Raw genomic sequence first — 70,099 nt, forward strand, 5'->3', positions numbered from 1 at the left:
TATTTATAGGGTTTATCTCAATTTTCTCGCTTTTCCAGTTTGAAGGTTCATCTCCATCTCAATTTTTTTCTTGTGAAACCATTCCATCCCTTTACATTTGAAGGAACTATCTCAAAATGTCCAGATTTTCACTGTATCAGTCACACTTTTTTTAGAGTCTCATAGCGTCGAAATGCTTTCAATTCCACTAGTCAACTACCTCATTTTCGGTTTATAGGGTTTATCTCAATTTTTTCGCTTTTCGGGTTTGAAGGTTTAGAGCATCTTCAAGGCGGATCCTCAAATCTCCACTATATGTTCGGTTAGTAGTCTGGACGTATGTATTCCGGTATCCAAGACACAAACATGGGGAAGTTTCCGGACATGCATTTGACCAATCACATGCATGGTCCCTCTCATCATCTAAACTCACTCTTTTCCTGAAAAAGTCTATCGTATTAAGTGGCGCGACACGCGACATAGGTAGTAAAGAAATGATTTTGGGCCCAATTCATACTTCTTTTTTAATTGGAATTCTTATCCTGCCTCGGTCGACTTGTGATTGAACATGTAATGGGGAGCAATAAAAAGAAGACTTATAAAATGGAAAGCTGTTTTTTTGAGGTACGACAATGAATACTTTTATACAGTGTGGCTTTTGTTCCTATGTTTCTCTCCTTCCCTTCTCTCCACTAGTAAATGCATATGTACAATGCAGGTTGATATCTAGTGGGGCGTTAAACTAGATTCCAAAAAAGTAGGAAATTTATTGCATGTTGTATTAGGTAGTACTCCCCGGTTTCTAAATATAAGACCTTTTGGAGATCCCAAATATGGACTACATACAGAGTAAAATGAGTGAATCTATACTCTGTATTATATCTATATACATCCGTATGTAGTTCATATTAGAATCTCTAAAAGGTCTTATATTTAGGAACGGAGGGAGTACAATATTTGTCTATGAAAGGTAGGATATTAATTAAAGGTTAATTATGTGGTTAGTGCTAAAGTTACTATTTGGTATGAATTTGATTGCACGCTAAGCATCTCTAAAAGGTCTTATATTTAGGAATGGAGGGAGTACAATATTTGTCTATGAAAGGTAGGATATTAATTAAAGGTTAATTATGTGGTTAGTGCTAAAGTTACTATTTGGTATGAATTTGATTGCATGCTAAGCATGTTGACCGCTCACCATTGAAGTAATCTAGGTCGTTGGATGTATATGGTTTGATGGACGAGATTAGTTGGATCTGCTCTTCGGATCTTTTTATATTAGTATAGATAAGTAGGCCATTATGTTGAGATGCAAACATTATCCCTAAACCAAATAATACAACAGCACTTAAATACCAATAAATAGCACTCCCAATGCTTGGCTCTTAGCACATTATTATAAGCAAAATGCTTAGGTGATATTGAAATTAATGCTTTGATCAGGTGTGACTTATCTCCCTATTTTCACCTCTCTTGTCTTCACAAGGGTTTGAAGATTAGGATCCAAATCTTACCCTTAAACCCTTTAATGCAATATCACTTAGATACAACTCATAAGAGACATTGCATTGTGGTGTTTCTCTCTAATATCTTCTCACTACATATGATGACATGTTAATAGCCAATGCATTGAGTGTCCTAAGAGATAATACATTGAGGTGGTTGTCTTTAAATTATTTTCACCACCTAGGATGACGCATTAAGAGCCAATGCGCTGAGGCTGCCCTTAGTTCAATTTTGCTCCAAAGTTGTCTCGAAAAGTCTAAAAGATTGTTTCACACCTAGTGGTAGTGATTGGTTGGATAAATAAAATTAGCGCCTAGTTTTAATAGAGCATGTTTTAGTACGAATTTTTTGGAAAACTTGTTTGACCAAGAATTACGTTAGTATGCACCTAATCGTGTTTCCATTAGAACCCACACTAGACATACCCTAAGTAGGCAATTCTTCGACACACTTTGTTTTCCAGCTTTAAGAAAAGTAGAAAACTAGGATTTACTATCCCTAAAGTTGTTAGGCTAACCAAACAATTTTTAGTTAGTTATAAACATAAATATGTTTAGGAAAACCTGATCCAGTAAATCCTTCATATCTAAACAACCCCTAAGAGCCCATATGCTCAATTATCTTCAGATGTGCGCGGGGAGGAAGCTACAAAAAACACTTCACGGTGTTTCACTAGGGGTCAACTATACAATTGAACAATAATTAGTATTGATTTGATGAAAGTTTGGCTAAGACTCACGGTGATAGATAACACCAGGGCGATGCGATATCGCCGACTTTAGATGTGGGAAGATAAGTGGCGGGACGAGGAAGATAATGGTGAGGAGGTTTGATGGAAATGGCCACCAAAGGGGTAATAAACACCCACTTAGGTTTAGAGCTAGGCTTTACTAGGATGATACAGTTTACATACTATGAGAACGCTATCAGATCAAGGATTAGCGCAAATTGAATGTGAGTTGCGATGGGAGTGTGAGGCCAAAGAAATTGAGGGCGGAGAAGGGCATTGAAATAGAAGAAGAACTATATTTAGTTTTAACCCAACAAATTAACCAAGAGATGCATAATGGTTTTGTAAAGATTTTAGGACCTCAAGTTTATACAGAAATATTTATATCAAAGAGTTGAATCCATCCTCTATTTCCTAAAAGTACTTTTCACTCTATAATATAATTCTTTCTCTTAAAAAACAATATATGAGTTCGTGAGGAGTTGGTTTACCATGTTATCTCTTTATCTACAACTACTTTTAACCACACATAATTTGTAAGTTGGCACTAGTTAAGTTGTATCTAAGCACATATGTAAAAAAGCTAGCCCACAGTTCATAGTTCGCTTTCAAAGTCATTTTTTTTCATCAAACCACTAATTCCTTGTAGCTAGTTATTCCTTTCAGCTTGTTATTCAACTCCTCCTCCTCCCCCCTCCCTCCCACCCGGTCCCAGTAACAATTAGCCGTGAGCGCTAGAAACCCTTAGTCCTCTCTTTGATTTTTTTGTCCATCCATGATAGTTTCTCTCACGAGTGGACAAAATGGAGGCACGTTGTCCGGAAGGAAAGTGGTTACCCCGTGAGTTAGGGTAGATTGTAGCACCTCTCATCGTAAATGATTTGGCTATTCACATCTACTTCACGCACTCGAGTTAATGACTTGTGACAAAAATATATTAAAGGAAACAATCTATAGAATCAGACGTACGTGTCTTAATGCTATGTGACAAAACAGACTTATAGTAACGCTCGACACAAGCGTGTGAACCATAGTAATTATGAAAATGGTCTTGAAAGCAGAACTGTAAAGGGAAACATGTATACGGGAATTTCACGTATTTGGAAATAGAACATGTATACGTGTCTTCTTGTCCCCCACACCGCCATCAAGCGTGCCAGCCCAACCACAATTATCCGTCAGCACTAAAAACCCAACTCCTCCCCATGACCGTCTTGTCCATCCATGAAAGTTTCTCTGGCTATTGGATTATTTGGGTACGCCCGTTGTCTCGAAGGGAGGTGGCTCCCCGCGAGCCCGAGTATAAATTTTTAAATCAACGTCTTCAATGGTAAACGATCTCTATCCCCACATGTACTCACACACTTGAGTTAATGATGCTCGACAAAACAAATTCCCAGAAATGGTCTATACAAGGACACGTAGCTATGTGACGAAACCTATTCCAAGAACGGTCGATGCAAGCACACATATCTGAGTGATTACGAAAATGATTTTTATAGTGGAAATCGTAAAAGTCAACATGTAGATGGGAATTTTGTGGATCTCGAAACGGCCGATCTTCCTGTTCTCAACGCTGCCAGCAAGCTTGTGGGCTACATCCCAGCAACGGTTGATACAAGCGCACATATCGGAGTAATTAGAAAACCAGTCTTGAGATAAAAAATTGTAAAGGGAGACATGTATACCGATGTTCCTATTCACCACACCACCATCAAGCTCACCGACGCAAAACCCCAGTTGCCTGTCGGCGGTGGAAACCCTAACTCCTTCCCGTGACCGTCTTGTCTATCTATGACAATTTCTTGCGCTAGTGGACTATTTTGGGAGGATTGTTGTTGGGTAGGAAGGTGGCCGATTGCGAGCTCGGGTAGAATTTCCTAAAAGCAGCGGCTCCCGTCGTAAAACGACATGGCGCTTCACGTGTACTTCATGCACTCGAGTTAATGATGCGCGACAAAACAAATTAACGGTTCAGACGATCACACGTAAGAGAGTTAATGTCACGCGACGAAACAAATTCCCGGTAACGATCGATACAAGCGCACGTACGGGAATAATGACACAAACGCTTCACAATGAAAATCGTAAATGCGGGCATGCACATGGCAATTCCGTTGATCCTAAAACGGAAATTTAAACCCCGTCGATGGGATCTTAAAAAGTCGATGTTCTCGCACGGCAATTTTACAGGATAACCGTAGGCTCATTTCGTTTCACAGAAATACAATACAGACGCAGACACTCACTAGTTTGGAATATATATAGGAGTATAAATTTCCCCGTTGTTACGTGTCACGTGGTAGAGATGTGGCGTGATGAGTGCTGCAATGTTTGGACTGTGCCCCAAGTGAATGCTGTTCCGGAATTGCAGAGTAACGGAGGCGACGGCCAGCCGGGAGGCAGGATGCAACGGACACGGCAAACCAGCGGAACGGAATGGAACGGAACATCACCGGTGAGCGAGAAAGGGGGGAGAAAAGCGCTGTGGGAAAGTTGGTTCTTTTATTACCGGGCCTGCCTGCCTGCCGTTCCCCCGGCGTCACGGCTGCATCTCCATCGGCTGAGCGAGCAGAGCTCCCTCCCTCCGTCTCTCTCCCGGTCCCTTGGCCTCCCTCGCGGCTATAAAAAATACTCGCCTCCCTCCAATCCCTCTTCCCCGACCCGATCGACCCCACCCCACCCCACCCCGCCCCGCCCCATACGACGGCAATCGCCGACGCCGACCGATCCGGCCGCCGCGCGGAGCAGGGGAGGAGCCAGCCTCGCCTTTCGGACCGGCCAGACCGCGCGATGCGTCCGGGCGGGCCGCCGAACGCGCGGCCGGGCCTGCAGCAGCAGCAGCCCGGCACGGCGGGCCGGGCGCGGCGCCGGCCGGATCTCACGCTCCCGCTCCCGCAGCGCGACCTGACGTCGCTGGCCGTGCCGCTGCCGCTGCCCCCGCCCCCGTCCTCCGCGCCGTCGTCCACGTCCTCGTCCGGGTCGGGGTCGGGGTCGGGCGGCGCGTCGTCCATGCCCATGCCCATGTCCATGACCCCGCCCAACTCGGCCGGCTCCGCGCCGCCCGCGCCCCCGCCGCTGGGCGAGCTGGAGCGGGTCCGCCGCGTCGGGAGCGGCGCCGGCGGGACGGTGTGGCTGGTGCGGCACGCGCCCACGGGCCGCGCCTACGCGCTCAAGGTGCTCTACGGGCACCACGACGAGGCGGTCCGGCGGCAGATCACGCGGGAGATCGCCATCCTGCGCACGGCGGAGCACCCGTCCATCGTGCGCTGCCACGGCATGTACGAGCAGGCCGGCGAGCTGCAGATCCTGCTCGAGTACATGGACGGCGGGTCGCTGGACGGCCGGCGCATCGCGTCCGAGTCCTTCCTCGCGGACGTGGCGCGGCAGGTGCTGTCGGGGATCGCCTACCTCCACCGGCGCCACATCGTGCACCGCGACATCAAGCCGTCCAACCTGCTCATCGACTGCGGGCGGCGCGTGAAGATCGCCGACTTCGGGGTGGGGCGCATCCTGAACCAGACCATGGACCCCTGCAACTCCTCCGTGGGCACCATCGCGTACATGAGCCCCGAGCGCATCAACACCGACCTCAACGACGGCAACTACAACGGCTACGCCGGCGACATCTGGAGCTTCGGCCTCAGCATCCTCGAGTTCTACCTGGGCCGCTTCCCGCTCGGGGAGAACCTGGGGAAGCAGGGCGACTGGGCGGCCCTCATGTGCGCCATCTGCTACTCCGAGTCGCCGGCGGCGCCGCCCACCGCGTCCCCGGAGCTGCGGAGCTTCATCAGCTGCTGCCTCCAGAAAAACCCGGCGAAGCGGCCGTCCGCGGCGCAGCTGCTGCAGCACCGGTTCATCGCCTCGCCGCCGCCGCAGCAGCCGCAGGCCCTCGCCGCCCCGCCGTGCTGACGGCTCCCCGCCGTAACCAAGTTAAATTCGGAGGGATCATGGGTGGACGGTGGCCGGTGGCGAGACGTGGGATCTAGGAGGAGGGGCGATCGATCTTTCCTCCTCTTAGCCATTTTGGGTAGTGAAGCCACCACCACAAATTTACCCATCCAATCCCTCTGTTGTTGCCGTCGCTCCTGAAATTAAGCTCAAGCTTTTTCTTTAGTTCCTGTTAATGTCAATTAAATGTTGTCCCCTCCAAATGATGATGATTATTCTGATGATGATGATGATGATGATTCTGATGATTATTCTGATGATGATACAGTATGGGCTGTTAAAAATGCAATTTCTTGTTCCGAATTTGATCTGCTAGGAATTGTAGGGAGACGATGAGATGACGACAGGAGAAGCTTCTTGGATGCCGAGGCGGATTCGGCCGGATCACCACCATGGATATAAAATATAAAAATGGAACAAATTTTTGAAACGGGGGGACCAGAGCAGCCAACTTTAATCGGAGCCCTCTCTTGCTTCTCCCTCTGGTGTTCTTGGTGAATCGCATCGGGCATCCTCTTTATTCGCGTGAAAAAGATGGGCGCTCCTAGTAGCGATCGCAATGGCCGTCTATGTATGTAGAGAGAGTAGGCGCAATCATGCAAGGCACATCGGAGCAGCAGCAATAATGGGCGCATCCATCCGCAAATATTCCGGCACCGTTGCTTCCTTCCTTTTCCTCCCTCGCTTGTCAGTCGCGTTGCGCTCTCCTCTCTCCCCTTTTGTTTCGGGCCCTACCCGATGGCTTTGGATTCTGGTGGTCATTTTTGGCCCCGTGCTAATTCGCCATGGGAGTAAAAGGAAGCGCACGAGAGTGAGCACGAGAGAGGGACCCGTGCTTGGAATGGGAATGGGAATGGATAGATTTGTAGGCCTTGGAAAGGGGCGGCACACACAAAAGGAGCGGCGCGGCCCAGAGCTCCATTCACGGAGGCAGCCCATGTGGCGCGGCGTGGAGCTTTCTTTCGTGCTCGCTCGTACGTACCCGCTGTACGTACGTGTCCCATGACTCTGGCCGGTAGGCCCGGCCGGGAATATTTTGCAAGTAAATGGTCGTGTGCTGCGTGCTGCACAAACCGCAGTAAGTGGAGACACGCCTCTTCTCGTGCCATGCCATGCCATGCATTGTGCACTGGCACGCAGGCGGCACGAAGATTCCTCGCTCCTGCAAATTAATGGCGTGTTTCACCATTGGCAGCTTGGTGGATTCTTCTGGGAAAGGCGCGTGTGTGAGAGAGAGAGGAGAGAGGTCCCTGGCTACGGCTAGGTACCTACTCCTACGTAGGACGACACTGTTTGGAAGTTTCGTTTCGTGGAGGGGTGAGCAGTGAGGAGGGGTCACGTCGCCGGCGTCACCGATCGGATCCGTCCATCATCGATCGCCGCCGGAGGCCTAGGACTGCCAGCATGATGCGCCTGCCTTCTGACACGGCCATTGGTGCGGCGTGATGCGTCATGGGAATTGCGATGACGCTGCGGGCGGGGACCCGGCTACTGGTCCTACGGTAGGGGCGCGGGCGCCAGTGCGCTTTTGCAGTAAACAAAGGTTTCGGGCGGGGGCGCATACCCCACCTCTGATCTCGTTGCCTCGTCCGTTCGTCCATCCATCCATCCCCACATGTGTAGGACAGGACAGAGTGACGGATAGAGATTGCACACGGAAAGCAGGGGTTTTTGGTTTTGGAAGATCGATCGATGGTGGCTGCCTCAGCAAACAGCCCCACTCTTTGCTTGGTGTGGGAGGATCGCAATTCACATACATAGGCCATGTTCGCGTTGGAACATGGCTAGTTTTGGAGAAACTTCGTACTAAGGGCCTGTTTGATTTCAATAAGTCACCTGACTTATAAGTCAGGTGATTTAAAATCAGTGACTTATAAGTCATGCCTGTTTGGTTGTCATCTGACTTATAAGTCACCTGATCACACCTTCCCACCTTGTTTTTTAATGTAAAGATGATGGGACCCACGTAAAAGGGGGTGACTTATAAGTTTTAAGTTGGGGTCAAGCAACTTATGACTTATAAGTTGGGGTGACTTATAAGTTGGGTCCGTTTGGCAAAATAAGTCACTTTTTTGCATTTTTCGACTTATAAATTGATGACTTATTTGGAACCAAACAGGGCCTAAGTTCTAGGGGGATTTTAGGGACGTTGATGACTCCATGTAAATTACTAGCATTTTCTGGTCGGCGCATAAATGCCGCCGAACTCAAGAAATGATATGTTCGAGCGGATAAAGCTATTCCGATCACGCAGATGCCGGTCACAGGCAGCGTTTCGTTATTTTGGCCAAGTGTCGCCGTACGACTCAGTGGTAGCCACCGTGGCTCGGCGAGCCTCACGATTTCACTCCTTTTATGCAGTCATTTGTTTCATTGGGGTCATAAGTACGAGCATGCGATATTTTCCGACACATTCTCATTGAATTTTTGCATTTAACCCCCCCTCCCCCCCGTCCACATTTTCCATCGATGATGCCGACGTAGATAGGCTAGGGTTTTCACCACGACACGAGAAGATCTTGGCGGCAACAATTTTGACGAGGATTTTCTTGGTTGACTCGAAGCATGGTGGAGCCGCAAGTCGGATGGAGAGTGAGGCTCCTTCAATCTACGGTGGGTCTCTTATTTCCGCTGCCCCAAATAATCATCCTTGTTCTAAGGACGCAACACTTGCCTTTTTCTTTGTCCTTGATTGTTTACATGGTGTAGATGATGCAAATGCCATGGTTTGTTGATGCGGTATATCTTCAACAATTTTAAAGGGAGGGGTTTTGGGAAATTTGCGCTCGCAACATGCGGTTAAAGGTGCGGTTTTCGGGAATTTGTACTACCGTTGTCGTAACGTGGCATGTTAGGAGTTAAAATGAAGTGATTATGTTGGAATTTGTGGAAAATATTATTGTGACGGATTACGGATATGTGTGTACTAAATTTAGTTAACTAAATTTGTGCTTGTGATGTTAAGATATGTTTGCATAGCCTAACCGAATGAGCATGTAACAGAATTTTGCATGTTAAGTAAAGATTTGTTAGCACATGTTAACACAAATTTGCATGTTTAGATGCTCATGTACATGTTTAAGATGTTTTTCAAACACAGTACAGACGCAGACGCTCATATATACACACATACACTCACCAGTATGAGCACCTTCGAGAGATTGAACCGACATATCATCTTGAAATTGTCGAAGTCACCACAGACGCCTTCGTAGTCGACGAGACCGTCTCCTCCCACTGAGAGCACATTGCCGAAAGGGCTGAAGTAAATCCAGAAAAATGCTACCACTAAAGCCAATTCTAGGACTTGAACCCTGGTTGGTTAGTTCCACAACAAGAACCTAACTTTGAAGTTGAAGAAAAGCGGATCTTCACCACTTTCGGACCGGCTCCTTCTCCTTCGGGTCGTCGGCGCAGCTGTAGCCATCGACTGCTCCTGGAGGATCGTCCGAGTCGTCGGACAAGGAGCCGTCACCATCGGAGGAGAAGACGATGATGAGGCCCTTGAGGCGCCGGATGGCGCGGTCCTGCTGGCGCTTGAGCCAAGCGTGGGCCGGAAGGAGCCAGCGCCGGCATCCTCGCCGCGACGGCGGGAGAGAGGCGAGGCCGATCCGAAACTACCACCTGTGTCCACTTTGGACCTCTTGAGGGCAGTGCGGAGGGCTAGGTCATCGTCGGAGTCGGAGAAGGGGCGGCTGCCAGTGCTCAACATGCTCGCCGCAGTCACTGGAGTCGTCGAAGTGGTCGGAGTGGATCGAATAGGAGAAATCGAAGGAAGAAGAAGAGACGGATCGAGAGTGAGAGTGAGTTAGGGTTTTCGGATTGGGGATATTTGTGGAGACAAAGTGGGGTCGGGGTAGGCTGGGCCGACGCTGCGGACGTGCCCGAGCACGCCCAGGCGCTCCTATATCCACCCTATGTTTGGGCTGGATATGAGGGGCGCCGAACATTTGAGACCGGTTCAAGGCGTCCATCTGGGTAAAAAAAACGTAATCAGTCAGTGACCGGGCTGGCTGTCTAGACATTTAAAACCGGTTTAAGGCGTCCGACTGTAGATGCTCTTACCCCGTCACGTGTCGACATGAAGATGTGCCAAAGACGCAGGTTCTTTGCCAACGAGAAAATATGCAATACTCTGTAACGTGTCTCTTTAGCTCTTCATTGCCCATAGATCACACGTACGGTCGTCGTGTTCCAAAGCGACTATTGTCGCTCTTCGTTTCCTTCCGTTAGCCACACTGGAAATAAGACATGATATGGTCACCTCTAACCAGCCATTGCCCACGCCGCAACGTATGCGCATGGCTGTGCAAGCTGTTCTTCAGCAAGGCGCCGACGCCGCTCTAGTAGCTTCCAAACACATTCATTATTCGGATGATGAAGACGAGTACGGCCAGTTCGTGACAGCTCAGGAGTCGGATCCGGCCAAGCATCCACTCACATTACTGTTCCAACACCAACCTCGTGAATTTTGCCAGTGCTGTGGGTACCTCTGCTAACTTCCATAACGTACACCCGCAAAAAAAAAAACTTCCATAATGTTAATTTCTCTCCAAATACGCTCAAGATTACACTTGGCACCACAGTAAGCCACGGAGCTACCGCAGGGTATGTTTTACAATTCATAAGCATTTTGTAAACTCGCGATCTGAGATACCGTATTGCGTTTTTTAGAAGGCGAGCTCAGTATCCAAACCGTAACTGCTCTGCACACGACAGTGCACGGATGAACGAAATCGTCCGGCTTTTTTTAAATTATATAAACGGTGTTGACATGCGAAAAGATGCAATCTAACGGATGGTTTGATCCATCGTCCTGACGTCGGGGTGAAAAATTTGTCGTCCCTATAGCATTGCTCTATGCAAATTAGTACAACAGCACCAATGAGGTTTGACAGCAGCATAGATAAGGTTCTGATTCTTCAGTACCACCAAGGCACACCCGCCATTGAAATCCTACGCGGAATGTGATGCCCATGTTTGCCCCTTGCTCCTGCTACTACTACTCCTCCTCGTCGTCGTCGGTGACCCACCCCATGACATAGCCCTTGGTCCGGCGCTCCTCGCGCGCGGCCTCCTGGCGCCCCCGGACGAACTCGAGGATGAGCGTCGACTTCTTTCGCGACTCGAGGATCATAGGGTTGATGACGGGCCCCGTCGGGATCCTGATCCTGGAGCCGGCGGAGAGCACGCTGTCACACTCTAGAGGAATTCTGATATGGGAATCGAACGAATTTCAGTGGATCTTGTGGAGAAGCAAAGGGGAAAGTAGCCCCGCTAGGGTTTGTATTACTATGACAGGTATGATTGTATCATAGTGAAAGTTCACAGAATAATCGCATGACCATTACAGACGGGGCCGCATAGCTTTATAGCCAGCCGGCAACGGGTGACAGCTACAGGAACGGAAAAAGGAAATGCTACAGTTAAAGTGGTAATGGTACAGTGAATCGGCGAGCCTCGCGAGCCGTTAGATAGATCGATCGTGGCCGTCCGTTAACTGAATGTGCTGGACACTTGTAACTGAATATGCTGGCCTGACAATGCCTCCCACCAAAAACGAACTTTTCCTCAAGGAGATGAGCGATTGAACCAACGGTCGATGGTCGCCTTGAAGAATGTAGGAAATGTTTTCTTCATGAATGCCGCGTCTTCCCAAGAAGCTTCATCAGGTGGCAAGTTTTCCCATTGAACTAGCCATTGAACCACCGGCAAATTGTTGCGTGGAACCTGACGTGTTTCCAAGACCCACACTGGCTCGGTCTGAATCATACCATCTTCTCGTACCAGCGGCAAATCAGAACAGGGCACTGCCTTTGGTCCGACATGCTTTTTGAGCTGGCTAACATGGAAGACTGGATGAATGCTGGTGCTGTCAGGTAGAAGCAGTTTGTAAGCCACGCGCCCCACCTTTGCTATGATGCGAAACGGCCCATAGTACTTGCTTTGCAGTTTGATGTGTGTACGCAACCCAAATGCATTGAGCCGATAGGGCTGCATTTTAAGGTACACCATGTCACCAACTTCCAAAACTCTTTCAGTACGCTTGCGATCAGCGTATTTCTTCATGCGGGCTTGAGCAGCAGACAAGTTTGTCTTGAGATGTTGGAGCAGAGCATCTCTGTTGTTGAAGAATTGTTGAGCATCTTCTGCCATATTATCAGGTAGGATGTGTTCACAGATGTTGGGCGGAGGAAATCCATAAGCAGCTTCAAATGGGGTCTTCTTGAGAGAAGAATGATATGACGTGTTATACCAATATTCAGCCATAGACAAGTGTTTGGCCCATTGCTTGGGTTTTGTAGAAGTGAGGCAGCGCAGATAGTTCTCGATGCACTGGTTGACACGCTCTGTTTGGCCGTCAGATTCAGGATGATATGCTGAACTGTAGCGCAAGTCTGTTCCCATTCCTTTGAAGATATCTTGCCACATTTGACTGGTGAAGATAGGGTCCCGATCAGACACTATTGCCAGTGGAGGGCCGTGCAACTTCAGCACATTATCCACAAAGGCCTGAGCAACTGTGTGAACTGTGAATGGGTGTGAAAGGGGAATAAAGTGGGCAAACTTGGACAGTCTGTCCACCACAACCATAATGACATCTTTTCCATTGGATTTGGGCAAGCCCTCGATGAAATCCATGCTCAGATGAGTCCAGACCATATCAGGGATTTGTAGTGGGTCAAGATAGCCTGGGTATGAGCAGTTTTCCCCTTTGTTTTTCTGACAAACAGGGCATGCAGCTACAAATTGATCCACATCCTGTTTAAGGCATGGCCAATAGAAAATCTGTTTGATGCGATGATAAGTTGCTTTTATGCCCGAATGGCCCCCTAATGCAGAAGCATGGAGTGCAGTAAGTAGCTTGTCCCTAAGTACTTGATCTTTACCCACATAAATCTTCCCTTTGTGCCTTATGACCCCTGAATGCAGAGTGTTCTGATGGAAGGTGTGATCAAGAGCCAACAGTAGTTTTTCCATGAGTGATTGGCAAGTACTGTCATTAGTGTATGAAGCTTCTACTGCTGATATCCACTGGGGAGTGACCACGGACATGGCCATAAGGGTGTTCTTCCTGGAAAGAGCATCAGCAACAATATTTTCTTTCCCTTTCTTGTACTGCAGAGTGAAATTGAACTCTAGCAACTTAAGCATTAACTTGTGTTGAATTCCAGTGGTGACTTTCTGGTCAGTCATATACTGCAAGCTCTGGTGATCTGTCTTGATTATGAGGTCATTGCCCAGGAAGTAATGTCTCCACCTCTTTAAGGCAGCAATGATTGCAAGTGCTTCCTTTTCATAAGTTGACAGTGCAGCATTGGTAGGGCATAGAGTGGAACTGAAATAAGCTAGAGGCCTACCTTGCTGTATCATTACTGCTCCCAATCCTACTCCAGAAGCATCTGTTTCCAATGTAAAGGGTTCAAAGAAGTTGGGCAGTGCAAGGACTGGAGCACTGACCATTGCTTGTTTTAAATCCTGAAATGCCTGGGTTTGGGTTTGTGTCCATTGGAAACTGTCTTTCCTTAGTACATCATGCAGTGGTCTGGCAATGGTTCCAATTTTTTTGACAAATCTTCTGTAATAGCCACATAAATCCAGAAATCCTCGAAGTTGTGTTGGAGTAGTAGGTAATGGCCAGTCAGCAACTGCTGCTACCTTGGCTGGATCAGTGGAAACACCCTCTCCAGTGATGATGTGGCCCAAATACTCAACTTGTTGCACTCCAAACACACGTTTTGACATTTTTGCAAAGAGTTGATGTTCCTTGAGTAACTGTGACACTATTTGCAAGTGGGCTATGTGTTCAGTAAGTGACTTACTGAAGATTAATATGTCGTCAAAGAAAACCAAGACAAACTTTGTGAGATAAGGGCCAAAGATGATGTTCATTAGTGCTTGAAACGTCCCAGGTGCATTAGCAAGGCCAAAGGGCATTACCAGAAACTCATAGTGGCCAAAATATGTTCTAAAAGCTGTCTTTGGTATATCTTCTTCACTCATTCTGACCTGGTGATAGCCTGATCTCAGGTCTAGCTTGGTGAAGTAAGTTGCTCCATGCAGTTCATCAAGTAAGTCCTCAATGACAAGAATAGGGAACTTATTCTCGATAGTAGCAACATTTAACTTTCTGTAATCAATACACACTCAGTTCTCTACACCTATTCGCGTGTTTCGTGCTGATTCTGCTGGTGAGTATATCTCCAAAATGTTGCGTGGTTTTCTTGCTGAGCAGGGTACTCTTCCTCAGTTCTCTTGTCCCGGTGATCACGCTCAGAATGGCGTGGCTGAGCGCAAGCATCGTCACCTTCTTGAGACAGCTCGTGCGATGATGATTTCCGCCTCTCTTCCACCTCATTTCCGGGCTGAGGCTGTCTCCACTGCCACATATCTCATAAACATTCAACCCTCATCTGCTCTACAGGGAGGTATTCCTCTAGAGCGTCTTTCTGATCATTCTCCTGATTATTCTGCTCTTCGGTTGTTTGGTTGTGTTTGTTATGTTCTCCTTGCCCCCCGAGAACGCACCAAACTAACCGCTCAGTCTGTCGAGTGTGTTTTTTTTGGGATATAGTGATGAACATAAGGGTTATCGGTGTTGGGATCCCGTCGGTCGACAGATGCGTATTTCTAGGGATGTGACTTTTGATGAGTCTCGTCCATTCTACCCAAGACCATCCTCTTCGACCTTTTCAGTAGAGGATATCTCTTTTCTCACGTTTCCTGATACATCTTCCTTTGTGCCTCATATTCCTACTCCTCCTTCTCGTCCCACTATTGCAGATCCGACACCATCTTCTCCTATTGTTTCTTCTCCTTCCTTATTGCATGACACTCCACCTTCATCACCAATGTCTTCTCCATCTCCATCACCTCCGGTGGTTCCTTCTCATCCCACTTTTCCTTTTCATTATACCCGTCGTCGACGTGTTATGGATGAATCTACTAATGTGCCATCTACTTCTGGTGCACCGTCTTCCTCGTCCCAGCCGACTTATGGTCTTCGGGCTCGACCTTGCCCTCCTCCTGACCTTTATTCTCCTAGCCGATATGGCCTTTCAGTTGTACTTGAGACTACCTCTTATCATGATGCTGTTATTCACCCCGAATGGCAGTTTGTGATGGCAGAGGAGATTGCCGCACTTGAGCGCAACAACACATGGGATCTGGTTTCTCTTCCTCCCCGTGTTCGTCCCATCACTTGTAAGTGGGTCTATAAGATTAAGACTCGCTCTGATGGTTCTCTCGAGCGTTATAAAGCTCGTCTTGTGGCTCGTGGCTTTCAGCAGGAGCATGGTCGTGATTATGATGAGACATTTGCTCCTGTGGCCCATATGACCACTGTCCGCACACTTCTCGCCGTGGCCTTTGTTCGCCACTGGTCCGTGTCACAACTTGATGTTAAAAATGCTTTTCTTAATGGTGAGTTGCATGACGAGGTTTATATGCATCCACCACCTGGGTATTCAGTTCCCGATGGCATGGTTTGTCGTCTTCGTCGCTCTCTCTATGGCCTTAAGCAAGCCCCTCGCGCTTGGTTTGAGCGTTTTGCCTCTGTGGTCACTGCTGCTGGTTTTTCACCCAGTGATCATGATCCAGCGTTGTTTGTCCATCTTTCTGCTCATGGTCGCACTCTTCTTCTTCTATATGTTGATGACATGATCATCACTGGCGACGATTCTGAGTACATTGCCTTTGCTAAGGCACGTCTTAATGAGCAGTTCCTTATGTCTGATCTTGGTCCTCTTCGTTACTTTCTTGGGATTGAGGTTTTCCTCCACCTCTACTGCCTTTTTTATTTCCCAAGAAAAGTATATCCAGGGCCTTCTTACTCGTGCAGCTCTTAGTGATGAGCGCACTCCTGAGACTCCTATGGAGCTCAATGTTCACCTTCGTGCTTCTGATGGTGAGCCCTTGTCTGATCCGACACGTTATCGTCATCTTGTTGGGAGTCTTGTGTATCTTGCTGTCACTCGTCCCGATATCTCTTATCCTGTCCATATTCTGAGTCAGTTTGTTTCTGCTCCCACTTCAGTTCACTATAGTCACCTTCTTCGTGTTCTACGATATCTTCGTGGCACGATCTCTCATCGTCTCTTTTTCCCCCGTTCCAGCTCGTTACAGCTCCAGGCCTATTCGGATGCTACGTGGGCTAGTGATCCTACAGATCGTCGTTCACTTTCTGCCTACCGTGTCTTTCTTGGTGGTTCCCTCATTTCCTGGAAGACGAAGAAACAGACCGCAGTTTCTCGTTCGAGTGCAGAGGCCGAGTTGCGAGCTATGGCTCTTCTGACGGCTGAGGTGACTTGGTTACGATGGTTACTAGAGAACTTTGGTGTTTCTATTACTACACCTACCACTCTCCTGTCAGACAGCACAGGTGCTATCAGTATTGCGCGGGACCCCGTGAAGCATGAGCTTACCAAACACATTGGTGTTAATGCTTCTTATGTGCGCGCTGCTGTGTGACGGGCGTTGGTGTCAAGCTCAGAGATGTTCTACTATCTTTCAGTTTTGTCATGTCGGTCTTTACGCGACTTGTACTTTGTACTTTGTGATACGAATGAGACACATATTACCATGCAAAAAAATGTACAAGACAAAATGCCACTAAATTATCGGCCAGTAAGTTTCAGAATACTACATACTAGTCGAAGGCACGTGCTTTGCACGTGTGTGTTGTTAACTAAAATTTTCATACAGATAAGAAAACTTTAAATAAAATGAAGCACTTTTTTATATGGAGTTTTAGCTTCGCAACCTCTTGGCGACCTTCAAAAAATAATCATCTGCATGCATTGTACATAACTTGGACGTAGATGGAATATAATGCATTCTACCATGCATATCCAATATTTCAGGTCTGCTGCAAAAATTCCAATATTTAGGACTTCACAAAAAAATGGGTAAATATCATCGTAAAATTCATGAGAATGGCCGTTCAGCTCATTGACCTTCTGTTTTTTTAACAGGCCGCTCGACCTTTTTTACCCCGACCTTTTTGCGTCCTGCCTTAGGCTAAAAAATGTGGTTTTGGGTCAACAGCGTAACACTCGGCTATATGGACCTGGAAGCTTGCCACTGGGTCAACACAGGTCAGTTCCCTGCCCCTATGTTGAGCGGAATTCCCTTAGAGAAAAAGAAAAAAATCTTCTCAAAATAAACTGTCGACCGGAGCAGCACCGTGCCGCCGCCCCTCCTCCCGTCTCTGGCCCCGCGACCCGCCGAACGCCGACCCGAGGACCGCGAGGGTGTCGGGGAAGCGCACGACCCGAACATCCGGCAATCGTGCTCGGCTGCTCACCTCGCCCAGCCCAATCGTCATCAGCAGCTATGGTGGCGCCTGAATCCGGCAGCCACGGCCTCAAACAGCACACGCCGGCAGGCTGCCGGCACACTTCACGCTTCCACGGCTCCTCCGCTATTATTATTTAGTAATCTATGGATGGGGCATATCCCTCCATTGTTGAGTTGGCTTGTAATGACTTTGTAACTCTGATTCTGTATGATTATTCAGAAAAGAAAGGAAACTGCCCTATGCCTACTTCTGTTGACTTAATATTTCTGTTGTATGTTAAAACTGAAAAATGTATGTTTCTTGCATATACTTGTGAAGCCCAATGGCTATCATAAAAAATGATATGTGCTCACTTATGTTGTTGGATTTCTGTTATACGCTAACTGAGGAAGAATGGTAAATCTATAGATTTAAGTACTGTACATGCTAGAATATTACCCCTGTAAACATATCTTTTGGCCTACAATTTTCATAAGGCAAGCTAATGACTGAAACCCTATCTAACATTATTTTTCCTGGGTACTATTTACATGAATACAACCATATTAGAAACATCACACTGCAGTACACAACATGTACATGGATTATACCAAAACATCCCTGTAGACAATATTTTTTGTGCTTTTCCCTGATGGATCAATTTCCTTATTTGGCCTTGCAAGTATTCTAGTTGTTTGTCTTGATGTGCCTCTAGACAAAGCAACATAGAGTTGTCCATGAGAAAACACCGGCTCAAGAAGATATATGCCAACATTTGGGATGGTTTGACCCTGGGCTTTGTTGATTGTCATGGCAAAACTAAGCCGAATTGGAAATTGTTTTCTCTTAAACTTGAAGGGGAGAACATCATCCTCTGAAGGATAGAGAGGAATTCGTGGAAGGAACACTTGCTTCCCAGCATATTGTCCGCCAATAATTTCTGCATCAATAGCATTATCTTGAAATGCCTTAATAATAAGCCTTGTACCGTTGCATAAACCATTAGAAGGATCAAGATTGCGAATCAAAATAACAGGGCAGTTGATCTTCAATCTGAGAATATGCGGAGGTAGGCCATTAGGTGTGAGTGAATTTAGGAACTCAGGTTGATAGTGATTATGTGGATCATCAACCACCGAGTCAAAACTGTAATAGACCTTTTCTTCTCCAGGAAATCGCTCAATAAGCATTTCATTTAACTCATCCACATATTCATTCTTTGTGGAAAGAACGGCACGTGCACTAATATAAGATGGCGAGTTTCCATTTTTGTCCATTAAAGGGAAGATATCATCAATTAACTTACCAACAGAGGCCTTTTCATCTGTGTAACCTATAACAATTTCTTCAGGCAGGCGCACGTATTCTTGACCAATTGATTCCTCTGTACCATTACCAATTCTAAGGAGAAAATCAGAGAACCATGGATCAAACAATGCCCTCATATTGCGCCATAGTTTGATATGTCTTATGTCTGGCCAAAGATAAGACTTTTTTAGTGTAGCATCTGTAATTTGTGCTCTAGTGCCATGCCTCACCACCGGAAGAACCTGTCTAAAATCACCTCCAAACACTACTAGTTTCCCTCCAAATGGTGATCCACAACCGGTGACATCTTGCAAAGATCTATCAAGTGCTTCCACAGCTTGACGCTTTGTCATAGCAACTTCGTCCCAAATTATTAAAGATGACCTCCGAAGTAATTCTGCAGTTCCACTTTGTTTACTGAAGTTGCACATGCTGTCATCCTGAATATTAATTGGAATTTTGAATCTGGAATGAGCTGTTCTACCGCCAGGCATGATAGATGCAGCAATACCTGAGGTTGCTGTTGCGATAGCTATTAGTCCCATTGACCGCACCTTTGCGAGCAAAGCCTTATAAAGGTATGTTTTCCCTGTACCTCCCGGACCATCTATGAAAAAAACCATACTCTTCTGGTGCAAGACATGAGTCATTATCTCATCAAAAGCAAGTCGCTGCTCACTATTTAGTTTGTCATACAAATCCAAGTGTTCCTGCTCAACCTCAATAGACATCTCATCACATACTTCTCTCCAACTTAAGCTCTCTAAATCATTGCTATCCAATAAGCATGGCAAGTCAAAGTTATTTATGTCCTTCCCCATTGAATATAACAGACTTCTAAGATCTTTAAGCACCATCTGCTCAGTTACTTCAGCGTTTACATTTTCTCTTCGAAAATCATCACACATGGCTTCTAAATGCTTATCCCATAGTTCACGGACATTTGTTACCTCACAGAAAACTAAAATTGTTGCAAAAAGTCTTCTAAGTGCAGAGGGCATTTGAAATGTCGCAGCATCGCTGAGACAATCAGAAATACTATGATCATCTTCAATGAAACCCCTTCTCTGTGCAGCCTCTCTAAAAGTCGAGAAAATAGTACCTTCAACAGTTCGTAGATCCTCAAATGATTTGGCTCCCCTGACGTGGTTTAGTAGTATCCTTGATGAGGACATCAATACCATTGTTACACCCACAGCCCCTACTGTTACATATACTGGACCAATTACTAGAGCTCGCGCACGCCAATTAAATTACCAGGTACTTCCGTTTCTTGGTAATGATTCTAATGTTCATGAGATTATGATGCCGCCTAAATTGGATACATTTGTTTTGCTTACAAATGAAGGGCCTAGCTTGGAGAAGGATGAACATTGGAGCAAGAACACGCATGGAGTTGATGGCATGCGCAAGGGGATCAAGAACGGAGTTACAAGTGATGATTTCAGGACTTTGAAGCCGCCATAAGGAGTGCATGAAGCCTTGGACGAAATATACAAGATGCCACTTCATAATATTCGTCCATAGGCTATTCTAGGTGCTGCGTCACCTTATTAATGGGCCAGGCCCATGTAATTTCGAAATACTTAAGTATAGGCTATTTTTAGAGTCCGTATGTGTGGGGAAACAAGAGTAGGGTTGGTTTCGGACCCCACCCTCAAGGGCCACGAAATTCCCCCCTCTTCCTCCATATATACAGCCCTTAGGGCGTCGTTTAGACTTTGGGTTTTGTTTAGATTAAAAGTTCGCCATAGCTGCAACTTCGTGTACTTCGTTTGTGTCCAACGACCAGACCAAGACGTCACAGAACCCCACCTTGATCAATAAAGCTTTCATCTTATATTCGCAATATCCAGATTGCAATATCAGTTTCTTGCTTGTTCTTCGTTTGCTCGCAGGAAACAGACCCTCGTGGTCAGGTTGATCGTGCTCCGGCGTGGTCAATAACCCTCGGAAGTTGGTTTAGCGATTGCTAAGGCGCGACGTCTCGCACGTTCGTAGTCGGATCGTCAAGGTCGACTCCCACAGAAAACGATAGCCACCATCTCATCGAAACATTGGGACACCTTAGCCTCTATCAATCCTCAAGTAATAACGCTCTCCTTCAGCAGGGTGCGCGGACACAAGTCTCCCAATCTGAATTCGTTTCTGCTTGCGACGTCTCCAACTTTTGCAACTGCTATCCCACACAAAATATTCCGGAAACTCCTTATACAAGAAATTCCTCGCGTAAATGTCAACAGAATTCATTCTAAAATACTCACTAAGCATTGTTTTTGAAGATGATTCTCTGCGTAAAACATTATCCAAATTATCAGAGTCTTCATAATGCACAAGATGCATATTTGGCAAATGGACCTGCAACTGCAAAACTGGAGGTGACATCTCACTTAGATTGAAAGAATAAATCCTCCATATTGCCTCTGGAGGTGATATAAACCTTGCATCCCTATATTCACGAATCTCATCAATAACAACATTATCTCCTCTGGACTCAATGACAAAGGAGGCGCGATCATGACCTTTGTATATGTACTTAAATAAATATTTAACAGCCTTAATGCTCGAGCAAACTTCTATATTGATATGGCAATTGTATCGCATAAGTAGATATGGGTTGTAAGGAACAACCCATCTATTATCCAACACCGCACCCCTAATGCGCACTCGACGACCATCATCCCTCCGTCTATAAATTGGATATGAGTCCTTTCCCTGTAATGTTGTATCTGAGAATGTCCGCGGATAATGGTATCTACAATTTCCATTTTCCATGCAAGCATTCTTACTGTTGAGAACTCCACATGGTCCGTGCATCATGTGCTTAATAACTAAAGCATGCAATACAGGGTATTTGTCTTTATCTGGGATCTCTGCTGATATTATCTCATCATATTGATCTGGATTAGTAATCTTGCAATTTGACTTCAGAATAATTAAGAAGTGTGCATGCGGTAGGCCTCTCTTCTGAAATTCTATTACATGAACATGTGCGACGACTTCACCAAATAATTTTCTCTTGAATAAAAGATCTTTAAGATCCTCCAACTTTGCCTTGAAGACCCGTGCTACCAAATCTGGACGATCTTGTGGTGATTGGCCTGGTTCCAACTCTCTAGTTATCTCTTCCCACTGCGGGTTGCAAGTCATTCTAATGAATAAGTCTGGCTTCCCGAACCGCTGGACCAATGCCATTGCATCTAAATACCTTCGACGCATGTCTCTTGGTCCTCCAATAAATTTTGGGGGGAGCACAATACGCTTACCTGTCATGCATGCACGTGTCTCACCAGCTACAACGCTATCAACCAATCCTTGATATAAATCTGCACGTATGAGAACTTGAGTTGACGGTTGTAAATAGAAAGCCAACCTTATTGATTCAATCTTGATGTACATATCAACAATATACTGTTGAGTTAATCCCCTTCCGAATAGTAAGACGTTGAAATCTCCATCTCGAATTTATAACTTATAACAATAATATTCTCTTGGTGACACACAAGAACCAGGGCTCTTTTCCATCCCTGCGTGCAAGGCAATTTATGGTTAGATAAATGAATCTGAAACAAAGTAATAAAAAAGTATACTTGGCAAAAAACTTGCCTTCTTCATTGAGAGCATTTGTTTGATCATTTCTCGTCCTCCTAGCATGGGGACCAACTTTTGGTAAATTCAAGTTCCATCCAACTTCCCCTTTCGGGAAAAAAAGCGGATATGACAATGGATCATAGCAACCATGATATGCTTTTATGTATTGTGGTTTGTCCGATTTACCATACACCATGATACTCCTGTCAAAATGACCTCGAGGATTATTTCCCTTGACCCAGATTGCTGCTACTTGTGATGTTGTCGGAGCATTATATACTCTCTGATCTAAGGCAATATCTGTATTGAGCTCAATCATATATTCATCAAGGTTTGGAATAGAACCAAGGTGTCTAAATATTTGTACATAAGGGTTACTTGAAAGTATATTTACTAACTTCCGGATGAGAATTTGGTTTAAGTTAGGCGAGTGAAGAAATCTTTGTTGCAAATCTGCATCCGTGTCATAGAAGTATAACTGTAAATGCTTGGGGCCATCTTCTTTTGGAACCAACTGGTCAATACGGTGATAAATTTGGCCCTGTGCACGAAAGGTGTAAACTCCAGACCTCCTATTGCAGAACCTTTGGTCCAAGATGACACCAAGAGAGGTAAAAGAGAAATGAGAATTGAAGTACCGTATATGATCTTGGAAGTATTTTGCATTTGGATCCTGACTCGTGTACAACTGATGCAAATCGTCAGGAACCACTGGGGTTACTATCTTCACCTTTCCATTCATGCAACAAAAAGTTGGTGTCTCATATTGGAACCTTTTCGCATTACAATGTCTACAGTTGGGCACTCGCTCTAGAAAATGATGACCACTGGGCACATTATGATATATACGATCATATGGGTCTGCTTGTATACATTTTGTAACATGCTTTGGTTCTTGATATGATTCAAAGTCAAGACCTGTATTTTTTTAAAGTAATATTTTAGTAAAGTATTACAAATAAATATGAATGATTGAGCAAAGTACCAGTCAATGCTTACCTGGTCCATTATACATAAGACTTTCATCGTCCACTTCATCGCACTCAATGTTGTCTTTGGTATTTGCCGGATAATCTGTTGACAAATTATATCTAGTTGTAAATAGATGAAATACTTGTTATGTGCTGCATATAGATTGAATCATTGTTTTTTTATGACTAAAATTACCATGAACGACAGGAAAATAATCCTGGGGCACATAAATGATGTCTTCATGCAAGTTGTTGGTATTTCTACCAGGATCCCATGCGGTACTACAACTTTCTTTTTCTGACCTCTTTCTTTTATTAGGGCCACAAATCTCTTGTACGTGTGTTTCTTCCTGGTCATGTGACAGTTGTGAGTACACATTGGTGCAATGTTGCCGCTTACGCTGACCTACATTTTTCAATCCATATTTTGCAGCTTGTTCTTCCGAGGATATTGATGATAAATATATGCCAGATGGACTGATAGTGAACCGAGTTCCAGCTTTTGGACGGCTTGTCTCAGAACCACCATTTTCTGCCACTGTTTTCAAGGAAAAATAGTCAACGGCAGTGTAATGAAATATAATAAATAAAATTTTACAGTAGATATTTCTTAATTAATTATATATACAACCTTGCTTGCCTTTTGATGAAGACCCTAGCTGAGTAAAAACTGAATCGTGCCTCTCATAGTTTGAAATGGCCATGACTTCCTCTCCTGTAATGTAGGTTCAGTTTACCCAATCATTATACATCATATAATAAAAAATAATGAGATAAACGAACATTCAACGGCCATTGATAAAATTTGTAATGCATATTTTATTGATTAGAACAGTCACCTGTCATGTATTGGTTATTATTAGTAGCTCTCAAAATTTTCTGTTGTGGTGCTGGTTGTGTGTTGTTACAACTTGCACTGCACTCACGCCGCATTCTTTTATACTCACGATTCCTTTGCAGATAGGCTTCCCTCTGATATGGAGTCATTTGCAAATACCTATCCCGGTCGTGGTAAAGCTTACGCTGGGAAGAATTCATTTGCATAGCGTTTTTGGTTTCTGCTAAAGGATCATTCTGCTCTGCAACCACAGCTACTATTTCCCCACCAAACAAAACAAACAAAAACACACAGTATATCAAGGCAAGCGATCAATAAGGATAATAAGTAGAAGATATCGGTAATAACAAAACGTACGTCGATTCCCTTTTGGTGAAGTCGTCGAGTGAACATTTGTAATATCTCTGAAAGGAACTCGGCCTTCCATCTATTGGGTTTTACTGGACGGCTAGCTGTTATTACTTTGATTCTTGATTGTTATAAGCCAGGTATTTTCAGCCACAACCTACAGTATATAAGCATTAGACCATTTTTAGCTTGCCAAATCCGAGAAAAATAATTAAAGCATACTCAAATTTGCAAACGGATATGAGACATGAACAGAATGAACATGTGCTTTATGTTCAGAATAGCACTGCCTTTTATAGTCTACCAACAGATAGCTGCTTGGACAAAAGCACAAACACCTTGCGTGCAAGAAAAGCAGAAAAATCAACAGCTACAGTCAGACCAGTGAATATGTATTTCATATAATTGATAGCAAGAAGGATCACTTGCGTAACATTCGCACGCAAAAGAATCATCACAGAATTCCAAAGGAACAGATTAGGATGGGCCACCTAGAGAAGGAATAGCTCACTTGTGGTCAATCCGTCGGTGGCACTATGGTCAGCTGGTTGTAGTAGGATGTCCAGCTCTCATGAACCTGGACTCAACAGGCAGCAAGAAAATTCGAACCAAGACAAAGCTTGCAAGGAGACGATGGCGGAGCTGCAATCTGGATGTTGACGTGATTGGAAGGAACTGGGGGCGTGGACGGCGGGTATGAGCTGACGGAGATCGCGGTGTGTGACGTACACGCTAGAGAAATTTCATACAGAGCATATGGATGTGGTGGTGAAGTCAGCGAGGTTGCGCCTTGGCGGGGAATTGATTTGCTGGAGCCTTGGCGGGAATCGATTTGCTGGAGGCGAGAGTGGGTTGTAGAGTTTTCCAGAAGAGGCGTCTGAGTTCTCAGCCTTTGGCGGGAATAGGTGGGTGGCGAATCCGGGTAATGTGGGCCGTTCGATCTGATAAAGTGGACGGCTACAAATGAATCCATTGTGTAATTTGGTGGACAAAACATGCAAGAAAAAGGTAGATTCAAATTCAAAAAATTGTGTACTATAGTAGTAGAGAGATAAAGGTCTGAATTTGATGCCCAGGTTTGCCCCTTGCTCCTCCTACTCGTCTAAATGGTAGTTTTTAGTCAAAGATTAATGAGAAAATAGTAGTTTTTCGCACAAATTCGTAAAGTGATAGTTTGTAGGCACAGTTTCACGAATTATGGTAGTTTTTTTGTTAAGTACTCCAGCATACTAGCACTTCAGAGTTTCAGAAGACAGGCAGGCGGCTCTGCTTCTCTGAAGTCTGAACGAGAGGACGGGGAATACTCATCTATTCCCTTTTTTGCGCAACAGCACTTGTAACCACGCGGCAAAAATCATGAACAGCAGCAGCAGCAGGGAACTTGTGGAAGAAGCAGTCAGCACAAGCGTCAGGGTCATCTACAGACAGCTGAATCAAGACAACGTAGCAACGTAGTGTAGAGTAGTGCGCACCACGCTTTACACACAGGGTTTACAACGACATCCTACACGCACATCATGATCAATTCGGCAGTGCCAGGTCGGAAATGTGTGGATTGTCATTGCTGCAAGAGGGGGACAAATTTTTTTAACGGTGGAAGCAGTACACCTCTTGTTGATTTTTTTTAAGTACATACTTACTGTACCACTAATATATAATGCAGAGGTTCTAGTGTCGCAGTAGTAAAAAAAGGGTTTCAAAAAACCATGGCCATGTATATTATGTAGGTTAAGCACAAAAAATGAGTGGTCGATCAAGTTGGTCTGTCGCGTGTGAACTTTTGTTGAGATGACAGATTTAAAGGAACATATGAAGACAAACAAAGGAAAAATGAATACGATCTAATTGATCTGAAGGTGAAGTTATGCATAACTCTGGAAGACATGTATGCATCTCTGCCATAAGTAAGTGCAAAGATTCATTATTTAAGTAAGCAGATATTGTATTTACAAAAAACTCCTCTTCTGTCCGACGAGAACGACATACTTGATTGGGAACTAGCAATTTGGTGAGCTAAAGGAAATCCCAGTCAATGAATTATTTGAAGCAGTTACAGTTATTATTTGAACATTGTGCAATATATATTGACTCATTTCAGTCCATAAAGCTATGACCATAGTTTGCTAAGAAAATCTAATCTATCCATGGCAGAACCTAACAGATGCGTTTGCAGATCTGCATACTAGCAATCTGGTATTCTTGAATCAAAAGTATGTACGTAACGTATACAGTATCATACTAAGGCAATGCATGCGCCATGGCGTGTGCGTACCGGCAAGTATTCCCTCTATTCCTAAATATAAGACTACATATATGTAGTCTATAGTAAAATCTCTAAAAGGTCTTATATTTAGGAACAGAGGGATTTGTACAAGAAATGGCTTTCCTTTACTGTTGTGATGCATGTACAGGTACAACTGCAGTATTCGTACCCAATGCGATTCATTAGGACATGATAGCAGATACCTGAAAAAGTCATGAAGACTCTTCAGAATGTTTTACTCAACATATAATCTGAACGTGATAGCAGATACAAGTGCTTTTGAGTTTTGACTGTACAAAGACATCAACTCTAGGTTGGTTGTACTCAACATATAATTAACAGACCGATCGATGGAGCATTCCATGAACAATTAGAGGTTGAGTTACAAAGTGTTGTGGAAAGTTGTGGACCAAGGTATAATTTCAAAGAATGAGAACCAAGGTAAATAGATGAGGGTATATGTACCTCGTTGGAACACACAACTCCACGAGGCTGGCATACATAAGCAGAGTCACAAGTATCCCAATTGAAGGCAACCTAAGCACATTCAGCGCATGGGCTCAGCCAATTGATCTCTGTGGAATTCCTTCAACCAGATTCCAGTAAGCGTCTCCTCTTGAGAAGGCTCCCTCCAAGTTGGAGCAGTCACGGATACATAGCTTCACCAGGGCTGGGAGCTGCTGCAGGAGTCCCTCCGGTAGTGTCTCTACCCTTGGGCAACGCTCTATGCACAGCTTCTTGAGTGCAGGCACTCCATACATTCCATCTGGAAATGTCATCAGTGCCTCGCACTCAAATACCTCGAGTTTTCTCAAATTTTTTATGTCTCCAAGATTTGCTGGCATGGACATCAGCTTTGGACAAGCAATGATGTGCAATTTCTCAAGACATGCAGGCAGCTTTGGAACGTCCACCAAATTTTCACATTCTACAGTTTGAAAATCCTGGAGTCAAGGAAGTAGGACATTTTTGTCATCAGATACTGTTGGATTTCGGATTCCGGCAGACCCTTAAGGTTCGAACACTGGGGTGCGTGCGGAGATTTCGCCTCCTATCTTTCTGCACCCCTCCGCCGTGTTAGGATCTAAAACTAAGGAAAGAACAAAACAAGAGACACAAGGTTTATATTGGTTCGGGCCACCGTTGTGGTGTAATACCCTACTCCAGTGTGTGGTGCGTGGATTGCCTCTTGTGCTGATGATGATGAACAATACAAGAAAGAACAGCCTCGCGAGGGTCTGTTCTTGGCTGAGGCGATGAACTGCTGGGAGGAGTTCAGCCACCTTTCTCTCTCTCTCGATCGACCGAACCGGAACCCCCTTTGCTGTGTGGGTGGCTAGTCCTATTTATAGAGGCCCTGGTCCTCTTCCCAAATATTGAGCGGGAAGGGAGCCAACAATGGCGGGCTAATTTGAAGGGGGACAGCAAGTATCAACTATCCTGACAAAAGTAGTCTTCGCCTGCGCAAAGCTCTGGTGATGACGCCGTCTTGGGCTCCACGATGACCTCCGTCTCGTAGTCCTCCTGGTCTTGGTCTCGTTGCACCAAAATGGCAACCTTTGCCTGATGCCTCGGTACTCCGCGGCTGCGCTTGCCCCCTTTGCACCAAAGAGGAAAGGAGGACGCTGCGCGGGCTGGCACCCGCCTGGCGCCCTGAGTTGTCATGGCTTGCGTCATGGGCACCTCGTGAGGTACCCCGCCTTGATCTCTCCGCCTCCTTGTGAGCCAGCCTGACGAGGCCGTGCCCGAGGAAGCTTCGCGTCGTCCGCCTCGCGAGGCTTGGCCCCTCGCGAGGGTCTTGGGTTTGTGTTGGTGAAGATGGGCCGTGCTGGGCCCCCTTTGAGCCACGCCGCAGGCCGCAGGCAGGCAAGTCTGGGGACCCCCGTTCCCAGAACGCCGACAGTAGCCCCCGGGCCCAAGGCGCGCCCGGACTTGGCCGTGCAGGGAGGCGGAAGGGCAAGAGCGAAGCGCCGCGGGCCCTAACAGCCTGCGGCCTTGGGTGCCGCGTGGCGGTTGACTGGACGTGGGCGGCTCAGTAACCGCGCGAGTTGATAAAGGAGTGGCATCCGCCTAGGCCCTGCTTCTTGCTTTCTCCGGCTGCTGCTCAGATCCCCTTTCTTGCGCCTCTCCTTCCTTCCTCCGAGATTTCTAGATCTGCTCTGACCGCGCGGCCTAGGGAGCCATGGCGCCTCGTCAGCCCCCGGTCGCAGCTTGGTACTCGTCTGCCCTGGACTCGCCGAACGTGTCGGAGACGGGCCTGGCCCGGTTGCGCCGGATGGCGACGGCGTGGGGCATCGACGGGAAGAAGGTGTTCAAGGCCGGCTCCGCCACCCCTGAAGGTCAAGGGAGTACCTTCTATCCGCTCTTCGTAAGTGCCATTGTTGCTGGCCTGGTGCCTCCCTTCTCCGAGTTCTTCTTCTCTGTCCTCCGCCATTACAAGCTACAGGCTCTGCATCTTCATCCCAACTCCGTCCTTCTCCTGGCAATCTTTGCTTATTATTGCGAAGCACATGTTGGGGTGCAGCCCTCAGTGGCCTTGCTGCGCCACTACTTCTACTTCCGGACCTCTCGTGGGACCGCTTCCGCGTGCGCGAGCTTCGTCGCGTCCGGCGGCGCCATTGCCATCTCGAACTCTGGGAAGAGGATTGAGGGCTTCAGGAGTAAGTGGATCTTGGTGGATGTTGGGCGCATCCACCCTCGGCTGATCTTGCCCACGGAGCAGCCCATGAGCTCCAGCGACTGGGGTCGAGCGGAGCTCACGGATCCCCGCGCGAAGATGGTGTTGGAGAAGATGGACGCGGATCTGAGGCCGGCCGACATGGCGGCGGCGAAGCTGACCGGCGCGTCGCTGCTGAGGGAGTTCCTGGAGCACCGGCTGGCTCCGCTTCGGCAGTACTCGCTTCCAATGTGGAGGCCCCGTCCGAACCCCGCGGCCTTGGCCGCCGGAGACCTTGCTGCGGTTCTCCAATCTCTAGTCGGGGGCAATGTGGCGAGGCTGGAGGGCGCTCCTACGCCCTTGTTCCTCCGCAACGACTGGGAGCAGGTGGTGAAGTCCATGCCCGTCTTTAACGGGGATGGGCCAGTGCCCCTGGAAGCTCCCGAGGAACCGGTGGACGTGCCCTCCGGTGACTCCAGCGAAGAGGAAGAGGGAGAGGAGCGCGGAAAGGGGCCTAACTCCGAGGCGACTGACGGAGAGTCGAGGGCTCCCCTCCCCCGGCGCAGGTCCCGCGTTCTCCGCCTCTCTCCGAATGATGACGACGAGGATGACGACATAGACGACGACGAGCAGGACGGCGGGAGCTCGCCCCCGATCCCGAAGAAGGATAGGACCTGGCTGATCTCCCGTGGGTCTCCCCCGGCCCCGGGGCGAACCGCAGACGCACCTTCTGCCTCCAAGCTTCCCGAGGTCGACCCTTCCAGCCGACTTTCAGGCTTCAAATTTGGCCGGAGGCCGCTTGAGCTCACTGGCGACGACCCGTAAGCATTCGATTCTTGTCTTTATCTCTTGCTCTGCTTCTAAGGCTTGACGTCTGCATCTTTGGATAGGTTGGCGCCCGCAGCAAAGAAGCCGAAGGGAGCTCCCGAGGTTCCATCTGTGGCGGCGCTTCTGCCCGCGAAGGAAGGTGACCGCGACGCACATGCTTCTCCTGCCCGGTCGTCCTCGCGAGGTCTGGCTGAGCCGGCTGGGGCGAGCTCAGCCCCCATAGCCCAAGTGGCTCCCGAGGTTCTCTTGCCTGTCGCCGCCACTACAGCTGTCGGGGCGCGGCAGACTCCGCCTCAGGATGCTGCGGCTGCGCTGCCGCCTTCTCCTCCTACTCCACCGGCCACTGTCTCTCCGGCTCCTTCTGCCGTTTTGGATCGTGCTGTTGCTGAGCTGGACCGACTGCGGCAGGATCTTCTTGGCGCCGACCCCTGCTTGGTGGCCGGGCGTTTGGAGCCAGCTTCTGAATGGGTTCGCTCCGACGCCTTGATTCGGGCGGCGCTGGTCCAGGCCTCGACGACATGCGTCGAGGGGAAGCAGGCCGTCCTGGAGGCGAAGGCTGCCCGTGATGCAGCCTTGGGGGAGGTGGTCGACGTCCGCGGTCGCTGCAAGGCGCTGGAGGACGAGCTGCAAGGCATGCGGGATCGGCTCGCGGAAGAGGTCCACCTTTGCCAAGAGCAGGAAGAAGGCGTGAAGGCTCGCGAGGCAGCCGTCGAGGGCCGGGAGGCCAAGCTCAGGAAGCGCCATGACCGCCTAGGCGTGCTGGAGCAGGAGTTGGGGGCGAGGAAGGCCGAGCTGAACGGCAAGGCCCTGGTTCTTGCCGAGGACCGCGCGGCCTTCACGGAGTTGGAGGCGAAGGCTCGCTCCTCGCCGAGGACGCTTTATGACAGCGGCCTGGAGAGCCCGCTGGCCGGCGCCGAGGACGGCCCCGCCAAGCTGCTTCCCTTCCTGGTTCACGCTCTTGAAGATGTCGCCCTTGGCCTTGGCCCCACGGCCGAGGCCGAGGCGCGTGTCCTGTCTTCTGCAGCACTGATGCGGGTCCTCACCCACATCTACCTTCGCGATCCCGGTGTCGACCTCGACAGCCTGCTGGAGCCAGTGAGCGGTGAGCGTGCCGCTGCCGCTGCCGAGGCCGTGAAGGGTCGCGCGGAGGCTCTGCTGGGGAAGTTCCGGGCCTTCAGCACCAAGCCGGAGCAAGGCGCTGCCGACCCCGCTACTCCGTGAGGCGAACCCGCTCCGCGCTGCTCCCCCGCCGCCAAGTGACTCCGTCGTGGCTCCTGTCCTGCTTTTAATTCCTGCACACGTATCATGCCTCGGGGAGGCGTTTAAACTTGCGTTTGGCATTGAAATAACAGTGTGGACTGTAATATTTGCTTTTGGATTCCTTGAAATTAGCGCTTTTCCTTCCTACTTGCTTACGTTCTACGCCGGCAGAGCCCGGCCCCACGCGTACCTCACCCAGCAATAGTCCCGACCGAAAATCAGGACGGGACCAAGGAGTGAGGGGCTACGTGACAAGTTAGGCTCCTGAATCGCGATCTCAGGAGTCCCCCTTGGCGCACGAACAGCAAGTAGGGAGGTGTGATGCGGGTGGATCCACCGTTCTATGTCTGCAGAGCTCGGCCGCACGCGTGCCTCACCCAGCGATGGTCCCGACCGGAAACCAGGACGGGGCCACGGAGTGAGGGGCTACGTGACCAGTTAGGCTCCTGAGTCGCGATGCTCAGGAGTCCCCCTTGACGCTCAAACGGCCTTCGTACCTTGGCTCCGCTCGGGGAGAGACGCGCGACGAACCAGGCTCGGGGGGACCTGGCCGGGCGGCGTGCGTCCGGGTGTGACCCAGGCGCAGCCCCCGTGCCCAGCCCCCTCGCGCGGCACTCCCGAGGGGAGGCGTTACGATGAGGCTAGACACTGAGCTCTGGGCTCCCTGAGGTTGATGCGGCCCGGGGACCACCCTCAGTTGTTTATCACCAGCGCGGAGCATAGTGCTACCGTATGTGTACGGGCATAGCCGCTCCTCGGCAGTGTCATCAGCCAGTGCGGAGCATGGTGCTTCCACTGGTACGTGGGAGGGGGCCCCCCTTCGGGAGGAGCCCCCGGGGCGTGTACAGCCCCGCCCTGACACGTGGCTGGCACGGTAGGGCCTGGCGAGGTGTATCTGGGCACCCGTGAGCCAGCGCGGGACTCACGGGGCCATACCTCTAGGCGGGTTGCGCCTGGCACTGGGCCTTATCTTGTGATGTGTCCCTGCAAATTTGGTTAGATGTCGGCACTCTACGTCCTCGGGTCCCGACCCTCGAGCTGGTCTCAGCCGTCGCTGGTATGCCAGGTCGCGATGCCATGGACAAGGGCAGAGGGTGAGGGCTGGAGAGCCAGTAAAAGCCCTGAGTCGCGATGCTCAGGTGCCCCCCCTTTAACGTGCAAGTGGTCGGCATGGAGGAGAAGAGGTGCCGTGGACCGACATCGAATAATCAAGCATGGTGGGTCTAACGCATGATCGAAAATAAACGCAAATGAGATACATGCCACTAGGCCTGGCCCGAGCGGCTTGGGGATCATGCAGCCCGAGGGACGCCCCCAACAAGGTAAGCTAACAACATGGAATAAAGGGATACACGCCGCAGGGACGGACCCACGCGGCCTGGGGATAATGCAGCCCTGGGGGCGCTCCCAGCTGGAAGTAAAACTTGAAAGATGTCACCTGATGATGTTGAGGACGAAGGAGTGTTGGTGTAGCGGGCTCGGGGGGCTGCGGGAGCCGATCCTCACGAGCCCCCAGGCCCAGGGGCCTCGGGAGGCTCCGGAGGTGCTGGCGACTCCTCGCGGGCCATCTCCATCTCTGCTAGGGCTGCAGACTGCCTGGCCTCTTGTGCCTCCGTGATGCCCCTCATGAGGCGCTGGTACGCGTCAGCCGTGTTCGGCAAGCCGTAAGGCATGCGAACATAGCTGTGGGGTGGACCTCTGCAGCGCCCTACTCGCGAGGGCCAGAGGCGCTCCAGAGAGACGACTCGGTTGAGCCCTGGTAGGTCGATGCAGACGCGCAGCCCACCATCCTCGCCTGGATGGGGGGCCACTGCTGGTAGGCGGCGGGCGCCTCTCATGACTCTTGACTCCTGTAGCCCTTGAATGGCCTTGCTGACAAACTCCTGTGGGTCTGGATCTTCTTGCCTTGCTCCTTCTTGAGGGAAACGTGCTTCAAAACACGCCTCCATGTGGTGCCCAAGCGCCTCCCTCGTGACCCTGGCTAGGTCGGTGGCCCTCCAGGGGAGAGCCCCGAGCCCTGCCTGAGGAGGGCGCCGGACGCGCTTTCCTATGCGAGGAGGGAGGCTCCCCCTGGGCAGGCGCGGGCCCAGAGTGTTGGGGAACGTTGCAGAAAACAAAAAAATTTCTACGGCTTCACCAAGATCCATCTATGAGTTCATCTAGCAACGAGTAATCGGATGCATCTACATACCTTTGTAGATCGCGAGCGGAAGCGTTCAAAGAACGGGGATGATGTAGTCGAACACGACGTGATCCAAATCACCGGAGATCCTAGCACCGAACGGACGGCACCTCCGCGTTCAACACACGTACGGTCAACGTAACGTCTCCTTCTTCTTGATCCAGCAAGGGGAAAGGAGAAGTTGATGAAGATCCAGCAGCACGACGGCGTGGTGGTGGATGCAGGGCGTCACAGTAGCAGGGCTTCGCCTATACTACGAGAGAGAGATGTAACAGGGGAGAGGGAGGCGCCAAAGGCTGAGGTCTGAAGTCCTCCCTCTCCCCCACTATATATAGGGGTGCCTAGGAGGGGGGGCGCCAGCCCTAGGAGATCCAATCTCCTAGGGGGCGGCGGCCAAGGGGTGGGGGGCTTGCCCCCCAAGCAAGGGGGCGCCCCCCTTTAGGGTTTCCCCCAACCCTAGGCGCATGGGCCCTTAGGGGAGTGGCGCCCCAGCCCACTTTGGGCTGGGTCCCTTCCCACTTCAGCCCATGGGGCCCTCCGGGATAGGTGGCCCCACCCGGTGGACCCTTCCGGTGGTCCCGGTACAATACCGGTGACCCCGAAACTTGTCCCGATGGCTGAAATAGCACTTCCTATATATAATTCTTTACCTCCGGACCATTCCGGAACTCCTCGTGACGTCCGGGATCTCATCCGGGACTCCGAACAACATTCGGGTTACAGCATATACATATCTTCACAACCCTAGCGTCACCGAACCTTAAGTGTGTAGACCCTACGGGTTCGGGAGACATGCAGACATGACCGAGACGACTCTCCGGTCAATAACCAACAGCGGGATCTGGATACCCATGTTGGCTCCCACATGCTCCACGATGATCTCATCGGATGAACCACGATGTCGAGGATTCAATCAACCCCGTATGCAATTCTCTTTGTCAATCGATATGTTACTTGCCCGAGATTCGATCGTCGGTATCCCAATACCTTGTTCAATCTCGTTACCGGCAAGTCACTTTACTCGTACCGTAATGCATGATCCCGTGACCAGACACTTGGTCACTTTGCGCTCATTATGATGATGCATTACCGAGTGGGCCCAGTGATACCTCTCCGTCATACGGAGTGACAAATCCCAGTCTCGATCCGTGTCAACCCAACAGACACTTTCGGAGATACCTGTAGTGCACCTTTATAGTCACCCAGTTACGTTGTGACGTTTGGTACACCCAAAGCACTCCTACGGTATCCGGGAGTTACACGATCTCATGGTCAAAGGAAAAGATACTTGACATTGGAAAAGCTCTAGCAAACGAACTACATGATCTCATGCTATGCTTAGGATTGGGTCTTGTCCATCACACCATTATCCTAATGATGTGATCCCGTTATCAATGACATCCAATGTCCATAGCCAGGAAACCATGACTATCTGTTGATCAACGAGCTAGTCAACTAGAGGCTTACTAGGGACATATTATGGTCTATGTATTCACACGTGTATTACGATTTCCGGATAATACAATTATAGCATGAATGAAGACAATTATCATGAACAAAGAAATATAATAATAATACTTTTATTATTGCCTCTAGGGCATATTTCCAACACAGAGGGGCCTGCCTCCTGAGTGGTCGAGCCGGACGATGTCTTCTTGTTCTTGGGGGCGGCCTCGGGAAGCCTCCTGCTTCCGCGATCCGGGTCTTCCAGTGAAGCGGCCTGAAAGGCTCGTTCCAGGGAACACACCGCGTCCTTCTCTTCACAGGGCACCGTGATGACTCCGCCGCTTCCTGGCATCTTGAGGATGTTGTAGCCGTGGTGAGTTACGGCTATGAACTTGGCCAGCGCTGGGTACCCAAGAATGGCATTGTACGGCAGGCGAATGTGAGCGACGTCGAAGTCGATGAGCTCGGTGCGGTAGTTGTCGCGTGCCCCGAAGGTGACAGGGAGGCGGACCTGCCCAATCGGGACCGTGGAGCCGTCAGTGATGCTGGAGAAGGGCTTGGTTGGCTGAAGCTGGCTGTAGGGAACTTGGAGGTTGTTGAACGTCTCCACGGACAGGACGTTGAGCCCTGCCCCGCCATCGATGAGGGTCTTGGTGACCACCACGTTGCTGATGATTGGGGAACAAAGCATCGGGAGGACTCTGGCGGTTGCCGCACACTTGAGCTGATCTGCTGAGCTGAACGCGATGGCGCACGCCGACCACTTGAGAGGGCGTGTGGCTTCGAGTCGGGGGAGTACTGCGTTCACTTCGCAGGCGAACTGCTTGAAGATGCGCTGAGAGGCTGGGGCTTGAGCTCCGCCCAGGATGCAGGCGATCGTGCGCGGCTCCTGGAAGCCCCCAGTCTCCTCGTCCTGATGGCGGTCCTCGTTTCTCCTTGGCTGCGGCGGCAGCGGTGGAAGACCCGCGTTGCCTTGCGGGCGATCCTCGCGAGGCTGATCCCTCCAGTCTCCCTCGCGAGGCTGATCCCTCCATCCTCTCTCGCGAGGCGGGTCTTGCCAGCGATCCTCGCGAGGTTGGTCGCGCCACCCTTGGCGCGGCCCACGGTTTTCCCAGCGTCCTGCGTTTCTTCCTCCTCCTCGACCGTAGCCCCGGTCACCGCGGTCGGGGCGACGGCCGATCCTTCCTTCACGCACGGCTCGTAGTTCTTGGCATTCGTTGGTGTTGTGGGTGTGGAGGTCGTGGTACACACAGTACCGGCTGCCCTTGGGAGGTTCGGGCTGATCTCTGCCCCGCTTGGTGTCTGGTTCTGCCGCGAGCACTGCAGCCCCCTTGCGCTTCACATCCTTGGCCTTGAGCTTCTTCTCTTCTGGGTCTGCGGCAGGCAGCTTGAGGAGGGAGAGACGCCCCTCCTCAGCCCTGGCGCACTTGTTTGCCAAGTTAAACAGCTCCAAGGAAGTGCACAGGTCTTCATGCATCGCCAGCTCCTCCTTCATCTTGACGTCGCACACACCGTCGGAGAAAGCTGAGATGATGGCCTCCTCAGTCACCTTGGGGATCTTGAGGCGTGCGTTGTTGAAGCGCTGGATGTACTTCTGCAGGGTCTCCCCGGGTTGTTGCTTGATGCGGCGCATGTCGCTCACGGCGGGGGGCCGGTCGTGAGTACCTTGGAAGTTGGCGATGAAGCGGGTGCGCATCTATTCCCAGGAGGAGATTGTGCCTGGAGTCAGGTTCATGAGCCAGGTGCGGGCCCCGTCCTTGAGCGCCATGGGAAACCAGTTCGCCATGACCTTCTCGTCTCCATTGGCAGCTTCGATGCCCAGCTTGTAGAGCTGGAGGAATTCCGCAGGGTCGGCCGTGTCGTCGTAGCGAGGAGGCAGGTCTGGTTTGAACTTGCCGGGCCACGCGATGCTGCGTAGTTCGGTGGTGTAGGCGCGGCAGCCTGCTGTGGCCACGGGAGGCCTTAGGTGACGGAGAGCCTGGTCTTGCATGTCCCCACGCGCTGGAGCAGGGGGATGGTCGCGACGTGCGGGAGCAAGGAGCGTCCGGGCAGCTTCTGGAGGGCGAGGGACTTCTTGGCAGCTCTGTTCTTGCTGCGCTGGCACCTGACGGAGCGGGTTCCGCCTAGGGGCCATGCGCCTTGGAGCCATGGCGTCTTCTTGAGGAGGAGGTGGCCGGGGCGCCGCCGGAGCCTCTTCGCCCGCGCGGGGCGGGGTGCGGTGCAGCGGAACGGACGGCGCGGATGAGCCCCCTGCAGCGCGGCTGAGCTCGGCGACGGGACGGTAGCGCAGGAGCTCGTTTGCCGCGATGAGTGCAACCCGAGCCTCCATAGGCGTGCGGAGCCTGCGGGACGAAGATCCAGCTGGGGCGAGCGAGGGAGTTGCGGTGCGGCCGTCTTGCCGCACGAACGGGTGCTGGGACGATGCTTGCCGCTCGTCCCCCGCCGAGCCGGTGGCAGCGTTGACGGCAGGTGACGGGGAACAGCGTGGATGCCCACTGACAGGGGCCGTCTGGGTGACGCGGGAAGCGAGGGCAGCCCGGCACTCCGCGCGGGCCCGACGGGCGTCAGACATGAGCATGACGGTCGGAGGAGAACGGGGCGGTGGAAGACGAATTCTGTCCAAATGTCGGATTTCGGGTTCCGGCAGACCCTTGAGGTTCGAACACTGGGGTGCGCGCGGAGATTTCGCCTCCTACCTTCCTGCACCCCCCCCCCCGCCGTGTTAGGATCTAAAACTAAGGAAAGAACAACACAAGAGACACAAGGTTTATACTGGTTCGGGCCACCGTTGTGGTGTAATACCCTACTCTAGTGTGTGGTGCGTGGATTGCCTCTTGGGCTGATGATGAACAATACAAGGAAGAACAGCCTCGCGAGGGTCTGTTCTTGGCTGAGGCGATGAACTGCTGGGAGGAGTTCAGCCACCTTTCTCTCTCTCTCTCGATCGACCGAACCGGAACCCCCTTTGCTGTGTGGGTGGCTAGTCCTATTTATAGAGGCCCTGGTCCTCTTCCCAAATATTGAGCGGGAAGGGAGCCAACAATGGCGGGCTAATTTGAAGGGGGACAGCAAGTATCAACTATCCTGACAAAAGTAGTCTTCGCCTGCGCAAAGCTCTGGTGATGACGCCGTCTTGGGCTCCACGATGACCTCCGTCTCGTAGTCCTCCTGGTCTTGGTCTCGTTGCACCAAAATGGTAACCTTTGCCTGATGCCTCGGTACTCCGCGGCTGCGCTTGCCCCCTTTGCACCAAAGAGGAAAGGAGGACGCTGCGCGGGCTGGCACCCGCCTGGCGCCCTGAGTTGTCATGGCTTGCGTCATGGGCACCTCGTGAGGTACCCCGCCTTGATCTCTCCGCCTCCTCGTGAGCCAGCCTGACGAGGCCGTGCCCGAGGAAGTTTCGCGTCGTCCGCTTCGCGAGGCTTGGCCCCTCGCGAGGGTATTGGATTTGTGTTGGTGAAGATGGGCCGTGCTGGGCCCTCCTTTGAGCCACGCCGCAGGCCGCAGGCAGGCAAGTCTGGGGACCTCTGTTCCTAGAACGCCGACAGATACTGTTGATGGAAGTGAGCCGGTTAAGTTGGGACAGCCAAACAAGTCTAGACGTTGAAGACAATTCAAGTTTCTGAATTCCTCTGCTGGCCATTGTACTATATTATTGTTGCCTGAAATCCACATTCCTTCAACGAAACCAAAACAGTTCCATATATTTCGTTGTAGTTGGGATAGTTTAGATGAGAAAAGGCGGTCGTAATCTATTATACCCAGCTCCTTGATAAATCTATAAGGTATATTTTGCAGCTCCTCTTCAATGCGCTCTACATTTTGAAGGATTTAGGGTAAGTCTGACATGTTGGATCTGACATGTCAACGCATCTGGGCAGCTCCAAATCTGCCATATGGATGGGCTAGGTTTGAAGGGGTGCCGAACAACCCGAGACATATGGGCTGTGTATAAAGGTCGGTTGGGATGCGTCATTTCATCCGAACAGTGTCCAGGGGTCCACCCGGACATGTGGAGCGTTTTGGGGTCTGTTGGAGATCCTCTAATCAATCCTTCTGTACTCTCTGAGATTGATTGCAGTATAGTTCAGACTTCAGAGTGGCAGTCGACTGTTCTTTTCTGAAGGAGTCATGCATGCATGCTGTTAGGTTCGCTGTTTGCGCCACAAGTCCGGTAAGAGAATCACAGGGCAAGAAACAGTGGTTTAAAACAAGAGCTGGATCAAGAAATCTTCGCTACGTTTTACACACGATTGCTTTCACCAGTATAGTACAGTACATTTTACAAAATTTACAACAAGGAGCGCATGCACGACGGGTGGCTACCGACCGACGACATTAAGAAACCACGACCAAGTACGTATTAGGTACGGGCGAAGAATTACAGTCTGCTTGCAAATGATGAACCTTCGAAACACTCCGCTCTTGGGCCTAATGATCTGAGAACTTGAGAAGCACAGCGCAGCAATCACGACGCGACTTTGCTCAGTTGTAGTTGGGCCTTCTCGTGCTCCCGCCGCCGTACTGCGACCTCGCGAACGGATCGCTCATCGCATCCTGCATGCATGCATGCACATGATTTACCCGTGTCAGTGTAGCGCAACAAGGAGGATGAGAAATGGTGGATGATCGATCGTGCTGGTTTTCTTACGGGCCCCTGCTGCCGTGACTGCGACATGGAGGAGTTGCTCATGTAGGCGGAGCTGGTCATGCCGGTCCGCAGGCCGCCGCCGCCGCCCATCATCGGGTTGCAGAACTGCATGTTGTCCTCGCCGAGCGCGCGCAGCCGGTTGAGCTCCGGGAGCACGCCCGTGGCCAGGTCGGGCCGGTCCTTGCGCCGGAGCTCGCAGCACCGCAGCGACATCTCCGCGAACCGCCGCGCCTCGTCGACCGGCCAGTCGTGCACCGCCGGGTCGAGCAGGTCGGCGATGGTGCCGTGGTCCAGCGCGCGCGCCACGTGGTGCGTCAGCCCCATGGGCGGCCGCGCCGTGATGATCTGCAGCAGCATCACGCCCAGCGAGTAGACGTCCGACTTGACGCCCAGCATCCCCGTCTGCTGGTACTCCGGGTCGATGTAGCAGAAGGTGCCCGCCGCGCTCGTCATGTGGCACTGCGTCACCGTGTCCGCCACCGACGGCGGCACCAGCCGGGCGAGGCCCACGTCGCTGATCTTGCTCACGTAGTTGCGGTCCAGGAGGATGTTGCCCGGCTTCAGGTCGCGGTGGACCAGCGGCTCCGGCTTGGCCTGGTGGAGGAAGAGCAGGGCCGTGGCGATCTCGGCCGCGATGCGGAACCGGTGCTGCCAGGGGAGCACCGGCCCGCCGCCGCCGCGCCGGAAGAGGCAGTCGTCCAGGCTGCCCATGGCCATGTACTCGTACACCAGGCAGCCGTACTCCGGGCAGGCGCCGAGGAGGAGCACCATGTTGGGGTGGCGGATGCAGCTGAGCACCTCCACCTCCTGCTGGAACTGCGCCTTGCCCTGCGCGGCGTCCGGCCGGAGCACCTTGATGGCCACGGGGGTGTGGTCCAGCTGCCCCTTGTACACCGGGCCGTAGCCGCCTTCGCCCACCTTGAGCCCGTCGGCGAAGTGGTCGGTGCCGATCTCGATCTCCTCGATGGTGTACCGGCGGTACCTCGCCGACGAGCCGCCGGCGCCGTCCTTGAGCGCCCTCCTCTCCGCGGCGATCCGCTTCTGGGCCTCCAGCTCCGCCAGGCGCTGCGACGCCTCGGCCGCCTCGATGGCCGCCCGCGCCTTGGCCTTCTCCTGCTCGATGAGCGCCAGCGCCGTCTCCTCCGTCAGCCGGCCGTCCTGCGACCGCTGCTCCTCCTCCTTCCAGCGCTGCAGCTCCGTGGCCTTCTGCTTGGCGGTGAGCGCCTCCTTGCACGCCGTGCTGTACATGTCCATGGTCTGCTTCAGCTCCAGCCGGAGCCGCCGCATCTCCGCCTCCATGTCCTCCTACGTACATCCATGCATGCATTGAGATTTGCAGCAAAGAAAGATTAATGGCAGGCATGCATGTCGATCGTGCATGATGGAGGTACCGCGGGGAGGGAGGAGGAGACGCTGGTATGGGAGTTGGAGGTGCTCTCGCTGCCGAAGGTGTCAAGACCCCACCCCGAGCGCGGCGCCTCGAAGCTGTTGTGCTCGTAGGTGTCCGACCCGGTGGACAGCCGCGGCGGGTACGACGCTCCGCCGCTCCGGTCCACGCTCCGCCGCTGGGTCGGGGCCCCGATGAAGGATATGTCGGACGACTCCGTCTGCGAGAAGTCCGGGAACTTCCTCGCTGACGTCGTCGTCGGGCCCCTCGAGAACGGAGACCTGCCACGTACGTAACCATGATCGATCAAGCCACCTGTCCGTCCGTCCGTCTGTCCATGCATGAACCAGCGAGCGAGCAGAGCACAGAAAGAGAACTTACATGATGAAGTTCTCTTGCGGCTGCAGCGTGGGCGTGACGGTGGAGTCGGCTCGCGTGGCCTGAGGAGGCGTCGGCGCCGCCCACTTCTGCGCGGCCGCGGGCGCCGCGGCCAGCTGCTGCGGCTCGGGCGGCTTGGCGTTGGCGGCACCGCCGCCGCCCTGGATCATGGTGCGGAGCGGCGAGACGGAGGGGGCGGGGCGGATGGCCTGGCGCACGGAGGTGACCTTGCCGCCCTTGTTGACGACGTAGACGCTGGTGAAGTCGGGGGCGGTCTTGCAGACGCTGTTGGGGACGTCGGCCTTGAAGCGGACGAAGCTGCTGCGGGTGTTGGCGCCGAGGACGAGGCGCTCGACGGCGGCGTGGGCGGCGAACTCGACGAGGGACTTGGCGACGTCGTGGTCGTCCAGCACCACGTCCTTGCACTGGATGTCCTTGCGGGTGCAGAAGCAGCGGAAGGGGAGGAAGAGGTCCTTCATCTGCGGGTCCGTCGGCTGCTTGTACCCGGCGGCGTCCTCCACGCCGCCGGAGCTGCCGCGGGTGTTGACGTGGACCAGCACCAGGGACTGGCCCCGGTGCACCAGCGTCTCCGTCGCGTACTTGAGCGCGTTCTGGCTGTTCTTGTCCTTGTCGATGCACACCGCCACCAGCGGGTAGCTGCCCCCGCCGCCGCCGGCGTCGCCGTCGCCGTACTTGCCCATCCCCGCCGCCACGCCCGCCCACGCAGCCAGGTCAGGTCAGACCAGCTTCCTCTCTCGCCTCCCTAATGTCTCTACGCCTACGCTCTCCTGCAACTCTCCCAAGGTTACTTCATTCGAGCCGTGGAAGATTGCCAAGGGAGGAGCTGTTGGTCAGGAGGGGAGGAGCTGTTTTAGGCAATCTGCTCCTCTTCTCTGACCTCCATTGACTATTATTAAGCATGGCCTTGTTGAGTGCATGTGGTCGGCTCTTACAAAGGGAATGTTTCCCATTTCCAGCTGAGTTTGCGGATGGCCACAGATTCTGCTCATCTCCTCCCTTTCCGGATACAAAGCAGACGTTATCAGCAGACAAGACTCTGTTGGTCTTCAGTAGCTGGACATGCTCTGCAATTGCATACCCAGTAACAGAAGATATCATAACATTTTAGCACCAAGCATTGTCCCAATATACAGATTCCAATGTACAACCCAGATCTCCAGGAGATATAAGCTTCTAATCAGCACTACTTTACACCATTGGGCTAATATTTACAGTATTATGGCCCAACTCAAGTCTACAATAGGAGTGACAATGAATTCAGGAGGTCACATGCTGGTATGTATGCTCCCACATGTATGTTGGCCTGCCAGGAAATCAATTGATAATCTATAACTTGAATGTAGTTATGCCGCCATATAGAAGATGAATTAGTTTTCCAGTAGAATCAATTGAAAATAATAGGTGACACTGGCCACAGCCTAGACTAGAAAATTGTCTATCATATGGTAGATGACATCTTCTCCCTCCAAGTTCATTGGGGTCCTGACCTGCATGTGGGGGTTGCGGGGTTCAGTCCACAGTTGAACGTCTTAAGGTTCTTGCAATTTAGTGACACTATTTGTAAAGGTAGAATTCACAAACCATGCACCACTATATATATGATATCTAACAGCAAAAGGCGTCCCACATATTCCACAGGTACCAATTAGTTCAAAAGACAATAATTCTGTTGGAACGCAAATGCAACATTAATTAAACCGTCAAACCGAGCGCAACTATCATGAGGGCAATAAGATGTACATAGCTACAGTAAGGCTTGAATCCTACCTGGATATTGTAATGCGCATTGTATTTTAGCCGGCTCTCATGAAAGCATACATCGACCCGTTCCCAGGTCACTTGTGTAAGGCCACGGATCATCTCCTCTGCAATAATAATGTTGAATGTCAAAGTGGAAAACCAGTAGCAGAAAATCATTAAAAAGGACAGTATATACAGTGCATGCCATACTCCGAGTCTCTGATCAGTATTTTCGAATTTCTAAGGTTCTGAACCTACTTATGGCAGGTGGGTTTTACTGTTTTAGAACCTCTAAAAATCGACAGCTTCTTGGTTTGGAGCTTTATCTAAAGCATTCACTCAAATTTTGCAGGAACTCTATCCCAGCTTTATTAAAAGAACACAGCCAAGCTTAAAACACCACAGCACATAAATTGCAATGATTGTTACCTTCAGGGCTATCCGTGAGTGAAGTGTCTACAGAATCCTCTTGCTGAGTGCCCTCTGAGTTAGCAGTATCGACATGGATAACATGCGGGTACTTCTCATTATTTGCTTCTAACTCAAGCTACAACAAGAGTCAGGGCAGATGGTTAAAATTTTAGGGACAGAGAAAGATTGTAATATTTCTTGAAAAATTAAAGAGGTGAAGTTCTCGCTTACTTTCGGTAACTCATGTTGACGACGAATCGACGATGTGCTCCAACCAACTATGTCTTTTTCGAAGTTAAGGGCACTGGCATCAGGAGTTTTGATTCTCAAACAACAAATCAAAAATTGTTACACCCTCCATTTCTATATGCAAGGTCACTTCGTTTTTTGTGTCAAACTTTGACTTATAATTTTGGTCAACAAAATATGGGTTATATGTAATAAAAAAATCATCAGAAAGTTTTTTTTCAAATGTGCATTCAATGACATACTTTTTGTGGCATATAACTCACTTTTTGTTGATAAAATTATTTGTCAAAGTTAGACATAAAAATATGTAGCCTTGTATACAGAAATGGAGGGAGTACAATACATAAATTATATAAAAGGTTTAGTTTGTAACATCTATTGGATACGGTCATATGTTATATTTGCATACGCAACACGGCGCTTAAAAGAGCGCAAAGCTGACCTGCATAATAACAAGGTCTAAGCAAGTGACATTGCAGCAAAACAGGTGGGAAAGTATCAATATCAATTTCTGCAAATCATGAGTTGGTACATGAATTTCCCATCATCGCCGTCTTCAACCATTCGCACGAGAAGTGGAGGCTTCCCATCGTCCCTGTCCGAGAGGAACAAGTGTTTACCCGTTCTCCCAACTATAAGATGTGCAGTTTCTGCAGCGGTTTGTTCCAAAAGTGGAACACCAAAAAGGAAGGGCAGCTGTGGAGAACAAAAATGTCAGATATGAATACCATTTTCTGTCCTTATTAAGACATTTTGTTCCCAATTGAGTTCAGGGACAAACACAAATACACAATGGAACATTAAACTCGGAGTGGCAGAAACTTTTTGGAAGGAGGAAACCATAAAAGATATGTAGCATCAGTCTATGGCAGGGAAATGAACTCTTTTAGTATAAACAATAAGTGGGTATTGTAGGAATTATAAGTGAGCAATGATGCCTTTATTTAGAAAATTAGGCTACTTCGTTCAAGGAAAATAATACTTCTAGCTCCTTACCAAGTGGATCCACACTCACTAGTTCAAGGCTCCAGTTTAATTGGAGCAAGAATGAGATTTAACATGCACTTGTGTTCATGAGCTATTTGTCCATTTTAAATAGCAAGGTGATATGACAAATGCAAGAGTCTTGGACTTGTAGAAATAATATCAGAAGAGCCGATAGAAATGCCAGAAGCAAAATCTAATCACTGCCTAAGTGTTGGAAAGAAGGTATGGTGATTGATAAGTTTACTAGCAAACGTATATTTGGCCTCCCACTGATAGAATGGTATTAGTACCCCAGTACTACGCACAAGATAGCCCTGAATCTTACTTGTTTATTCCACCTGGAGCCCAGGTGTGGTGTAGCTGACGCAATAAAGTTCATTGGTTCTAAGCCAGCTATTTTACCGCCTCTGTACATACTTTCTTGGTCAGAATGCTTCTCCATATTAAGGCATGGCTCTTCGCTTGTTGATTCTTCATAGAGTCTTCCAATTGCATATCTTGAAATCAATCCACCAAGTGAATGAGCAACAACAGAGATTTTCCGCAAATTTCTTTTTCTCTGGACAACTTGGTGTACCTGGATAAAAAAATTCAGCTTGATCTGTTATTTCCATCATTCTGCGTCTCCTTCTAAGTACACCATGCATATTTTAGCAGTGACTAGAACTACTAGAATACTGCCAAAGTCGATAATGATGATACCTCTTCAGCCAGTCTTTCGCCCATTATATCAACTCCATCGTATGTTAACTTTGAATGATTGCACTCACTACCTGCTCAGATAAATTATATAAGACGTGTATCAAGTTCTACCAGAAAGTAGTGTGCATCATGACGCAGACATGTCAACGGTCAATTAATCATATAGCTGACACGGGAAAGGGCAAATTATATTATTATTAAAGGTATTAATCGGAAAGAGATAATTGCAGTTATATCTGCAGTGGCTGGGTGCTCAGTTACGTCCTACCAGTGTAATACTTCTTTCTATATTTTCAAAACAACAATCAAACATTCAGCTGAAGGCAAGTCCTGGAACATCTGAACTCCGAAGTGTTGGTGCATTTGCTGCTGGTCATGCCTTTACAGGTAAACTGAATAGGAAAATTTAGCCATGATTTTACAGTAACACCTACTTACCTTTCTAGCTCCAAACTAAAAAGGTCCAATTCATCCCAAAATTTCGACAAATCAACAGAATTTGAAGTCATATATGTCAATCGTGGTAATGCGCATATCCATAGCAAGCAAATCGATGGCCACTAGTATAGACTCACGATGCACATAGACTTTCCCCGGCAGCCTCTTCACGAACTGCTCTGCTGCAAACCTCCAATCCGCCGAACTATTCAAAGCCACAACTCAGTTAATAACTTATTATACAAACTAGTGGCCATCGCGAATAAAATAGAGGCGAGAGGGTATCTTCCACCCACCTTCCGTAGAGGCCGTTAACCATGACGACGAGGTGATCGGCGTCCGCGCCGCCGGCCTCCACCTCCACGCGGCTTCCAGCGTCCCGCCCCTCCTCCTCGGCCTCAATCTCCACCTCCGTGTTCCGGGGCGACGGCCGCGACAGCGCGCGGCGCAGCCGGTCCCCCAAATTCAGCCTCTCGCCTGCCGGCCTCTGCTTGCGGCCGGGCGGCAACCCTAGATCGAGCCGGAGCGCCGGCCAGCGAGAGTCGCCGCGGCTGCGGCCGCTGCCCGAGGGCGAGCTCGCGGACTGGCCCATGGAGGAGGCGAGTCGGCGGTGGTGGCGGCGGCGGCGGCAGCGAAGGGGTGGGGAAGGGGGGGTGGGGACGGGGGAGGCCGCGAGGGAGCACGTGGCGTAAGCGCAGAGCCTGGAGGAGGCGGGCATTCTCGGGTTGCTTGAGTTGAGAGGAGTGTGTGGGGCCCGCGCCGACGGTTCTCGAATCGCGGGGATGACTGTTGCGGACGGAGACGCCTCCCATCGAACGGCTGAGAAGCGCTCAGGGAGACAGGGATACTTGAGTGGTCGACTTCATTTTTTAGCACTACTCATCTTGGTGACATGGCTCACTGGTCATCACTGTCGGGTGGTAGGGGCGACATATGCCAACGGGTGGCTTATCATTGTAGGAGCCAGTAAGACATCGCCGGTGCCTGGAAACGGGATAAGGCGAAGACATGCACGCCGGCGAATCTTACCCAGCTTCGGGGCTCTCCGTGGAGATAACACCCCTACTGCTGCTCTGCGGGGTCTTCGCATGATCACTAGATGAACAAGTAGCTACACAATGCTCCTCGAGCTGTTTTGGTGGGAGGAGGAAGAAGGGCACGGCTAGCCTGCTTCTTCTCCTTGCGGGGTGCCTAGAACTAGCTGGGGGTCGAACCTTTTGCATGGGTGCCCTGGGGGGTTTATATAGGCCTACCCCAGGGGTACAATGGTAATCCGACTGGGCGCGGGGCCCAGCCGTCTGTGACTGCGCTTGCCGGCTTCTGCGCCGACTGCTGGGGCCCGCCGGCCGGTGGGTCCCGCCGGCTGCCAACTCCTTGGCAACAGGCAGGCCCCACTGCCAAGGGTCTCGTCGGTGGTTGGGTACTGTTGCCTCAACCTGATGACGAGGGTTTCGTCGAGGTAAGCGTGGCTACAGTGCCACCGTCCGGCGGGCGATCGCTGTAGCCTTACCGCGTCTTGTCTCCTTAATGGGGCGTCTCCTTCGAGGGGGGAAGCGAGCCGGCTGCAGGGAGCCGGCCCCGTATTGGGCCGACTGGTTGGAGGCGTGGCCGCCTTCGGGCGTCTCTCTGCTCGAAGGGGCCCACCGTCCGTGGGCCACGCTGGCGGCCCGCCGTGGGTGACGCCAAGGTCAACATGGCAACAGTGCCGCGCCGGATGGGTCATGCCTACCCCGTACGGCGCACTGTGCCAGGCGTGCTCCGGTATTCGGGGGTGGCAGGCTTCACTGTAGCCACGCCCCATTGCACCGCCGTTAGGTGGGTGCAAACTTTGAGGGTACGGTCTCGACCGCTTTATGGGAGCCGGCTTCTTGGAGTCGGCCTTCTCATGGCCGGCTTCTTGGAGTCGGCCTTCTCATGAGGGCTAAAGTCGGACCGCCTTCCGGAAGCCGCCCTGGGTGGCAACCAGCAAGGGGAAGGCGGCTCCATGTCTTGGATTCTTGAGAGCCGGACGGGCTCGTAATTTTTCAGAAGGGCTAGGGGAAGCCGGCTAGGCTACCCATGCCTATTTACTCCGACAGTAGTCCCCGAAGCTGATCGAGCTCCGAGGCGAGCAGGGGAGCGAGAAGCTTGGTCAGCTTCCCATCCTGAAGAGCCGGCTTTGCGGGCGTATGCCGACTTCAGAGAGCCCCGCGTCTTGTAGGCGGGAGGAGGGGGGACCTGCGTGCTGACCACGGGCCCTCCCGTGGCCACGTGGCAGCGAGATCCTGCGAGCGCACGCGCGCGACGGGACGCCGCCGCAGGCCCGGGCTCGCCACTCGCGAGCCTTGGTCCGGGCGCGGATCTTCCGTGGCCCACAGGGGCCGCTCGCCTTCTCGAGGCAGTTTTGTTTCGCCGTTAAGGCTCAATGATCGCGGGACGTAGGGAGTGGGCACGATCGATCCCCACGCTTCCCCACGCCACGCCTCCTCGGCTCCGCCACGCTAGCCTATAAGTAGGGGGAGGAGGGAGAGCGACAGAGGTTCGCACGCTCTCTCCCGCTCCGCCCCTCCTAATCCTCGTTTCTTCCTCTCGCTGCCGTCGCAGCTTCCCGTCTCAGCGCCGCCGCGTCTCTACATCGCCTCGCTCCCATGGCGTTGTCAAGCTCGTGGGACGGCTCCAACGTCCATGAAGACCATGTGGAGTTCCTCGGCCAGACTCGGCGCCTTCCCGGCGCCAACCTCGTGCAGGTCCGCCTGGCGCCGGAGACGGAGATCTCGCCGGCGCCGGAGGAGGGCGAGCGGGTCGTCTTCCGCTCGCACTGCCTGCGCGGCTTCGGCCTTCCGGCGAGCGGATTTCTGCGCTCCTTCCTCGAGTTCTACAACCTCCAGCCGCATCACCTCACGCCCAATGCGGTGATGCTGCTGTCGGCCTTCGTCTTCCTCTACGAAGGCTTCTTGGGGCTGCTCCCCACGCTGGAGCTCTGGGAGAGTTCTTCCAGAGCAAACTCGTCACCGTCGTCGCCGGCGTGCCCGCACCCTGCGGGGCCTTCATCGCCATGAGGAGGGCGAGGGAGAACAATCCGTTCCCGTCCATCCCCCTAATCCAGTCGGTGAAGGTCTGGCAGAGATCATATTTCTACGTGAAGAACGTCGCCGAGCAAGGAGACTACATCAACCTGCCGGCTTACGTAGCCGGCCCGCCGGCTGGGAGGCAGCCCTCGTGGAGTTTCCGGTCCCGGTCACTGTCTCCAGCCAGGAACGCCGCCGTCTCCCGGCTTCGGGTGATGATCCAGTCGGAAGGCCTGCGCGGGGCCGACTTGGTGGCCGCCTTCGTGGAGCGCCGGATCCTTCCTCTCCAAAGCCGGCCCCATATGATGTGTCAGATGAGCGGCCGCTTCGACCCAAGCCGGCTGAGCACATGGGAAATGCCCCACGCGGAGGTGGCGCTCATGGTTAATTACATCGCCAACTGCAAGCTCGTCGGGAACTGGCAATACGGCAAGGCGCCGTATTCTCATGCCAATCCTCCGCCCGTGGTAAGCTTCTCTCTCTATCTTCTTTTTGTCGTCAGCCGGCTTCATGACGGCCGGCCTCTGACCAGTCGGTTCTTTTGAGCAGAACCCTCTTCTCGTGCCGCTGGCCGGGGCGGCAGGGATTGAACGCCAGTATGTCCCCGACCGCACGGTGGACGACGTTGACGACCCGGACTTGGGGGCGGCCGCCATGGAAGACGCCGTCGTGGGGGACAACGCCGAGCCCGGAGGCTCAAGGTTCACCGCGAGCTTCGAGGACTGGCCGGACGATGTTGAAGCCGAAGTCGCCCCGCGTCGCCAGCCGGCGGCCGACTATCAGGGCGCGGGCTCGTCCATCGCACCGGCCGCCGGCGGTGCGCAGAAGCGCCGGGCCGCTTCAGGCCTCTTCGGCAGTCGGCCGAAGAAGTCCAAGCCCTCCACCGCGGCGACCAAACGAGATGAGGCGGCCGCGAAGGTGGCCCGCTTTCGCAAGGCGGTGAAGCAGCCTCAGGCTGTTTCAGCGTAAGTCGCCGGTTGCCTGGTCGCATGCCCTTCATCATTCTCTTTTTCTTCGAATATTCTTCTTAACTTTTTCTCGCTTGCTGGACAGGGCGCCGCTTTCCCTTGAGCGGGGTCCGGGCGGCTCCGTCGTGGGGCCGGCTGGAGGGTCTTCGAGCTCCCGCCGCGTGGACCCCCGCGCCGATCTTAGGGAGGCCACAGAGCGGAACGCCCGCAAAGCGTGGGAGGAGCGCGAGGCAGCGGAGAAGGCGGCCGCCCAGGCGGCGAGGGATCAGGCCGACGCGGCAGGCAAGGCCCAGACGGAGGCGGCTACCGCGGAGACGGAGGCGGAAAGCTCGCGCAACCAGCCTCCGCTGCTCGCCATTCCTCTCCAAGCCGTAGCCCCCGACACCCCATTGCCCCTGGCGGAGGAGATCGTCCAAGACCCGCCGCTGATGGAGAGGGGGGAGGACCCCGTGGCCTTCGGGAGGAGAGCGCCGCCGGCAGCGCCAACCGGAGCGGGCCGAGGCGGCCAATCGTCAGCGGCGCCAGAGAGGCCGACCGGAGGTGAGCCGGAGAACAGAGCCGGCCTCGAGGTGCAGCCGGCGACGAGCCGGCGCGCAGGGGGAGGCGCCGCTCCACCGGAGTTGCGCCGAGTCGCGGGCGCAGGCCAGTCGGCGGAAGATCTGGAGGCGGCCAGCACTGCCACGTCCGAGTGGACTCCCAGCGGGGGGACTGGCGAGCTGAATGTGGCGGCTCAAGGGGTCCAGAGCCGGCTGCAAGCTCAGGCCGCCCTGCTGCAACAGTTCACCCAGGAGTTCTTGTCGACGCGAGCCACCATCCGGGTGAGTCCTTCGTTCTTGACTGCTTTGCTTTCTTAATTTCTTCCGTGGGGGCGCGTCAGCGCACCCACTGGGTGTAGTCCCTGAGATTCGGGCCGACTGCTGCGCAGTCGGGTCAGATCTTTCTCGATGGCTACCTTACTTTGCTTTTTTCTGAACTTTCAGGAATATCACAACCTTCGTGCTGCCGCCTTCAACTCCCAGGCTCGGGAGTTGAGCCGGAGGACCGACGACCTGGCCGACAGCCGAAGTAAGTATTCGATCTTGTCTGTCTCCTGTGGGGGCGCGTCAGCGCACCCACTGGGTGTAGTCCCCGAGATTCGGGCCGACTGCTGCGCAGTCGGGTCGGATATTTCTTGACGACTCTTTCCTTATTGGTTTTTGTTTTTCTTTATCTTCAGGGGCCAACGCCGACTTGAGGAAGGAGCTCGGCGAAGCGAAAGCCGCCCTTCATACCAAGGACGCTGAGTACGCCGCCTTGGTCCAGGAACATGATCGCCTGGCCAAGAAGCTGGCCGACCAGGAGAAGAGCCACGGGGCGGCCCTGCAGGCGGCGCGGGATAGCGAAGCCGCCCTGAAGGCGGAGTATGAGACTGAGGCAGCGAGCTGGGCTGAAACCCGGCGAGCCCTGGATGAAGGCTTCGGCCGGATCGAGGATTTGATCGATGGTAAGCCGCCTTCCTCGGCCCTCCCCTGCCCCTTGCCGCCTGGGTTTTTGGCTTATCTTGAGCTGCTGCTTGTTGTTTTTTACAGACTACTTCCCGGGCTACTCCGCCTTCGCCGCCCAAAGCATTGAGGCCCATCGCGAGGCGCATCGTCAGGCGGGGGCCAACATCGCGCCGGATGCGAACCGGACGCTTGAGGAGCAGCTCTTGGCTGTCCAGGCGCGGTTGCAGTCGGCTCATCGGATGCTTCGCCGGCTCCAACGTGCCGGGGCGCAAGTGTTGGCCGCCCTCTGGCCCGGCGAGACGATCCCCCGCACCCCAAGCCGGACTGCCGACTGGTTGGAAGTCGCCGTCGGTCGCTTTGAGGCTTGGAAAGCGTCGGCGGCCCGCCTCGGAGCCGGGCGGGCGTTGGAGTTCGTTCGGGCTTGGTACCCAGGGCTGAGCCTGGACCAGCTGCGCACTTGGCGGATGGAGGCCGATGCGGAGCTGGAGGAGGTGAGGCTGGCTATCGCCCAGCGAGCTTCGACGATCGCCGAGTGCACCGACATCAGCGTTTTCGCACCCAAAATCGATGATGACGGTGTTGCTCAGCCGGAGGAGTGGTTCGGGCTGAACCCGGCGGTGGGCGAGGACTCGGCGGAGGAGATTGCCTCCAGCGACGAGGGCGAGGATGACGAAGAGGAGGACGGCGAAAACGTCGAGCCGACTGGTGGAACAACCGGCCGTCCTCAGGCCGACCGTGCCTCCAGCAACGAGGCGCGTGGAAGCGCGCCCTCTGCGGGAGGCGGCGACCAAGCCGAAGTTCGTCAGCCGGCCGCTCCCTTAGCCGGCACGACCGTCTCCGCCAACCATCCCGGCTCGTCAGTCGCTCCGCCGGCTTGACCTGCCATCTTTATCTTTCCTGCTTGTTGTCTTTTGAACAATCTTCATTAAGTTTCGCAGTTCCACCCACTGGGGGTGTATCCAAACTATGTTGAATGCTGGCCTCTCGGAGGTCTTTTTATGTAAATATTGTTATGTGCATGTTTGGTTTCCATTCGCGTATGTTTTTTTTATCCTTAGGCCTTTTCCTTTGCCGCCTTCCCTTTTTGGGGAGGCAAGTACTTGAGCTTTCTTGGATTGAAGTGAAGTGAATGGAAACCGGCCGGCCGACTACTCTGGTAGCCAGTCGGCGGTGTGAGAAAAACCGGTTTTTGTTATATTAGTCCGTTAGTCCCTAGCCGTTTTTCGTGTGGGCGCCCATTTCTGCCTTTAACTCTTGCCAGCCGGACAGCCGGTTCTTCGAACTGCGACTTTTGGCAAGAGAAGGCTTGGGAGCCGGCACACTACTTGTCTGACTGCGGGTAGGACTTCTAATATAACTCCAGTCGGCCAGTCCCCGAGCCGACTAGTCGAACCCGGTGCCGGACGAAACATGTAAATGAAATGACAAGGTCATAAGCATGATACTTTTCATTCATAAATAAGGGATGGCAGTCCCCGAGCCCTCCTCGGGGGGCCTATTGTCTTGTACTTAATACAAAAGTTAGCGTGATACATACTGCTTTTTAACTGTAAAACCTTCGAAGGAGGTTGGCATTCCATGGTCGTTCCGACTCTTTGCCGGAGTCGTCTCTCTTGCGTGCCTTCGGCTTCTGTGCATCGATCAGGTAGTAGGAGTCGTTGCCTAGAGCTCTGCTGATGACGAAGGGGCCTTCCCAAGGGGCTGAGAGCTTGTGCTGGCCGGCTGTTCGCTGGATCAGCCGGAGCACAAGATCGCCCTCTTGGAAAGATCTTGGCCTGACCTTCCGGCTGTGGTAGCGGCGCAAACCCTGCTGGTAGATGGCAGACCGGCTGAGGGCTAACAGCCGGCTTTCTTCCAACAGGTCGACGCCGTCTTCTCGTGCTTCCTTGGCCTCTGCTTCCGTGTACATGGTTACTCGAGGCGAGTCGAACTCGATGTCAGTTGGGATGACCGCCTCGGCACCATATACAAGGAAGAAAGGAGTGAAGCCGGTTGACTTGTTTGGTGTAGTGCGCAGACTCCAGAGGACAGCCGGCAGCTCATCGAGCCAACAGCCGGCTGAGCGCTCCAGAGGTACGACCAGTCGGGGCTTGATGCCGGAGAGGATGAGGCCGTTGGCTCGCTCGACCTGGCCGTTTGACTGCGGGTGGGTGACGGATGCTAAGTCTAGTCGGATACCTTGGGCTGCGAAGAAACGTGCCAAGGCTCCTTTGGCAAAATTCGTGCCATTGTCGGTGATGATGCTGTGTGGCACGCCGTACCGAGTTGTTATGTCTGCGATGAACGTCACAGCAGTCGGCCCATTCAGCTTCTTGATCGGCTTTGCCTCAATCCACTTGGTGAATTTGTCCACGGCGACGAGCAAATGCGTCATGCCGCCACGCGCCGTCTTGAATGGGCCCACCATGTCCAGTCCCCAAACGGCAAAGGGCCAAGTGAGGGGAATGGTCTTGAGTGCCGAGGCCGGCATGTGTTGCTTGGAGCTGAAGAGTTGGCACCCCTTGCAATGTTTAACTAATTCTTTGGCATCATCCAAAGCAGTCGGCCAGAAGAAACCATGGCGGAAGGCTTTGGCGACAAGTGATCTTGAGGTCGCATGGTGGCCGCATTCTCCTTGGTGAATGTCTCTGAGGATCGCAATGCCTTTCTCTTGCTCGACGCACCATTGAAGGACTCCAGTGACACTGTGCTTGACGAGCTCTCTGTTGACGATTGTGTATGCTCCGGCTCGATGTTGGACTTGTCTTGCTTCTGTTTCGTTAGCCGGCAGGTCTTGGTTTACTAGGAAGTTGAGGATGGACTGAGCCCATGATGGAGCCGCGACTTCTTCTACTACCAATGTGGCTACTGCCACCAGGGTGGGCGGGCTGGGTGGTGAGGTGCTGGAGTCGGCCGCCGGCTATTGTGCTGGTGCAGTCCTCGGGCCGGCTACCGCAGTCCCCGAGCCGGGTGCGGCAGTCCCCGAGCCGGCTGCCGAAGTCCCCGAGCCGGCTACAGGAGTCTTGGGGTCGCCTACTTGGTTCTTCGAGCCGGACCCGGCCGCATCGGGGTCAAGCGGAACGAAGATGGAATCGGACTCTGGAGACGGCTTGATAGATGGCTTGAGGAGGCGTTGTAGAGCGACGCCGATTGGAATTGCTTGCCGAGTGGAGCCTATTCGAGCCAGGGCATCGGCTGGCTCGTTGTCGGCTCGCGGTACGTGGAGGAACTCGCATCCTTCAAAGTATCCGCTGAGTTGTTGGACCAGGAAGCGGTAGCTCGCCATATTCGCGTCCTTGGCGTCCCAGTTGCCGGATGATTGCTGGACCACCAGGTCCGAGTCACCATAACATAGGATCCGGCGAATGCCAAGTTCTTTGGCAAGCCGGAGCCCGTGTATGAGCGCCTCGTACTCAGCCACATTGTTGGAGGCGGCAAAGTGGATCTGCACCGTGTATCTGAGCTTGTCGTCTTTCGGAGAGGTAAGGACGACGCCGGCTCCCAAGCCGGTGCGCATCTTGGACCCGTCGAAGTGCATGCGCCAATGGGTGGAGTCGGGGGCCGGCGGCAGGTACTGGGTCTCGGCCCAGTCGACGAGGAAGTCGGCCAGTGCTTGGGACTTGATGGCAGTGCGGGGCTGGTAGAAGATCGTGTACGGGGCCAGCTCGATGGCCCATTTCGCCACCCGGCCGGATGCGTCCCGGCTGCCTATGATCTCGGCTAGCGGGGCGGTGCATACGACCGTGACGGGATGCTCTTGAAAGTAGGGCTTCAGCTTCTTGGCGGTGAAGTACACGCCGTAACACATGTTCTGGTAGTGCGGGTAGTTCTGCTTTGAGGCGGACAGCACCTTGCTCAAATAATACACCGGCCTCTGGACCGGCTGGGCTCGGCCTTCTTCTGGGCGCTGGACTACGATGACGGTGCTGACCACCCGGCTGGTTGCGGCGATGTAGAGGAGCATGGGCTCTTTCTCAGTCGGCGCCGCCAGAACGGGCGGCGTGGCCAGCATCTTCTTCAGCTCGTGAAAAGCTTGGTCGGCTTGGTCGTTCCACTCGAAGTGAGTGCTCTTCTTCATGAGGCGGTAGAGGGGGAGAGCTTTCTCTCCGAGCCGGCTGATGAAGCGGTTCAAGGAGGCCAAGCACCCGGTGAACTTCTGAATGTCTCGAAGCTTGGTGGGGATCGCCATTCTCTCGATGGCCTTGATCTTCACCGGGTTGCATTCGATGCCGCGTTCGGAGACCAGGAAGCCTAGGAGCTGGCCGGCTGGCACTCCGAACACGCATTTCTCAGGGTTAAGCTTGATTTGGTACCAGCGTAGGTTCTCAAACGTTTCCTTGAGGTCTCCCAGCAAGGTGCCGCGCTTCTCCGTCTTCACCACGATGTCGTCCACGTAAACGTGAGCGTTCCTGCCGAGCTGCTTGAGGAGGCACTTCTGCATGCAATGCTGAAAAGTGGCACCGGCATTTCTCAAGCCGAATGTCATAGTCAGGTAGCAGAAGGCTCCAAATGGCGTGATGAAGGCGGTCTTCAGGCGGTCGTCCGGAACCAGCTTTATCTAGTGATATCCGGAGTAAGCATCCAAGAAACTCAACAGCTCGCATCCGGCTGTGGAGTCTATCACTTGGTCAATCCTTGGCAGAGCAAAGGGATCTTTGGGGCAGGCCTTGTTGAGGCTCGTGTAGTCTATACACATGTGCCACTTGTTATTCTTCTTCAGTACGAGGACCGGGTTGGCGAGCCACTCTGGAAAGAAAACTTTCATGATGAAGTCGGCCGCCAAGAGCCGGGCTATCTCCTCTCCTACAATTCTGCGTTTCTCCTCCGACAGTCGGCGAAGGGGTTGTTTGACTGGCTTTGCGTCTTCTCGAACGTGTAGTTTGTGCTCGGCAAATTTCCTCGGAACACCCGGCATGTCCTTGGGGGACCATGCGAAGATGTCCCGATTCTCACGGAGGAAATCGGCGAGCTCGCCTTCCTATTTGCTGTTCAGGTTTGCCCCGATGACGGCAAACCTCTCTGGATGCTCGGGGTCAAGAGGTATCTTCTTCGTCTCCTTGGCCGGCTGGAAAGATCCTTGAGCGTCATGCTCCTTGGGGTCGGGGGACACGGCCGACTGCTTGCCGGCTATGGCCACGACTCGGTCCAACATCTTCTTTTCTTCGACAATCACAAGGGACTCGGCCAGCCGGCTGCTGGCTGCTGCGCACTCGGAGGACTTCTTGTAATCACCGGCTATAGTGATGACGCCTTTGGTGCTTGGTATTTTCATCTTGAGGTATGCATAGTGGGGAACTGCCATGAATTTAGCCAAGGCAGGTCGGCCAAGCAACGCATGGTAAGGGCTTTCCAGGTCCACCACTTCAAACCAGATCGCTTCCCGGCGGAAATGCTCCTTGTCCCCAAAAAGTACATCAATCTTGATCTTGCTAATGGGGGCGCAGGACAGGCCGGGTACGATGCCATGAAACACTGTCCGAGTAGGCATGAGCTGCTTCGTCTTGACGTTTAGCTTCTCCAGGGTGTCACGGTACAGGATGTTGATGCTGCTCCCGCCGTCTATCAACACACGGGAGAAGCGGGCGGCGCGTCTGTCCGTTGCAAGGGTGGCTTCCAGGACAAAAGCATAAGAGCCGGGAGACGGCATCACCTCTGGATGGTCGGCCCGGCTCCAGCTGATGGGCTTTTCTGACCAATGCATGTGTCCGGCAGGGTTGGCAGCGACCACGCTGACTTCCTGGTGCTCTCGGCGTTTGCTGCGCCGGTCTTCGGGCTGGCTTGTAAAGATGATGTAGGTTGCTTTCTCGTCAGGGAACTCGTCATGCACGGCTCCGACCGTGGGCCGAGCTGCCGGAGGTGGCGGAGGCGGAGGCGGCGGGCCGGTAGGCGGAGGCGGCGTGAGCCCCTCGCCTTCGAAGATTCGGGTGAGCCAATGGCACTTCCGGGTTGTGTGGTTGGACGGCTTCGCGCCGCTGTGGAACTTGCACGGGGCGTCGAGAGTTTGCTCGTAGGAGAAAGCCGGCTGCCAACGTCTTCAACTATGGCCACCTGCCGACTGGCGGGAGGCGGCGCGGGGCCCTTGCGCTTGTGGTCGTTCGAGTGGGGGCGTCGGCCGGAATCCCCAGCCGGCGTCTTGGGCGCCGGGTTAAGTACTTTCCCGGACGCGTCTACCCGAAGCTTGGTCTTCATCGAGGAGTCGGCGGTAGCGTACTTGTCCGCTATGTCCAGAAGCTCGTCGAGGGTAGTCGGCTCGTCGCAGAGGAGCTTGTGCTTGAGGAGGGTGCCTTCTCGGCATCCGGCCGTGAAGTATTCTATGTCTTGCACCTCGTGCACCCCCTCGCAAGAATTGCGGAGCTCGGCCCAACGCGTGAGGTAATCGCGAGTGGACTCGGCGGGGCCTTGTACGCACAAGGAGAGCTGTCTGGGCTTGGGAGCCCGCTTGTAGGTGCTGGTGAAGTTGCGGATGAAGGCTTCTGTGAAATCTAGCCAGCTGTTGATGCTACGCGGCTTGAGGCTGTTGAGCCAGGTCCACGCCGTGCCTTGCAACATGAGGGGCACGTACTTCACGGCAACGCGCCGGTTGCCGTTGGCTATGCTAACCGCCGTGGAGTAGTCGATCAACCAATCTTCCGGCTTCACGGAGCCGTTGTACTTGGGCGTGTCTCTTGGGAGCGAGAACCCTTTGGGAAAGGGCTCGTCGCGGATGCGGGGGCCGAAACAAGGCGGGCCGACATCATCTTCTTCTTCCAACGCCAGGGATCGCGCCAGGCGGTCGATCCGATGGCGGGCGTCATTCTCGCCGACTCCTTCGCGGCGGCCTAGCCGGCCGCTGAGAGTCGGGTGCGCCACTGGCGGCGGGGCGAGATATCTCTCTCCACGGGGCGGAGGCGGAGGCGGGTCGCCCCGCCATTCCATGGCTCGGGGATGACTGTCCGCGTCTCGCTCGATGGAGATCCAGGTCCGGCTGCGGCTGGCAGCCGGCTCCTTCTCGCGTCGCGCGCGGGTGTTGCTCGTAGTCGGCGTCCGGGACGTCGCGCCGTGTTCTCGGCACGGGGGAGGGCTTTCTGCGCGGGCGTCGGCTTCGTGTCGCTGCGCGGCTGCGTCAATCAATTGCTGGATGCGTCGGGTCATGTGGGGGAGGTCTTCGGCCTCCAGGCCGTCCAGCTTGTCTACGGCCGCCTGGGCGGCACGCAAGTTCTCAAGCGGAGTGGCATAGACCGGGCGGTCGACTCCCAGCGTGTCGGTGATGACAGCGCCGCGTTGCTTGACAAGGCCGGCCCGGCTTGGCCCGCCCGGGGCCGGCGTGCCGAAGGCGGCGCGGTCAGCTTCGCGCTGATAGGCCTCAGTGAGGCGTCTTACGGAAGCCAGCCTCCGGCCCTCTGCGAGGAGGGCGAGGCGGCGTGCCTCCAGTGCTTCGTCGTCGGCATTAGCCGAGAGGGGAGCGGACAAGTTGTGGGCCGCCGCGTGCGAGGCGTCGTGGGCGCTCTCGTCGGCCGGGCCGCCGTGGCCGACAACCATCACTTCGGTGGTGACAGCATCATAGCCGTCGGCTCGAGGAAGCGGGTCGTTGTAGATCGTGACGTTGGTGGGGAAGGTGTCGTAGGAGGCCGTGTCGGAGTCGACAGGCATCGGGTCGGTGGAGCCAACCGACTCCAGGTCCGCAGCGGGCTCGCTGGAGACATGGAGCTGGCCGAGAAGGTTGGCGAGGTGGTCAGTGCCCGCATCGTAGGCGAGCTCGTCGGAGATGAGAGTTTCGTCGAGGAGATCGGCGAGGCTGCTCGCCGCGCAGATGCTGGTGACGCCTTGCAGCGCGTCGTGGCAAGCGCCATCGGGCGTGCCGGGCTGGCTACGCTCGCTGGGGAGGGAGAGGGTTCCCATCCAGAACAGGTCTCCGGACGACGGTGCACCTGGCCCCACGGTGGGCGCCAAATGTCGGGTGGTAGGGGCGACATATGCCAACGGGTGGCTTATCATTGTGGGAGCCAGTAAGACATCGCCGGTGCCTGGAAACGGGATAAGGTGAAGACATGCACGCCGGCGAATCTTACCCAGCTTCGGGGCTCTCCGTGGAGATAACACCCCTACTGCTGCTCTGCGGGGTCTCCGCATGATCACTAGATGAACAAGTAGCTACACAATGCTCCTCAAGCTATTTTGGTGGGAGGAGGAAGAAGGGCACGGCTAGCCTGCTTCTTCTCCTTGCGGGGTGTCTAGAACTAGCTGGGGGTCGAACCCTTTGCATGGGTGCCCTGGGGGGTTTATATAGGCCTACCCCCCAGGGGTACAATGATAATCCGACTGGGCGCGGGGCCTAGCCGTCTGTGACTGCACTTGCCGGCTTCTGCGCCGACTGCTGGGGCCCGCCGGCCGGTGGGTCCCGCTGGCTGCCAACTCCTTGGCAACAGGCAGGCCCCACTGCCAAGGGTCTCGTCGGTGGTTGGGTACTGTTGCCTCAACCTGATGACGAGGGCTTCGTCGAGGTAAGCGTGGCTATAGTGCCGCCGTCCGGCGGGCGATCGCTGTAGCCTTACCGCGTCTTGTCTCCTTAATGGGGCATCTCCTTCGAGGGGGGAAGCGAGCCGGCTGCAGGGAGCCGGCCCCGTATTGGGCCGACTGGTTGGAGGCATGGCCGCCTTCGGGCGTCTCTCTGCCCGAAGGGGCCCACCGTCCGTGGGCCACGTTGGCGGCCCGCCGTGGGTGACGCCAAGGTCAACATGGCAATAGTGCCGCGCCGGACGGGTCATGCCTACCCCGTACGGCGCACTATGCCAAGCGTGCTCCGGGATTCGGGGGTGGCAGGCTTCACTGTAGCCACGCCCCATCGCACCGCCGTTAGGTGGGTGCAAACTTTGAGGGTACGGTCTCGACCGCTTTATGGGAGCCGGCTTCTTGGAGTCGGCCTTCTCATGGCCGGCTTCTTGGAGTCGGCCTTCTCATGGCCGGCTTCTTGGAGTCGGCCTTCTCATGAGGGCTAAAGTCGGACCGCCTTCCGGAAGCCGGCCTGGGTGGCAGCCAGCAAGGGGAAGGCGGCTCCATGTCTTGGATTCTTGAGAGCCGGACGGGCTCGTAATTTTTTCAGAAGGGCCAGGGGAAGCCGGCTAGGCTACCTATGGCTATTTACTCTGACAACCACGAACAGTTGGGACGAAGAACCACGACCATTGGAGCTCAGGTTTGAGGAACCAAGTGAAAAAAGAAAGTGAGCATCAAGACCTAGCCCACAAACAAGGGCATCTCGAAAAATGTCTACTGAGACCGGTTCGGCAATCCACTAGCTCCTTCAAATCCTAGGATCTGCGGAGCACTTGTTTGTTCACTCCAAGACTTTTAACTGCAACTCCGTCCACTCCGGGAGCTGAGCCGTGGAGCGAGGGAGGGGGGGCAAGTGGGCTCCAATTTCTCACAATATTTTGTTTTTAGTTTTAAGCAGTTAAGGCCTAGATAACCAATCCGTCGAACGGTTAACATTGAACATTGCCCCTCTTGCTCAAATTTAAGCAGCCTCACTCGTACACTTCGATGCCTAGCAATACACAACACCTTCCCGATGACCCATTCGACCTCCTCGACGAACTTCGTGGCCACACCCATCCACACCCCCGTCGAACTCCGGTTCGATGCATGATATGGGCAGTAGTCTCGATAGGGTGTCACGAGTATTTGGAAGAGTACAGACAGGAGGCCATGAAGCGAATACCGAAGTTTGGGCCCTCATGGTGGAGATAATACCCTGGTCCTACTAGATTTGATTAATGGTGTATACTCCGGACTATCGTAGGTGTATCGAGGCTATGGGATGACCATCAGATGTCTATGGACTAGCCATGGCCAACCCCGAGAGTCCACCTAGATCCACAGGATCTTCTTGTATGCCAAGCTTGGCGGATTCTTCTAGAGGAGGCTTATCGATGGGGTAAGAAGCATGGGCCACATCATGCTCTACTGGGCCCTAAGGCCACCCTGGTGGGCCGACTTCCTGTCACAAGGTGTACCCCGGGTATTGTTGGAAATATGCCCTAGAGGCAATAATAAAATGGTTATTATTATATTTCTTTGTTCATGATAATTGCCTATTGTTCATGCTATAATTGTGTTATCCGGAAATTGTAATACATGTGTGAATACATAGACCACAACACGTCCCTAGTGAGCCTCTAGTTGACTAGCTCGTTGATCAAAAGATAGTCATGGTTTCCTGACTATGGACATTGGATGTCATTTATAACGAGATCACATCATTAGGAGAATGATGTGATGGACAAGACCCAATCCTAAGCATAGCTCAAAGATCGTGTAGTTCGTTTGCTGTAGCTTTTCCGAATGTCAAGTATCATTTCCTTAGACCATGAGATTGTGCAACTCCTGGATACCGTAGGAATGCCTTGGTGTGCCAAACGTCACAACGTAACTGGGTGACTATAAAGGTACACTACAGGTATCTCTGAAAGTATCTGTTGGGTTGGCACGAATCGAGACTGGGATTTGTCACTCCGTATGACGGAGAGGTATCTCTGGGCCCACTCGGTAATGCATCATCATAATGAGCTAATGTGACCAAGTGGTTGATCACGGGATCATGCATTACGGCACGAGTAAAGTGACTTGCCGATAACGAGATTGAACGAGGTATTGGGATACCGACGATCGAGTCTCGGGCAAGTAACGTACCGACTGACAAAGGGAATTGTATACGGATTGATTGAATCCTCGACATCGTGGTTCATCCGATGAGATCATCGTGGAGCATGTGGGAGCCAACATGGGTATCCAGATCCCGCTGTTGGTTATTGACCGGAGAGGCGTCTCAGTCATGTCTGCATGTCTCCCGAACCCGTAGGGTCTACACACTTAAGGTTCGGTGACGCTAGGATTGTAGAGATATTAGTATGCAGTAACCCGAAAGTTGTTCGGAGTCCCTGATGAGATCCCAGACGTCACGAGGTGTTCCGGAATGGTCCGGAGGTAAAGATTTATATATAGGAAGTCCAGTTTCGGCCATCGGGAAGGTTTCGGGGGTCGCCGGTATTGTACCGGGACCACCGGAAGGGTCCCGGGGGTCCACCGGGTGGGGCCACCTATCCCGGAGGGCCCCATGGGCTGAATTGCGAGGGGAACCAGCCCCTAGTGGGCTGGTGCGCCCCCCTTGGGCCTCCCCTGCGCCTAGGGTTGGGAAACCCTAGGGGTGGGGGCGTCCCCCCTTGGCTTGGGGGGGGGGGGAAGCCACACCTTGGCCGCCGCCCCCTTGGAGATTCATCTCCTAGGGCCGGCGCCCCCCAAGGCCCCTATATAAAGAGGGGGGAGGGAGGGCAGCCGCACCCCTTGCTCTTGGCGCCTCCCTCTCCCTCCGTAACACCTCTCCTCCCCGCTTGCGCTTGGCGAAGCCCTGCCGAGATCCTGCTGCATCCACCACCACACCGTCGTGCTGCTGGATCTTCATCAACCTCTCCTTCCCCCTTGCTTGATCAAGTTGGAGGAGACGTCTTCCCAACCGTACGTGTGTTGAACGCGGAGGTGCCGTCCGTTCGGCACTAGGTCATCGGTGATTTGGATCACGTCGAGTACGACTCCATCAACCCCATTCTCTTGAACGCTTCCGCGCGTGATCTACAAGGGTATGTAGATGCACCCCTCTCTCCCTCGTTGCTAGATGACTCCATAGATTGATCTTGGTGATGCGTAGAAAATTTTAAAATTCTACTACGTTTCCCAACAGTGGCATCATGAGCTAGGTCTATGCGTAGTTCCTATGCACGAGTAGAACACAAAGCAGTTGTGGGCGTCGATATTGTCAATTTGCTTGCCGTTACTAGTCTTATCTTGATTCGGCGACATCGTGGGATGAAGCGGCCCGGACCGACCTTACACGTACGCTTACGTGAGACTGGTTCCACCGATTGACATGCACTAGTTGCATAAGGTGGCTGGCGGGTGTCTGTCTCTCCCAGTTTAGTCGGATCGGATTCGATGAAAAGGGTCCTTATGAAGGGTAAATAGAAATTGACATATCACGTTGTGGTTTTGGCGTAGGTAAGAAACGTTCTTGCTAGAAACCTATAGCAGCCACGTAAAAACTTGCAACAACAATTAGAGGACGTCTAACTTGTTTTTGCAGCATGTGCCCTGTGATGTGATATGGCCAAAAGGATGTGATGAATGATATATGTGATGTATGAGATTGATCATGTTCTTGTAATAGGAATCGCGACTTGCATGTCAATGAGTATGACAACCGGCAGGAGCCATAGGAGTTGTCTTTATTTATTTATGACCTGCGTGTCAACATAAACGTCATGTAATTACTTTACTTTATTGCTAAAGTGTTAGCCATAGTAGTAGAAGTAATAGATGACGAGACAACTTCAAGAAGACACGATGATGGAGATCATGATGATGGAGATCATGGTGTCATGCCGGTGACAACGATGATCATGGAGCCCCGAAGATGGAGATCAAAAGGAGCAAATGATATTGGCCATATCATGTCACTATTTGATTGCATGTGATGTTTATCATGTTTTACATCTTATTTGCTTAGAACGACAGTAGCTTAAATAAGATGATCCCTTGTAATAATTTCAAGAAAGTGTTCCCCCTAACTGTGCACCGTTGCGAAGGATCGTTGTTTCGAAGCACCACGTGATGATCGGGTGTGATAGATTCTAACGTTCGAATACAACGGGTGTAAGCCAGATTTACACACGCAATACACTTAGGTTGACTTGACGAGCCTAGCATGTACAGACATGGCCTCGGAACACAGAAGACCGAAAGGTCGAGCATGAGTCGTATAGAAGATATGATCAACATGAAGATGTTCACCGATATTGACTAGTCCGTCTCACGTGATGATCGGACACGGCCTAGTTAACTCGGATCATGTTACACTTAGATGACTGGAGGGATGTCTGTCTGAGTGTGAGTTCATTGAATAATTTGATTAGATGAACTTAATTATCATGAACTTAGTCTAAAATCTTTACAATATGTCTTGTAGATCAAATGGCCCACGTTGTCCTCAACTTCAACGCGTTCCTAGAGAAAACCAAGCTGAAAGATGATGGCAGCAACTATACGGACTTGGTCGGGAACCAAAGGATCATCCTCATAGCTGCCAAGAAAGATTATGTCCTAGAAGCACCGCTAGGTAACGCACCTGTCCCAGAGAACCAAGACGTTATGAACGCTTGGCAGTCACGTGCTGATGATTACTCCCTCGTTCAGTGCGGCATGCTTTACAGCTTAGAACCGGGGCTCCAAAAGCATTTTGAGAGACACGGAGCATATGAGATGTTCGAAGAGCTGAAAATGGTTTTCCAAGCTCATGCCTGGGTCGAGAGATATGAAGTCTCCGACAAGTTCTTCAGCTGTAAGATGGAGGAAAATAGTTCTGTCAGTGAGCACATACTCAAAATGTCTGGGTTGCATAACCGCTTGACTCAGCTGGGAGTTAATCTCCTGGATGACGCGGTCATTGACAGAATCCTTCAGTCGCTTCCACTGAGCTACAAGAGCTTGTGATGAACTTCAATATGCAGGGGATGGAAAAGACCATTCCTGAGGTATATTCAATGCTGAAATTAGCAGAGGTGGAAATCAAAAAGGAACATCAAGTGTTGATGGTGAATAAAACCACTAAGTTCAAGAAAGGCAAGGGTAAGAAGAACTTCAAGAAGTACGGCAAGGGAGTTGTCATGCCCGGTAAGCAAGCTGCCGGGAAGAAGCCAAAGAATGGACCCAAGCCTGAGACTGAGTGTTTTTATTGCAAGGGAAGTGGTCACTGGAAGCGGAACTGCCCCAAATACTTAGCGGACAAGAAGGCCGGCAACACAAAAGGTATATGTGATATACATGTAATTGATGTGTACCTTAAAAGTACTCGTAGTAGCTCCTGGGTATTTGATACCGGTGCGGTTGCTCACATTTGTAACTCAAAGCAAGAGCTGCGGAATAAACGGAGACTGACAAAGGACGAGGTGACGATGCGCGTCGGGAATGGTTCCAAGGTCGATGTGATCGCCGTCGGCACGCTACCTCTACATTTACCTACGGGATTAGTTTTAAACCTCAATAATTGTTATTTAGTGCCAGCTTTGAGCATGAACATTGTATCAGGATCTCGTTTAATTCGAGATGGCTACTCATTTAAATCCGAGAATAATGGTTGTTCTATTTATATGAGAGATATGTTTTATGGTCATGCTCCGTTGGTGAATGGTTTATTCTTAATGAATCTCGAGCGTAATGTTACACATATTCATAGTGTGAATACCAAAAGATGTAAGGTTGATAATGATAGTCCCACATACTTGTGGCACTGCCACCTTGGTCACATAGGTGTCAAACGCATGAAGAAGCTCCATGCAGATGGACTTTTGGAGTCTCTTGATTACGAATCATTTGACACGTGCGAACCATGCCTCATGGGTAAAATGACCAAGACTCCATTCTCAGGAACGATGGAGCGAGCAACCAACTTGTTGGAAATTATACATACTGATGTGTGCGGTCCAATGAGTGTTGAGGCTCGTGGTGGCTATCATTATGTTCTCACCCTCACTGATGACTTGAGTAGATATGGGTATCTCTACTTAATGAAACAAAAGTCTGAGACCTTTGAAAAGTTCAAGGAATTTCAGAGCGAGGTTGAGAATTAACGTGACAGAAAAATCAAGTTCTTGCGATCAGATCATGGGGGAGAATACTTGAGTCACGAATTTGGCACACACTTAAGAAAATGTGGAATAGTTTCACAACTCACGCCGCCTGGAACACCTTAGCGTAATGGTGTGTCCGAACGTCGTAATCGCACTCTATTGGATATGGTGCGATCTATGATGTCTCTTACCGATCTACCGCTATCATTTTGGGGCTATGCTTTAGAGACTGCCGCATTCACTTTAAATAGGGCTCCGTCGAAATCCGTTGAGACGACACCGTATGAATTATGGTTTGGGAAGAAACCTAAGCTGTTGTTTCTAAAAGTTTGGGGATGCGATGTTTATGTCAAAAAACTTCAACCTGAAAAGCTCGAACCCAAATCGGAAAAATGCGTCTTCATAGGATACCCTAAAGAAACTATTGGGTATACCTTCTACCTCAGATCCGAAGGCAAGATCTTTGTTGCCAAGAATGGGTCCTTTCTAGAGAAAGAGTTTCTCCCGAAAGAAATAAGTGGGAGGAAAGTAGAACTTGATGAAGTATTGCCTCTTGAACCGGTAAGTGGCGCAACTCAAGAAAATGTTCCTGAGGTGCCTGCACCGACTAGAGAGGAAGTTGATGATGATGATCATGAAACTTCAGATCAAGTTGCTACTGAACTTCGTAGGTCCACAAGGACATGTTCCGCACCAGAGTGGTACGGCAACCCTGTCTTGGAAATCATGTTGTTAGACAATGGTGAACCTTAGAACTATGAAGAAGCGATGGCGGGCTCGGATTCCGACAAATGGCTGGAAGCCATGAAATCCGAGATCGGATCCATGTAGGAAAACGAAGTATGGACTTTGACTGACTTGCCCGATGATCGGCGAGCCATACAAAATAAATGGATCTTTAAGAAGAAGACAGACGCGGATGGTAACATAACCATCTATAAAGCTCGGCTTGTCGCTAAGGGTTATCGACAAGTTCAAGGGGTTGACTACGATGAGACTTTCTCACCCGTAGCGAAGCTGAAGTCCGTCCGAATCATGTTAGCAATTGCCGCATTCTATGATTATGAGATATGGCAAATGGACATCAAAACGACATTCCTTAATGGTTTCCTTAAGGAAGAATTGTATATGATGCAGCCAGAAGGTTTTGTCGATCCTAAGAATGCTGACAAGGTGTGCAAGCTCCAACGCTCGATTTATGGGCTGGTGCAAGCATCTCGGAGTTGGAACATTCGTTTTGATGAGATGATCAAAGCGTTTGGGTTTACGCAGACTTATGGAGAAGCCTGCATTTACAAGAAAGTAAGTGGGAGCTCTGTAGCATTTCTCATATTGTATGTGGATGTCATACTGTTGATGGGAAATGATATAGAATTCTTGGAAAGCATAAAGGCCTACTTGAACAAGTGTTTTTCAATGAAGGATCTTGGAGAAGCTGCTTATATATTGGGCATCAAGATCTATAGAGATAGATCGAGACGCCTCATTGGTCTTTCACAAAGTACGTACATTGACAAGATATTGAAGAAGCTCAAAATGGATTAGTCAAAGAAGGGGTTCTTGCCTGTATTGCAAGGTACGCGATTGAGCACGGCTCAATGCCCAACCACGGCAGAAGATAGAGAAAAGATGAGTGTCGTCCCCTATGCCTCGGCCATAGGGTCTATCATGTATGCTATGCTGTGTACCAGACCTGATGTAAACCTTGCCGTAAGTTTGGTAGGAAGGTACCAAAGTAATCCCGGCATGGAACACTGGACAGCGGTCAAGAATATCCTGAAGTACCTGAAAAGGACTAAGGATATGTTTCTCGTTTATGGAGGTGACGAAGAGCTCGTCGTAAAGGGTTACGTCGATGCTAGCTTTGACATAGATCTGGATGACTCTAAGTCACAAACCGGATACATGTATATTTTGAATGGTGGGGCAGTAAGCTGGTGCAGTTGCAAGCAAAGCGTTGTGGCGGGGTCTACATGTGAAGCGGAGTACATGGCAGCCTCGGAGGCAGCACAAGAAGCAGTCTGGGTGAAGGAGTTCATTATCGACCTAGGAGTCATACCCAATGCGTCGGGCCCGATGACTCTCTTCTGTGACAACACTGGAGCTATTGCCCTTGCCAAGGAGCCCAGGTTTCACAGGAAGACCAGGCATATCAAGCGTCGCTTCAACTCCATTCGTGAAAGTGTTCAAAATGGAGACATAGAGATTTGTAAAGTACATACGGACCTGAATGTGGCAGATCCGTTGACTAAACCTCTCCCTAGAGCAAAACATGATCAACACCGGAACTGCATGGGTGTTCGATTCATCACAATGTAACTAGACTATTGACTCTAGTGCAAGTGGGAGACTATTGGAAATATGCCCTAGAGGCAATAATAAAATGGTTATTATTATATTTCTTTGTTCATGATAATTGTCTATTGTTCATGCTATAATTGTGTTATCCGGAAATCGTAATACATGTGTGAATACATAGACCACAACACGTCCCTAGTGAGCCTCTAGTTGACTAGCTCGTTGATCAAAAGATAGTCATGGTTTCCTGACTATGGACATTGGATGTCATTGATAACGAGATCACATCATTAGGAGAATGATGTGATGGACTAGACCCAATCCTAAGCATAGCTCAAAGATCGTGTAGTTCGTTTGCTGTAGCTTTTTCGAATGTCAAGTATCATTTCCTTAGACCATGAGATTGTGCAACTCCCGGATACCGCAGGAATGCCTTGGGTGTGCCAAACGTCACAACGTAACTGGGTGACTATAAAGGTATACTTCGGGTATCTCCGAAAGTGTCTGCTGGGTTGACACGGATCAAGACTGGGATTTGTCACTCCGTATGACGGAGAGGTATCTCTGGGCCCACTCGGTAATGCATCATCACAATGAGCTCAAAGTGACCAAGTGTCTGGTCATGAGATCATGCATTATGGTACGAGTAAAGTGACTTGCCGGTAACGAGATTGAACGAGGTATTGGGATACCGACGATCGAATCTCGGGCAAGTAACGTACCGATTGACAAAGGGAATTGTATACGGGGTTGCTTGAATCCTCGACATCGTGGTTCATCCGATGAGATCATCGAGGAGCATGTGGGAGCCAACATGGGTATCCAGATCCCGCTGTTGGTTATTGACCGGAGAGCAATCTCGGTCATGTCTACATGTCTCCCGAACCCGTAGGGTCTACACACTTAAGGTTCGGTGACGCTATGGTTGTAGAGATATGAATATGCAGTAAACTGAAAGTTGTTCGAAGTCCCTGATGACATCCTGGACGTCACGAGGAGTTCCGGAATGGCCCGGAGGTGAAGAATTATATATAGGAAGTGCAGTTTCGGCCATCGGGAGAGTTTCAGGGGTCACTGGTATTGTACCGGGACCACCGGAAGGGTCCCGGGGGTCCACCGGGTGGGGCCACCCATCTCGGAGGGCCCCATGGGCCAAAGTGGGGAGGGGAACCAGCCCATAGTGGGCTGGTGCGCCCCCTTGGCCCACCCCATGCGCCTAGGGTTGGGAACCCTAGGGTGGGGGGGCGCCCCACCTGGCTTGGGGGGCACTCCACCCCTTGGCCGCCGCCCCCCTAGGAGATCCCATCTCCTAGGGCCGGCGCACCCCCTAGGGGGCCTATATAAGGGGGGGAGGGAGGGGGCAGCGACACCCTTGAGTCTTGGCGCCTCCCTCTCCCCTGCAACACCTCTCCCTCTCGTAGTAGAACGGCGAAGCCCTGCTGCGGTGACCCCTGCATCCACCACCACGCCGTCGTGCTGCTGGATCTTCATCAACCTCTCCTTCCCCCTTGCTGGATCAAGAAGGAGGAGACGTCACGCTGACTATACGTGTGTTGAACGCGGAGGTGCC

The 70,099-nt window shown here is 52.0% G+C and overlaps 4 protein-coding genes across 4 annotated transcripts; 1 reads left to right on the forward strand and 3 right to left on the reverse strand.

The window, feature by feature from the left end:
* The first annotated feature begins 4,743 nt into the window (after nucleotides 1–4,743).
* LOC125514999 (mitogen-activated protein kinase kinase 4) lies at nucleotides 4,744–6,393 on the forward strand. The gene has a single exon (XM_048680407.2). The coding sequence runs from the start codon at nucleotides 5,009–5,011 to the stop codon at nucleotides 6,125–6,127; it is 1,119 nt and encodes a 372-aa protein (XP_048536364.2). The 5' UTR covers nucleotides 4,744–5,008; the 3' UTR covers nucleotides 6,128–6,393.
* A 15,176-nt stretch (nucleotides 6,394–21,569) lies between these two features.
* On the reverse strand, nucleotides 21,570–25,381 carry LOC125512727 (uncharacterized). The gene is made up of 8 exons (XM_087527212.1): nucleotides 25,012–25,381; nucleotides 24,510–24,657; nucleotides 24,154–24,408; nucleotides 23,946–24,029; nucleotides 23,511–23,852; nucleotides 23,343–23,417; nucleotides 22,359–23,261; nucleotides 21,570–22,279 (listed from the first exon to the last, which is right to left on the reverse strand). Exons 2-8 carry the CDS (start codon nucleotides 24,577–24,579, stop codon nucleotides 22,218–22,220), a joined length of 1,791 nt encoding a protein of 596 aa, XP_087383338.1. The 5' UTR covers nucleotides 24,580–24,657; nucleotides 25,012–25,381; the 3' UTR covers nucleotides 21,570–22,217.
* A 13,976-nt stretch (nucleotides 25,382–39,357) lies between these two features.
* LOC125524188 (U-box domain-containing protein 52-like) lies at nucleotides 39,358–42,453 on the reverse strand. The gene is made up of 4 exons (XM_087528804.1): nucleotides 41,555–42,453; nucleotides 41,178–41,454; nucleotides 39,787–41,091; nucleotides 39,358–39,692 (listed from the first exon to the last, which is right to left on the reverse strand). Exons 1-4 carry the CDS (start codon nucleotides 42,250–42,252, stop codon nucleotides 39,621–39,623), a joined length of 2,352 nt encoding a protein of 783 aa, XP_087384930.1. The 5' UTR covers nucleotides 42,253–42,453; the 3' UTR covers nucleotides 39,358–39,620.
* Nucleotides 42,454–42,647: 194 nt separating this feature from the next.
* Nucleotides 42,648–46,832, reverse strand: LOC147966313 (uncharacterized). Its single transcript, XM_087528805.1, has 10 exons — nucleotides 46,396–46,832; nucleotides 46,237–46,304; nucleotides 45,662–45,732; nucleotides 45,285–45,536; nucleotides 44,505–44,668; nucleotides 44,359–44,414; nucleotides 43,955–44,007; nucleotides 43,742–43,859; nucleotides 43,340–43,437; nucleotides 42,648–43,059 (listed from the first exon to the last, which is right to left on the reverse strand). Exons 1-10 carry the CDS (start codon nucleotides 46,815–46,817, stop codon nucleotides 42,991–42,993), a joined length of 1,371 nt encoding a protein of 456 aa, XP_087384931.1. The 5' UTR covers nucleotides 46,818–46,832; the 3' UTR covers nucleotides 42,648–42,990.
* Between the last annotated feature and the right edge of the window lie 23,267 nt (nucleotides 46,833–70,099).

This window comes from Triticum urartu, chromosome 6A, assembly GCF_056163025.1.
Source record: "Triticum urartu cultivar PI428250 chromosome 6A, HENAU_Tu73, whole genome shotgun sequence".
Lineage (NCBI taxonomy): Eukaryota > Viridiplantae > Streptophyta > Magnoliopsida > Poales > Poaceae > Triticum > Triticum urartu.

Coding starts and splice junctions, on each gene's coding strand:
- LOC125514999 (XM_048680407.2), top strand. CDS start 5,009: ATGCGTCCGGGCGGGCCGCCGAACGCGCGGCCGGGCCTGCAGCAGCAG.
- LOC125512727 (XM_087527212.1), bottom strand. CDS start 24,579: ATGGAAGGCCGAGTTCCTTTCAGAGATATTACAAATGTTCACTCGACG. Junction 23,853..23,945: donor TTCATCAAAAGGCAAGCAAG/GTTGTATATATA, acceptor CCTTGAAAACAG/TGGCAGAAAATGGTGGTTCT. Junction 23,262..23,342: donor TCTTATGTATAATGGACCAG/GTAAGCATTGAC, acceptor AAAAAAATACAG/GTCTTGACTTTGAATCATAT.
- LOC125524188 (XM_087528804.1), bottom strand. CDS start 42,252: ATGGGCAAGTACGGCGACGGCGACGCCGGCGGCGGCGGGGGCAGCTAC. Junction 41,455..41,554: donor CCGCAAGAGAACTTCATCAT/GTAAGTTCTCTT, acceptor CGTACGTGGCAG/GTCTCCGTTCTCGAGGGGCC. Junction 39,693..39,786: donor AGTCACGGCAGCAGGGGCCC/GTAAGAAAACCA, acceptor GCATGCATGCAG/GATGCGATGAGCGATCCGTT.
- LOC147966313 (XM_087528805.1), bottom strand. CDS start 46,817: ATGCCCGCCTCCTCCAGGCTCTGCGCTTACGCCACGTGCTCCCTCGCG. Junction 44,669..45,284: donor GCTCCAGGTGGAATAAACAA/GTAAGATTCAGG, acceptor TGTTCTCCACAG/CTGCCCTTCCTTTTTGGTGT. Junction 44,008..44,358: donor TGCAAATATAACATATGACC/GTATCCAATAGA, acceptor ACTTCGAAAAAG/ACATAGTTGGTTGGAGCACA.